The sequence below is a fragment of the Zea mays genome, chromosome 4, assembly GCF_902167145.1.
Source record: "Zea mays cultivar B73 chromosome 4, Zm-B73-REFERENCE-NAM-5.0, whole genome shotgun sequence".
NCBI classification, from domain to species: domain Eukaryota; kingdom Viridiplantae; phylum Streptophyta; class Magnoliopsida; order Poales; family Poaceae; genus Zea; species Zea mays.
In genome coordinates, this window is record NC_050099.1 from 200,701,759 (window position 1) to 200,772,920 (window position 71,162).

The window sequence follows — 71,162 nt, forward strand, 5'->3', positions numbered from 1 at the left end:
CTGCAGCGTGCCTGGCTTTCGGGCGCGAGTGGCTTCGGAGCCGCTCGCGGTGCCGGCATCCGCCACGGCAGCTTGAAGAGGTTCTGCTGCCGGCGAGATAGCCGGGGCCGGCCACGGACTGACCTCCAACTCTACAGCCTTCTGCCCGTCCTCGCCTCACGAGTTTTGTCGTGGGCGGGGGCCTCCTGGCAGCAGCATCCGCCCTAGGGTCAGTGCTGTCGCTGTTCGACCCCCCGGAGCAGAAGTCGTCGTCGCCGCTGCTGGAGCAGGTGACGGCGCGCCGTTCGCCGGCCTTCCGTTGCTCCGCAGGCCTTCCCCCTCGGAGTGGGGTTGTTCGTACCTGCGGAGGGGGAACCGGAGTTCCGTTTGTAATGGCACTTCGAATGCCAGTGTTTTTTGTTCATTGCGGCTGTCGGGGCCTGAACATGTATGTAATTTTGGCACGGAGCCGTGTTTTTTCCTCATTTTCGAGCGCTAAGTTTCGCCTGTTGATTATCTGAACCGCTTTACCAAGCATGAGTCGCCCCATGTCAAGGTGACGAGTGAGGTATCCGTATCCCGGAGGCGTAGGAATCCCTCAGCCCGATCGGCCTTGTTGTCTGGGGCTCCTCTAGCTTAGTTAAAGAGACCCCTCGGCCGCCCTTCGATGAGCCAAGGCCAGGGGTAGCGATATCAGTATGAACAGAGGCGGAGTTGGCTCGAGAATGGGAACCTGGTTGGCCGGAGCCTAGCCGTGTTGTCCGTCAGCGGAGCCGACGCCAAAGTCGATCAGCCGAGGCCTCGGGTCGGGCTGGCGCCCTTGGAAGCCGGTTGGCCGAGGCCCCAGGGGTAACCGGCCGAGCCGCCTGCTCGGGCCGGATTCCCGGAGAAGTCCTTGATCGCGTCGCCGTCTGAGGCTGGGTCAGACTTTGCTGAAGACGTCGTCGATGCCGAAGGTGCTACGGCTCCCTTCAGCATGAAGACCCGAGCCTGCAGGATCAGATCGTCTTGTAGCGTGTGCCTTCTGCGGCCGCCGAGGCCAGAAAACACACCCTCGCCGTGCTTGCGAAGCTGCGTCTTTTTTCCTCTTGTTTCGAGCATCTGGACTCTCTGTCGGTAACAGGGATGTTTGTGTGAGCGAGAGTTGCTTCTCGCGGAAGGGATGAGCGAGAGTTGCTTCAGGCGTGGGAGTCCCTCGGCTCGGTCGGCCTTGCCGCTTACGCGTACTTTCACCCGTCCATGAGGCCCTGTCCCCGACTTAGTCGAGAAAGCTTGAAGGACTGCTTCGGCAGGAGAGCTTCCGAACGTGAAGACTTGTTCGGTCCACGGAGTCGCTTTATCCGAACGCGAGTTACTTATCGCAGAAGGTGATGAGTGAGGTATCCGTATCCCGGAGGCGTAGGAGTCCCTCGGCTCGGTCAGCCTTGGCTGCTTACGTGTACTCCGTCGTTTCCAGGATCCGCTTTCCGAAGTAGTCAAGAAGCACGAAAGAAATCCTGCCAAAAAGAGATCCTTTTTCGAGGAAAAATTCGACGCAGAGGGGGTCTCCCCCCTTTTAGCCCCCGAGGGAGGGTCGGGCTTTGTCGAGGCTAGGCCGACCCTTCCTTGACGACTAAACTTTGCGTAGGTGCGAGGTCTATGAACAACTTGGAAACATCTTAAGGGTAGAAGCGACGTAGCTGTTTGATGTTCCAAGCGTTGCCGTAGATCTCGCCTTGATTGTTGGCCAGCTTGTATGTTCCGGGCTTCAGAACTTTGGCGATGACGAATGGCCCTTCCCAGGGGGGCGTGAGCTTGTGCCTCCCTCGGGCGTCTTGCCGCAGCCGAAGCACCAGATCGCCGACCTGGAGGTCTCGGGACCGGACCCCTCGGGCGTGGTAGCGTCGCAGGGACTGCTGGTACCGCGCCGAGTGTAGTAAGGCCCTGTCCCGAGCCTCCTCCAGCTGGTCCAGCGATTCCTCTCGGCTAGCTTGGTTGCTTTGATCGGTGTAGGCCCTCGTCCTCGGGGAGCCGTATTCCAGGTCAGTGGGCAAGATAGCTTCAGCCCCGTAGACCAGGAAAAACGGCGTGAAACCCGTGGCACGACTCGGCGTCGTCCTTAGGCTCCAGACCACCGAGGGGAGTTCCTTCATCCACCGCTTGCCGAACTTGTTGAGGTTGTTGTAGATCCGAGGCTTGAGCCCTTGTAGAATCATGTCGTTGGCACGCTCTACTTGCCCATTCGACATGGGATGAGCCACGGCGGCCCAGTCCACCCGGATATGGTGATCCTCGCAAAAATCCAAGAATTTTTTGCCGGTGAACTGGGTACCGTTGTCGGTGATGATGGAGTTTGGGACCCCGAAGCGATGGATGATGTTGGTGAAGAACGCCACCGCCTGCTCGGACCTGATGCTGTTCAGAGGTCGGACCTCGATCCACTTGGAGAATTTGTCGATGGCGACCAGCAGGTGCGTGTAGCCCCCGGGCGCCTTCTGCAAGGGACCGACGAGGTCCAGACCCCATACAGCGAAGGGCCAGGTGATGGGTATCGTCTGCAGAGCCTGAGCGGGCAGGTGGGTCTGCTTCGCATAGAATTGGCACCCTTCGCAGGTGCGGACAATTCTAGTGGCGTCAACCACCGCTGTTGGCCAGTAGAAGCCTTGCCGGAAAGCATTCCCGACAAGGGCTCGGGGCGCTGCGTGATGGCCGCAAGCCCCCGAGTGTATTTCTTGCAGCAGTTCCCGACCTTCGGCGATGGAGATGCATCGCTGAAGGATGCCTGAGGGGCTGCGATGGTAGAGCTCCTCTCCATCGCCCAGCAAGACGAATGACTTGGCGCGTCGCGCTACCCGCCGAGCCTCGACTTGGTCGAGGGGTAGCTCTCCTTTACGGAGATATTGCAGGTACGGGGCCTGCCAATCTCGATCAGGCGTGGCCCCGCTCTGCTCTTGCTCGACGTCCAGTGCCTCGCCCTCGGGGGCCGAGGGTACCTCGGGCTGTGCCGAGGGTGCCTCGGGCTGAGCCGAGGGTACCTCGGGCTCGGGAGCGTCGTCGATCTTGACAGAGGGTTGATGCAGATCCCGGGAGAAGACGTCCGGGGGGACCGTCGTTCGCCCCGAGGCTATTTTAGCCAGCTCGTCTGCGGTTTCGTTGTAGCGCCGAGCGATGTGGTTGAGCTCGAGCCCGGAGAACTTGTCTTCCAGGCGCCGAACCTCGTCGCAGTAGGCCTCCATCTTCGGGTCGCGGCAGTGGGAGTTCTTCATGACTTGGTCGATGACGAGCTGCGAATCACCGCGGGCGTCGAGGCGTCTCACCCCTAGCTCGATGGCGATCCGCAACCCGTTGACCAGAGCTTCGTACTCGGCCACATTGTTGGACGCCGGGAAATGGAGGCGCAGCACATATCGCAGGTGCTTTCCCAGGGGCGAGATGAAGAGCAGGCCCGCGCTGGCTCCTGTCTTCATCAGCGATCCGTCGAAAAACATGGTCCAGAGCTCCGGTTGGATCGGAGCCGTCGGCAACTGGGTGTCGACCCATTCGGCCACGAAGTCCGCCAACACCTGGGACTTGATGGCCTTCCGAGGGGCGAACGAGATCGTTTCGCCCATGATTTCCACCGCCCACTTTGCGATCCTGCCCGAGGCCTCTCGGCACTAGATGATCTCCCCCAGGGGGAAGGATGACACCACAGTTACCGGATGAGACTCGAAGTAGTGTCGTAACTTCCGCCTTGTCAGGATCACAGTATACAGCAGCTTTTGAACTTGTGGGTAGCGGATCTTGGTCTCGGACAGCACTTCGCTGACGAAGTAGACCGGCCTCTGAACGGGCAACGCATGCCTTTCCTCTTGCCTCTCGACCACAATCGCGGCGCTAACCACCTGAGTGGTCGCGGCGACGTAGACCAAGAGGGCTTCTCCATCCGCCGGGGGCACCAAGACAGGCGCCTTTGTAAGGAGCGTCTTCAGGTTCCCGAGGGCTTCATCGGCCTCAGGGGTCCAAGCGAAACACTCGGCCTTCCTTAAGAGGCGGTACAGAGGCAGACCTCTTTCGCCGAGGCGTGAGATGAAGCGGCTCAGGGCCGCGAGGCATCCCATGACCCTCTGTACACCTTTTAAGTCCTTGATGGGTCCCATGCTGGTGATGGCCGCGATCTTCTCCGGGTTGGCTTCAATGCCTCGCTCGGAGACGATGAACCCTAGGAGCATGCCTCGGGGCACCCCGAAGACACACTTCTCAGGATTGAGCTTGACTCCTTTCGCCTTGAGACATCGGAATGTCACTTCAAGGTCGGAGAGGAGGTCGGAAGCCTTCCTTGTCTTGACTACGATGTCATCGACGTAGGCCTCGACTGTGCGACCGATGTGTTCGCCGAACACATGGTTCATGCACCGCTGGTACGTCGCGCCCGCATTCCTCAAACCGAACGGCATGGTGACATAGCAGTACATGCCGAACGGCGTGATGAAAGAAGTCGCGAGCTGGTCGGACTCTTTCATCCGGATCTGGTGATACCCTGAGTAGGCATCGAGGAAGGACAGGGTTTCGCACCCAGCGGTGGAATCCACGATTTGATCGATGCGAGGCAGAGGGTAGGGAACCTTCGAACATGCTTTGTTGAGACCAGTGTAGTCTACACACATCCGCCATTTCCCCCCTTTCTTCCTCACAAGCACAGGGTTGGCAAGCCATTCGGGATGGAATACCTCTTTGATGAACCCTGCTGCCATTAGCTTGTGGATCTCTTCGCCAATCACTCTGCGCTTCTCCTCGTCGAATCGGCGCAGAGGCTGCCTGACGGGTCGGGCTCCGGCCCGAATATCCAGCGAGTGCTCGGCGACATCCCTCGGTATGCCGGGCATGTCCGAGGGACTCCACGCAAAGACGTCGGCGTTTGCGCGGAGAAAGTCGACGAGCACTGCTTCCTATTTGGGGTCGAGCCCGGAACCGATCCGGATCTGCTTGGTGGTGTCGCCACTGGGGTCAAGAGGGACGGCCTTAACCGTCTCCGCTGGCTCGAAGTTGCCGGCATGGCGCTTCACGTCTGGCACCTCCTTGGAGAGGTTCTCCAGGTCGGCGATGAGGGCCTCGGACTCGGCGAGGGTCTCGGCGTACTCCACGCACTCCACGTCGCATTCGAACGCGTGTTTGTGCGTGGGGCCGACGGTGATGACCCCGTTGGGGCCCGGCATCTTGAGCTTCAGGTAGGTGTAGTTTGGGACGGCCATGAACTTCGCGTAGCATGGCCTCCCTAGTACGGCGTGGTAGGTTCCTCGGAACCCGACCACCTCGAACGTCAGGGTCTCCCTTCGGAAGTTGGAGGGCGTCCCAAAGCAGACGGGGAGGTCGAGTCGCCCGAGGGGCTGGACGCGCTTCCCAGGGATGATCCCGTGGAAGGGCGCAGCGCCTGCTCGGACGGAGGACAGATCGACGCGCAGGAGCTTGAGGGTCTCGGCGTAGATGATGTTGAGGCAGCTGCCTCCATCCATCAGGACCTTGGTGAGCCTGACATTGCCGACAACGGGGTCGACGACGAGCGGGTATTTCCCCAGGCTCGGCACGTGGTCGGGGTGGTCGGCCTGGTCGAAGGTGATGGGCTTGTCGGACCAGTCTAGATAGACTGGCGCCGCCACCTTCACCGAGCAGACCTCCCGGCGCTCTTGCTTGCGATGCCGAGCCGCGGCATTCGCCGCATGCCCTCCATAGATCATGAAGCAGTCGCGGACCTCGGGGAACTCTCCTGCTTGGTGATCTTCGTTCTTGTCGTCGTCGCGGGCCCTGCCACCCTCGGCGGGTGGCCCGGCCCTGTGGAAGTGACGCCGAAGCATAACGCACTCCTCGAGGGTGTGCTTGACGGGCCCCTGATGGTAGGGGCACGGCTCCTTGAGCATCTTGTCGAAGAGGTTTGAACCTCCGGGGGGCTTCCGAGGGTTCTTGTACTCGGCGGCGGCGACAAGGTCCGCGTCAGCGGCGTCGCGTTTCGATTGCGACTTCTTCTTGCCTTTCTTCTTGGCGCCGCGCGGAGCAGACGCCTCGGGAGCCTCTTCCGATGGGCGGCCCTGGGGCTGCTTGTCCTTTCGGAAGATAGCCTCGACTGCCTCCTGGCCAGAGGCGAACTTGGTGGCGATGTCCATCAGCTCGCTCGCCCTGGTGGGGGTCTTGCGACCCAGCTTGCTCACCAGGTCGCGGCAAGTAGTGCCGGCGAGGAACGCGCCGATGACATCCGAGTCGGTGATGTTGGGCAGCTCGGTGCGCTGCTTCGAGAATCGCCGGATGTAGTCCCGGAGCGACTCCCCCGGCTGTTGCCGGCAGCTTCGAAGGTCCCAGGAATTCCCGGGGCGCACGTATGTGCCCTGGAAATTGCCAGCGAAGGCTTGGACCAAGTCGTCCCAGTTGGAGATCTGCCCCGGAGGCAGGTGCTCCAACCAGGCGCGAGCAGTGTCGGAGAGGAACAGGGGGAGGTTACGGATGATGAGGTTGTCGTCGTCCGTCCCACCCAGTTGACAAGCAAGGCGGTAGTCCGCGAGCCACAGTTCCGGTCTCGTTTCCCCCGAGTACTTCGTGATAGTAGTCGGGGGTCGGAACCGGGTCGGGAATGGCGCCCGTCGGATGGCCCGACTGAAGGCCTGCGGACCGGGTGGTTCGGGCGAGGGACTCCGATCCTCCCCGCTGTCGTAGCGCCCCCCACGCCTGGGGTGGTAGCCTCGGCGCACCCTTTCGTCGAGGTGGGCCCGACGGTCGCGTCGATGGTGCTCGTTGCCGAGGTGGCCCGGGGTCGCAGGCGCGGTGTTTCGCGTGCGCCCGGTGTAGACCGAGGCTTCCCGCATGAATCGGGAAGTCGCGGCATGAGGTTCTGAGGGGTATCCCTGCGTTCGGGAGGCAGTGCTCTCGGCCCGTCGGGCCGCAGCGCCTTCCAGGAGATTCTTGAGCTCTCCCTGGATTCGCCGACCCTCGGTGGTTCATGGCTCCGGCATCGCGCGGAGGAGCATCGCTGCGGCTGCCAGGTTCTGACCAACCCCGCTGGATGCGGGCGGCGGCCTGACCCTGACATCGTTGGCGACGCGGTGCTGGAGACCTTGGGGCAGGTGACGTATTTCTCCGGCCAGGGGTTGGCCCGCCCATACCTGCCCGACGTCCCGACGGATCGGCTCAAGCGCTCCTGTTCCCTCGTTGAGCCTGGCCTGCGCCTCGCGGACTTGCTCGAGTTGTGGGTCGTAACCCCCCGCCGGAGCGGGGACCACAGCTAGCTCCCGTGGGATGTCGGCGCGAGGCACCGGCCTAGGAGGATCACCGTCCTCCGGCATGCCGAGATGGTTGCCTTCGGAGGGATCCCCTAGCTCGATGTGGAAACATTCGCGGCTTGGGCCGCAGCTCTCGTCGCCAAGGCTGCGGCTTCCGTCGGAACAGTCGGAGAGGCAGTAGTCACATGCGGTCATGAAGTCCCGCATGGCACTGGGGTTGCCAAGTCCGGAGAAATCCCAACAGATGCTGGGATCGTCATCTTCCTCGGACCCAGAGGGCCCGTAGGTCGAGACGTCCGTCAGCCGGTCCCAAGGCGACCGCATACGCAACCCCAGTGGGGTTGCACTCGCCTCAATGAGAGCGCCCGCCAAAGCGAGGTCGTTTGGCGGGTTGAGGCCGAGTCGAAATGATGTGAGATGGGAGTTAGTTGGTACCTTTTGGTCGACGAGGAGCGGCGTAGTCACATCGGGGACTGGTTGCACCGTCATCTCAGGTACGAGGGCGACGTCCTGCAGGCTTTCCGCGAGCGCGCCGGCGTCGTCTTCTTGCTCGGGGTCAGCGCATCGCGGGGGCACGGCGCTTGCCTTCGTCTCGAACGCGAGGTCGACGTCCGGCGTGCCATCCGTCGGGGCGTCGGGGCGTCGATTCGCTCGTCGGCCAACGAAGCGCGGCCTCCCGCCTGGCCTTGATGGCCCCGCCTCCTCCTCCGCTGGCGGGGGAGAGAACGGAGCGAGCTCGAATGTTGTTCTTCCACCACGCGGGGAAGGTGTCGTCGATTCCGCCGCCGGCGGGCGGGTTGTCGGCCGCCATTGTCGTTGTCGCGCGGCGGTGGAAGAAGTATCATGTCGTAGCTGCCGTCGAAGGACATGAACTCAAGAGTCCTGAAACGAAGCACCGCCCCGGGCCGGAGAGGTTGCTGGAGACTGCCCATCTGGAGCTTGACGGGGAGCTGTTCGTCAGCACGCAGCAGGCCCCTACCTGGCGCGCCAACTGTCGGCGTTTCGAGACAGGGGGGTCCCTAAGCCGACGAGTGAGTGTGCTGCGTGCCCCAGCCCAGATGGGTCGAGCGCGTGGGCGAGCGCGAAGGGGGGAGAGGCGAGGTGGCCGGAGTCGAGCGTGAGAGAGGTGGAAGTCCCGCGGCCTTCGTGTTCGTCCCGCGCCCAGGTCGGGTGCGCTTGCAGTAGGGGGGTTACAAGCGTCCACGCGGGTGAGGGAAGCGAGCGGCCCCAAGAGAGCGCCTGTCCCGTCCTCGGTCCCGCGCGGCCAAACTTCTCTAAGAAGGCCCTGGTCCTCCCTTTTATAGTCATAAGGAGAGGATCCAGGTGTACAATGGGGGGTGTAGCAGAGTGCTACGTGTCTAGCGGAGGGAGAGCTAGCGCCCTAGGTACATGCCAATGTGGCAGCCGGATAGGTCTTGGCACCTTGCTGGCGTGATGTCGTGGCTGTCGGAGGTGCGACGGAGCCTGGCGGAGGGACAGCTGTTGGAGCGGTCGAGTCCTTGCTGACGTCGCCCTGCTTCCGTAAGAGAGCTGGGGGCCGCCGTCGTCACAGAGCTTGTGGAGCGCCATCATTGCCCATCCGGCGGAGCTGGCCGGATGGGACGCCGGTCTTGTTCTCCGTGACCCGAGTCGATTCGGGGTAGGACGATGATGGCGCTTCCTGTTGACGTGGCGGGCCTGTGCCCTAGGCAGGGTGACGTGGGGGCTCCTCCGAAGCTGAGGTTGAGTCTGTCTTCTGTTGCCGAGGCCGAGTCCGAGCCATTGGGTCGGGCGAGGCGGAGGTCGTTCGGCCGAGGCCAGGGCGGAGTCCGAGCCCTGGGGTCGGGCGAGGCGGAGTTTCGTCGTCTTCCGGGTCTTAGCCCGAGTCCGAGCCCTGGGGTCGGGCGGAGCGGAGTTCGCCGTCTTCCGGGTCTTAGCCCGAGTCCGAGCCCTGGGGTCGGGCGGAGCGGAGTTCGCCGTCTTCCGGGTCTTAGCCCGAGTCCGAGCCCTGGGGTCGGGCGGAGCGGAGTTCGCCGTCTTCCGGGTCTTAGCCCGAGTCCGAGCCCTGGGGTCGGGCGGAGCGGAGTTCGCCGTCTTCCGGGTCTTAGCCCGAGTCCGAGCCCTGGGGTCGGGCGGAACGGAGTTCGCCGTCTTTCGGGTCTTAGCCCGAGTCCGAGCCCTGGGGTCGGGCGGAGCGGAGTTCGCCGTCTTCCGGGTCTTAGCCCGAGTCCGAGCCCTGGGGTCGGGCGGAGCGAAGTTCGCTATGGCGCCTTTGGCAAGGCCTGACTGCCTGTCAGACTCACTCTGTCGAGTGGCACTGCAGTCGGAGTGGCGCAGGCGGCGCTGTCCTTCTGTCAGACTAGTTAGTGGAGCGGTGGAGTGACGGCGGTCACTTCGGCTCTGCTGGGGGGCGCGTGTCAGGATAAAGGTGTCAGGCCACCTTTGCGTTAAATGCCCCTGCAACTTGGTCAGTCGGTGTGGCGATTTAGTCAGGGTTGCTTCTGAGCGAAGCCAAGGCCTCGGGCGAGCCGGAGGTGTGTCCGCCGTAAAAAGGGGGGCCTCGGGCGAGACGGAAGTCTCTTGAGGTCGGCTGCCCTTGGCCGAGGCTAGGCTCGGGTGAAGCGTGATCGAGTCACTCGTGTGGACTGATCCCTGACTTAATCGTACCCATCAGGCCTTTGCAGCTTTATGCTGATGGGGGTTACCAGCTGAGAATTAGGCGTCTTGAGGGTACCCCTAATTATGGTCCCCGACAGATGGGTCGCCCGACCCATCACTCATGACGCCGCTCGTGGTTGTCATTTCCACGACGCTCTTGACACCTTGCTGCGTCGGGGCTTCGACCGACACACTTGGTCGATCGAGTACCGTTGTGTAGTCTACTAGCACAGTCGCGGGTTATACCCGGACCAATGGGAGGCTACCTGCTTGGTGCGTCATCCGGATGATGATCTCCGGGGTGTAGAGGCCTACTCAGAGCATTATTCTATCACTGAGCGGGACACTACTGAGCCAGCCATGCAGGATGTCGCACAACATGCACTTTCTTAGTACTGTTCGTTGTTCAGTGGTGTGGCTGACGGTATTGACCTGAAGTACTACCCCCGCCATTTGACCGGCAGTACCAGGAGTGTGATTGTCTCACCCATTGGTGAGGGCAATCCAAGGTTGAGCAGCATGGTCAATCTGGTCGTCGTGCTCAATAGCGAGCTGGACCACGCCCTTGACGAGTTGGGCAAGGTCTGTGCGGAGATCGCGGAACTGCGTGCGGAGCGCCGCCATCAGGAGGATGGTTCCCCCGCCCCTATTGGGACTCAGCACCCTTATCGCTTGCCACCCTGTGGTCATCATGCTTATGGTACCCCTGACTACATGACCAAGATAGACTTGGAGCCTTAGATTGCTAGTGTCGGAGTTTGTAATAAATGCTTAAGTTAAGTGTATTAGTCTTAGTCAGACATAGTTAGTCATGGTAGGTTGCTTATCATGTGTTTCTATGTTTGTCATGGTGAACTCATGTTGAATTTGGATCTTTGTAATGATTGTCACCAAAATGTGGGTGTCTCCTGCAATTTGGTTTAGTTATTAATGTTAATAAAGTTAGTCATTTAGTTGGTCAACCTTTTACTTCCACTTTCCTCTTTATCTGAGAAGTTGTGTTTGGCTGTGTTGAGATTTAGTGAAGATGCTAGTTTGCTCAGTATTATGAAGACCTCTATGTACCTTTTCTTATGTTGAAAGACTGCAAGATCAATTCTGATGTGTGAATGCCTTTCACAGATGTCTGACAACAGGCGCCGAGGAGGGAGGCGTGCCCAGTAAGAGCAGCAAGCCCCACAGGATGAGGCACCCCAGCCGTTGCCTCCACCACCACCCCCAATGTCAGTGGAGCAGATGTTCTTCATGCAGACCCAAGCAGTGCAAGCAATCGGGCAAACCCTGGCAGCCATGCGGCAAGCTCAACAGCAACCTCAGCCCCAACCACAAGTGCAGATGCCACAGATGCCGAGAGACAAGCGTGCAAAGTTCATGAGAGGTCATCCCCCTGTGTTTGCCCACTCTGCAGACCCCATGGACGCCGAAGACTAGCTGAGCACAGTGGAGCGAGAGATGCACACCGCCCAATGCAATGACAGAGAGAAGGTTATGTACGGTCCTCGTCTGCTAACGGGAGCAGCTCAGTCTTGGTGGGATTCATACCTCGCCAACCACGCCGACTCTGAAGCTATCACCTGGGAGGAGATCAAAGACAACTTATGCTGGTATCACGTTCCAGAAGGCTTGATGATAGTGAGGAATGAAGAATTTCTAGCACTGAAGCCAGGACCCATGTCTGTCAGCGAGTATAGGGCAAATTTTTGCAACTATCTCGCTATGCACCCGAGGATGTCAACATTGATGCAAAGAGGCAGTACAGGTTCTTGAGAGGTTTGGTTGACCCCCTGCACTACCAGTTGATGAACCATACCTTCTCTATCTTTCAACATCTTATTGGTAGAGCAATAATGACTGAGAGAAAGCGCCGGGAGATGGAAGACCGAAAGCGCAAGATTGATGGACCGCAGACTGGGAGCAGCAACCATCCCTGTTTCTCAGGCAATCCACCCCAGCAGTTCAAGAAGAGTCACCCTCAGGGATATTAGCACCAGAATCAGCGTCCGCATCAGCAGCAATTTCAAAGGAAGTTCCCTCAGCAGCAGTAGTACCGCCAGCACAACCAACTAGAAGGAAATCAGTATCAGAGACAAAGCAGATAGGCACCTCTCCTTCCTACCCTAGCAACCAATCAAAAAAGTCAGACAACCCTAGTGCAAGGAGGAAGCCGAGGATGCTTCCATTGTGGAGAGTAAGGTCACTGGGCGATGCAATGCCCAAAGAAAGTAGCTCAGCAGCAGTCAGTTTCCAACACCCCAACAAGACAAGGAGCACCACAGCAGACATCAGGAGGTCGTGGTCAGGCCTACAACTGTGGAAAGGTGAACCACTTGAAGGTCGAAGCGATTCAAGATGCACCAGATGTGGCAGTAGGTATGTTTACAGTCGAATCACATCCAGCAAAAGTACTATTTGATACTGGTGCCACGCATTCTTTTGTTACTACATCATGGATAGAAGCTCATAACATCCCCGTAGAACCAATGATTCCACCTCTAAGGGTTAATTCAGTTGGGGGAAAGTTCAGTCATATAAGATGTGCTCGAATCTAAGGATTGAAATAAGGGAGATAGATTTCACTGCTAACCTGGTAGTAATGGGTACTCAAGGGATAGATGTCATCCTAGAGATGAATTGGCTACACAAGAACTAAGCAACCGTCAGTTGTGACAAGAGGATAGTAAGGTTAGTGTCCCCATCTGGGGAAGAGATAGTAACTGAACTGACCATGACTGATCTAGAAGGAGCCTGTCACCATATGTATATAGATGGTAAAGAGGCCAACCTGCTTGAGGGCATCAGAATTGTGTCGGAGTTTCCCGACGTGTTTCCTGAGGAGTTACCAGGCATGCCACCCAAGCGTAAAGTCGAGTTTGCCATAGAGCTTGAACCTGGCACTTCCCCTATTTCTAAGAGAGCCTATAGACTGTCTGGACCAGAATTGGTGGAACTCAATAAGCAGATCAATGAGCTATTGGAGAAAGGCTACATCAAACCATGTACTTCGCCTTGGGCCGCTCTAGTTCAGTTCATGGAGAAGAAAGACGTGGCCAAGAGAATGTGCATAGACTACAGAGCTCTGAATGAAGTCACCATCAAGAACAAGTACCCTCCGCCAAGGATAGAAGACCTGTTTGATCAGCTGAGAGGAGCCGGAGTGTTCTCTAAGATAGATCTGAGGTCAGGTTATCATCAGCTCAGGATCCGACCTTCGGATATACCGAAAACGGCATCCATCACCAAGTATGGGCTATATGAGTATACAATCATGTCCTTTATATTGACGAATGTGCCAGCTTTCTTCATGTACTTGATGAACAGTGTGTTCATGGACTATCTAGACAAATTTATAGTGGTGTTCATCGATGATATTCTCGCCGGTCACGACCTCCCTCTTGGCATGATCTCTAGACATTACTTCAAGTTTGTTAGACTCTTAATGAAGCACTGGCTCTGATACCAATTGATAGTCGCCTAGAGGGGGATGAATAGGCGAAACCTGAAATTTATAAACTTAAAATTGCACTAAGGCTGGGGTTAGCGTTAGAATTAAATTGGAATGCGGAAGATAGTTCTCCTTGCCAAGAGTTGCTCAATCAATACGGATAACTTTGGGAGCCAACTCAAATCAATATGTGCAAAGGAACTTTTAGAGAGAGAGAGGAGAGGGGATAAACAAATCGAATGGATATCAACACAAATGAACACGATGATTTGTTTAACGAGGTTTGGTTCCAAAGAACCTAGTCCCCGTTGAGGAGGCCACAGAGGTCGGGTCTATTTCAACCCTTTCCCTCTCTCAATCGGTCACTTAGACCGGTTGAGTGCTTCTTCTTAATCTCACGGGTCACTAAGACCCCGCAAGGATCACCACACAATTAAGTGTCTCTTGCAAGCTCTACAAAACACTTAGAGAGTTTAGAGAGAGATGAAGAAAGCATGATTAAGAAAACCAAGCAACAAGAGCAACAAATGAAACACAAATCACTCTCTCAAGTCACTAATCACTAATGGTCACTTGTTTCAATTGTAGAACTTGTAGAGATTGGAAGCTTTGAATGTGTCTTGGAATGGATTGCTAGCTCTTGTATTGGGTATGAATGAATGGAGTGCTTGGATGAAGTGAATGGGTGGTTGGGGTTGTATTTATAGCTTCAACCACTTCCTAGCCGTTGCTCCAATTTTGCCGACCACGGACGGTCCGCGCTCCTGGTCCGGACGGTCCGCCCCTACACATCAATGGCTGAAATCGCATCGGTCAGCAGTAACGGCTATAGAGCATTTAATGCGTTGTCTGATGTCAGATAAAGCAGTCGCGGACCGTCCGGGGTGCAAAAATGAATTATATCGAACCCGTCACCTTCGGGTTTTCCTGGTTTTTTAACGATCGGACGGTCCACGCCTGAGGCCGGACGGTCCGCGCTTGGTCTTCGGACGGTGCTCGCTTCTCCATCGGACGGACCGTACTGTTAGCTTGTGTTTTCACAGTGTTTCTGTCCCAGGCTCACCTTGGTGTCGCGGACGGTCCGCGCATAGGTGTTTTTCCAAAATGTTTCTCCTGTCCAGAAAAATCTACGATATTCCGGACAGTCGACTTAGAATAGTTGTAGATGAATTTATCCACCTGACAAATAATCAACTAGTCAAACTAGTTAGTCCTTAAGGTTTGTGATGGTCGTCAAACACCAAAATTGATTATAGGAAATATTGAGACCATTTACCTTTCAACCCAGAAGACACGAACACTATGGACTACGACAATACATCGTGAGTCTGATCGCAATATCAGTTGGTGACATTGTCGACCATCCGAATCTATTGATATCGATAGCGTTGGGGCTGAATCAGTAGACAGGTGCGCTAGTGAACTTGCCAGTACCAACCGTCTACTGCCATATGTCGTCTCTTCATTGGTCCACATCATTTTGATGTCCAAAAAAATTAAAAAACTAAAGAATTCAAAAACAATCCAAAACAACTAAAAATATGTTCATAAATTATGTAAATTTTATTTATAGTTCATAAACTATGTAGTTTATGCTTGTTTTTATAAACTATATGGTTTTTGTTTGCTTAATTTTACTCCGATAAATTTTTATTTAGATAAAAACACCATATTTTATTTTAAGTAAGAGTATAAAGATGATGTGAAAGATGCTATAAGCTAACGATAAAGATTATACACTGAAATATTACGGTAGATAAAAGTTAATGATGATCGGTAAACTGATGTGACAACAGATATGACCTAGAAGGGCCAGGCGTATGTTCGACTGGACGATAGAGCCAGTTTTGGTTATTCTCAGCCATGTGTGAAAAACGCCAATGCTGATACCCAGCTTCGGATTGACCATGCCACAGCTCGCCAGCTCAAAATGTGACCACATTTCCCAGATTTGCTATAACATTCACATCATTCCAAGTGCACCACAATACAAGCACAGACGAGTTACATAGTCGCAAAATTTCAGCAGGCTTCGCCACAACAAGGCCCTCATACAGGCGCTGTGAATAGCAATGGTGCAACAAAAAAAATCTAGAATAACTTTAATCCAGGTCATCTTCAGCATCGGCCGTTTGGAGGCCAAAACAATGCCACTTGTATGGTTTCCAACAGCTTCACCACCCTCAAAACCAATTGCGTCTACAAGCAAAATAAATGAAGTAATTCAGCTTGATGCAGAGGTGAGTGGTAGTATGCATCTACAAGCAACAGTATCTCTGATGCAGATGCAAAAACAGTTGATATTGCAAAAGACAATATTGATCAGCTGCTCACTCCATTCCAAATTATAGTCATTTTGGCTTTTCTAGATACATAGTATTTATAATTTAGAATGGTGGGAGTATTACACACAAGGTTCATGACAAACATGAATAATTTGATTTGGCAAGGCAAGAGATTGTATAATATGATATAGCAAGGCAAGACGTTGGCGTATCAAAATTGCAAAAGGCTTCTAAGGGTTTGTTTGGTTGAGTTGTGGCTTTTGAAAAGCTAATGCGGATTATGGATGTGGGCTGTGAAAAAGCAATTGTGGGTTATGGATTGTACCAGAGATGAAAGCCATTTGGTTCAATAGTTGTTTTTTTTGGGGGGGGGGGGGGGGGGGGGGGAACCTATTGTCAACTTCTCTTAGTGACAAGTGGCCCCATCCGTCAGCCTCATTCTTCCTTCGGATGGATACCCAGCTGAGGTGGCGCTTCCCGTATGGCAGTCGAGATCATGCTCACCAACGGCAAAAGGCCCACGCTCGTCCACATGGCGACCAAGGACATGGTCAAGGGGATAGCCTCACACTGAGAAGGCTAGAGGAGTCGCCAGATCCAACCACGGGAGAGGAAGGAGCATCGCCCACCGAACAGAGGATGAGCTGTTTTCAGTCAAATGCAGGCCTTCACAAGAGGTAAAAGCAGAGGAAGTTGCTTTCAGCTCTTGTATTAGGCAAAAGCAGCTTTTGGTCCAATGCAATTGTGGCTTTTCAGCCCCCTTTGGCTGTCTTTTTGCTTTTGCAAAAGCAAAAACCATAGTCACAGAAACAGGGTCAATGCCGCATTCCATGACCCAAGGTCGGCATCCCAAATCGTGGGTCTAGGTCACCATAGGTAATCGTCCCAAACGCTAGGGAGTCATCGTACCAATACAGATGGGGACGACGACCAGTGCTCGTTCGTGATGGAGGATCATGCAGGTTGGGGCAGGGCAGCTCAGATTGGGGCAAGGCAGCGCAGATGACAGCAAAGCGATGTCGATGTGTAAGGAGACGAGGACGGAGATCCTCCTATGGCCAGCAAATGGTGACACTCTGGATTCTTGCATCAGTGCTCCTCCTGCAGGTTCCAGAGGTCCTGGGCTGGGCGGCGATGCTTCTGCTATATGAGCTCTATGGCTCCTATGTGAGTCTAGGGCAGAAGTACAGGGCTTCATTGCTATAATGGGTTGGTAATTGGGCTGGTGTTATGTTGTGTTAAGGTAGTACTAGGCTAGGCCAGTGAGGCATAGCACGTAGGGTCCTTGGAATTTTGGAACACGAACCTCGACCCATGGAGTCGACCTGGGATTATTGACCCATTAGAATTGGGTTCACGTACCAAACCCACGATTCACATACCATAGAGGTATAACACGCTCCTTCTACCATATTTTTTCAAGTGTCGACCCACGACTCTTACTCAACACAATCGACTCGGGAACATTGTGACTATGGCAAAAACTGGTTCAAAAGCCCAACTAAAGGGACCCTAAAAAGCGGTATAAAACCAAATACTCGGTCCAAAAAGATAAGGCGTGATTTGACTTTGGTGATCTTCAAGATCACACTTTGACCACTAACCTCTTATATTATGCAATTTATGTCAATAAGGGCCTGTTCTAGAAGTTTGTTTCTCAAAACCACAGTTTATAAATTATAATACCGTTTATAATACCACGGTTTAATGTATGCCATGACATAACTATTGTATATTTTATATCAGTCCAATCCAACACCTATTTGGAAACATAGTATTTTAGTTGTAGTGTAGGGGAAAAGAAGACTGTAGCTGCGTGCAAGCAAAAAAAAACTTTGGACTAGACCAAAGTTTTTTTGACCCCAAAAATACCATGGTATTGGCAAAACCATGGTTTAAAATACAGAGTTCTTGTATGTGCTCCCAAACGCTTTTTGGTCTAAAATACCATGGTATGCTCAAATACCACGGTATTATCTTGGAACTAAGAAAATACCGTGTTCCCAAATAAGCCCTAAGATTTTGATCCCTGTTTTCAAGTCGTCGACTAGTCGTCCAGGCGGTCTTCAGAGACCGACTTGGAGGTCCGACTCGACTTTTCTCGTAAGTCGCCCGACTTGCCGACGACTGAAAAAATAAGTGGGCTAAGAAGTCGGTCGACTTGTCCCTTTACGGCCCAACCAAAGGCCCATTAACAAATCTAAACCTACACATAAACCCTAACTTACCTGAAGCCGCCGGTCGCCCTCTGCAGCACATAGCCGCCGCCCCTCCTCTGCTACAGCAGTCGCCGCCCTTCCTCTGCGCGCCTCTCCTCTGCAACAGCCGCGCCCCTCTGCTGCAGAGCCGCCGCCCCTCCTCTGCGGTAGAGAGCCGCCGGTCTCCCCTGCTGCAGCAGCCTCCGGTCTCCCCCTGCTGCAGCAGCCACCGTTCTCCCCCTGCAGAGCCACCGCCCCTCCTCTGCAGCGCAAAGCTGCAGCACAGAGATGGAAGATACATTTGCAGATCAACCACAAGGGGAGCCAGGAAGCCAGCAGCCATATGATCCAGCTAAAGATCCTAAAAGAAAGGCAAAATCGAAGGATCCAGCATGGAACTATTGTTATTGGCCGGATTTGAACAAAAAAGATGTGAAGTGCATACTTTGTGGCAAAATCGTTCATGCAGGTGTTAGAAGGTTGAAGCAGCACCTTGTTGGTGGTCATGGTGATGTTGCTAAGTGCCCGAAAACAACATCGGCAATTAGCAAAGAGATGAGTGATTATTTGAAGAAGAATGCTAGACAGAAGCCTATTGACTTGGATGATGATAAAGATGATGAAGTTGAAGTACTTGGAGAAGGGGAAAGTAGAGCATCCCATTCAGTTGTTCACCCAGTTCCGGAACAGCCCAAAAGAGAAGGCTCTCAGCTGAAGCAAGCCAAAACAATCAACACGCGTCGAAGTCTTCTAAGTCAATTGCATCCATGTTTCGCAAAGCACCTGAAGATGTGGTTCACGAGAGGCATTGCAAGGGCAACACTCAACTACATTGCAGCGAAAGAGCGAGAAGGAAAGAACAGATATGTATGTTGCTGATTTTATTTATGATAGTGGCTTACCACTTAATGTCATCAACTCAAGGGCCTTTGAGATCATGCTTGAGGCGGTTGGGCAATATGGTCCTGGGTATGTGAAACCCTCCTATCATGATGTTAGGGTGCCATTGCTTGAGAAGGCAAAGAGTGTAGATGAGATAAAAACGACTCATGAGTTGGCTTGGACTGAATTTGGTTGCACACTTATGTCTGATGGTTGGACAGATAGGAGGGGTCGACACTTGATCAATTTCCTTGTCAATAGTCCAACTGGCACATTTTTCTTGGAGTCTGTCAATGCCTCAAGTGAGACAGCAGATGCTCAGATGTTAGCTGCACTACTGGAGAAAAGAATTGATGCCATTGGTAGAGACAAGGTAGTGCAGATTGATACAGATAATGGGGCTAACTTCAAGGCTGCTGGAAGACTTGTTTTGGACTCCATGTGCTGCTCACTGTTTGGACCTCATGCTTGAGGACATTGGGAAAATTGGAGAGTTCAAGAAATGCATTTCCCATGCTCGCCAAGTGACAACCTTCATATATAGGCATAGCAAGCTTCTTGATGCCACGAGGGAGAAGATAGGGGGTGATTTAGTGAGGCCTGCAGTTACAAGATTTGCTACATCTTTCCTTACTCTCCAGTCCATATATAAACATAAGCAAGCTTTGAGATGTCTCTTTGTTAGTGATGATTGGACTAGGTCCAAACTATCAAGCACAGAAGCAGGAAAGAAGGTCACAGAGATACTTCTTTCTACAAACTTTTGGAACTCAGTCCAAGATTGTATTCGTGCATCACAACCACTCCTCATTGTGTTGCGAATTGTTGATGGTGATGAAAAGCCAGCCATGCCAGAGGTTGCCGATGCCATGGATATGGCAAAAGCAAAGATCACTTCGGGTTTTGAAGGTAGAGAGACAATGAAGAGGAAGTTGCTTGCCATTATACAATAGAAAGATGGCAGCTAGGTTCCAAAGATTGCGTGAGGAGGGAAATATTGGTAACCCTTTAATTTTAGAGGATTTCCAATGGGACAATGAGTAGGTGGACAATCAAAATGAAACAGTTAGAGAAGGGGATGATCTTGCATGGGCTCATGTGGATGATGCAATCGGTGCTTCTAGTTCACTTCAAGGTCGCAACTTTCCAAGAAGAGCCCGATATGAGTCTGTTTATTCAAGGCGTTGTCAAGCTGCTGCTACACAGGAGGAGAGAGTTATGGAAGAGGAAGAGCAAAGCAACAAGGGCAATGAACAAGATGATGAAGAGTACATGCCTAATGATGATGAAGTGGATGACTTTGGTGAATCCCCACATGACAGTCCAACTCAAGCTGGTGCTGATTGTGAAGAAAATGCAATGGATGATCTTGATTTGGGAGATATTTAGGGTATCTAGGGGCTGTTTGGTTTGCTACCTAAGACGCCACAATGTGCCTAACTTTTCTGCCTAACCTTAGTTCTTCAATTCGAGCGACTAAGGTTAGGCAGATTGTGGCGTCTTAGCTAAGAAACCAAACAGGCCTCTAGTATCTATCTAGCTGCAGCATCTTAGCTATCTAATGGAGTTTATTTCCTTTCAAGTTTGAACTATATTTTCTTGCTATTTGTTTTCCAATTTGAACATATGGCTGTTATGACTTATGAGTTTATGATTTATCACTTATGTGGCTGATTTGGTTCAGTTTGAGGCTTCAAATGAGGCAAGACTTGCTATTTATTTCAGTTTCGTTCAATTTCATACTTCAAAAGAGGTAAAACATCCTCTTTCTTCATATATAATTGATATATTGTCTATATGAAGCCATTATATAGGCAAAACAGCCACTATATTGGCAAGTCGACGACTAGTCGACTGACTTATCGACTAGTCACCAAGTCGGTACCTTGTCGACTCGACTCGACTTACCGACTTGAAAACCTTGATTTTGATCAATAGAAAGTAATTCCAAAAACAAATCTATTGCAATCACTTTAGCATAAACTTCTCATATGATTAAACTAATTGTCAATCAAAGATAAAAAAATAATGAAATAGTGCATGTCATAAATTTCAGGACACGCCGACAGGAGTATTCCAAAACACCAACTACATCTCTATCTCTACTAATATAAAGTGAGAGTTTCTCCCTTCGTACGTCTGCTCCCCTCCATGCGCACAGAGAGTGTCACCAGAGTTTGACACGCTAAGCAAAATATCACGAAATATAAAAAAAAAGCGTGCCCACTAGGATTCAAACTGTGGTCTCTAGTGTTGAACAGTAAACCCTAACCCTAACAGGAGGTTGGGAGATGTATATATTCAGAGTTAGATGGGCTGAGCCCATTACAATAGGGGCAAAATAGTAAATACACATGGGGAGTACCGAAACCCTAATAGGTATCTAACATCTAGGAGCAAAGCACTCGTCTCTAACCACTACAGCTCATGTTGGTTTGTGTTATATAAAGAGGTCATATATGATATATATAAACCGTAGCGATGCACGAGCAAATAACTAGTTGTAGTTAAATTAATGGTTATATTGTAATGTGATACGTCTATAAACTAATTCAAAGCATTTGATAAGTTAAGGTCATCAAATCAGTCAAAAAAGGAAGCAGTCAAATTTGGAAACTCAAAGTGCAAACATCATGTAGGGTATAGAAGGCCATCAAATGTACCGAGTGAAAACTACTTCATCTTCTGGAAAGGTAAGCCATCCCAGTTGACCTAGAATGTAAAGATATTTTCACAAGGTCAGCATCCTAAAAACATGTGTCAGCTTTGACATCACATCAGGAACGGAAACGTACCTCCCTTGTTGCTTTCCACCATAACCCTGTATGACATTATTTGTACCTTTGTCATGTCTTGCTCCATTCGCAGCAGCTGTGAGCACAGATGGCTGCCCAGTTCGAACTTCACCTAAGAAGCCATTATCTAGGGTGTTTCTTACTTTGCCTGAAACAGGTACGTCACTAACCCCCTGAATGATGTTAAATTGATCTGTGAAGCCATTTCCAGAAAGAATTGCATTTGATGATCTGGAATCAACTGCAGGGCCCCTCTTTTGCCGAGTGCTTTGTGCCACAGGAGTAACAGCAACAGAAGGCAGTAAGGATGAGTAAGGGGCAGAAGATGCTGTAGCAGCAGCTATTTTTGCAGCAGCTGTAGTAGCAGAAATGATCTGCTGTGCTCCTTCACGAAGGTGAATGAAGTCTCCCTCAATCACAAACAGCTGCACAGCAATTAGCATGTCAAGTAACACAAAAGATCTAGTATCTACAGATTGACTAAATCACTAAGTTTAAGTAAACCTCTGGACGACTAGCCACAAAATCATCAAGCTTCCCATATTGCTTCTTATAATCATGCCAGTGAAGAGGAGCCAACATTTTCCCAAGCCTATTTGGCAGCTGAAAGAAAAATTGCACAAATCATAACTTAATTTTTTCTCCAATGCGCAGGAGAACTGCGCATCAAATCAGAACTTAATCTCTACCATAGCATCTTAATGTGGATGAGAACTGACTCACAGTTGAGCTAATCCTGATTCCACCCTCAGGTCCAGCAGGAACTGCACGTACAATACAAGCCAATAGAGATCTCTCATCTAGGAGAGCAGGTTCCTTAGGTACACGAGGTAACTGTGAACCAAAACCACCTGTAACTGATTTCATTGTATCAACCTGATTTACAACATTAGGATTCTCTGTTGCACTGTTTTTCAAGTTAAGCTGGGTAGTTGGAGGGAAGTTTGAAGGTTTATGCTGTCTAGATTGAGGTTCAGATTGCTTGTCAGATGCAGCTCTTTCAACCTGGTTTTGAAAAGAGCAAACGAAATGTGAGACACTCACGTAGAATGAAAAACTGTACAAAAAACACAGTACCGTAGAAACCTTGGATTCAGCATTTTGCTCTTGAGGCTCAACTCTTCCAACATGGCTTTTTATATTTGATAGTGAATCCTGTTCTTTTAAGGTTTTTTGTTGTTCATCATAAGGTACATGTTCAGCTATGTTTGTTTCAACAACCTGCGGTTTTTCCAAAACAAAAAAGTAACGGTGAATAACCATATGTTCATGAGTTGATTCCAAGTTACATAAAAACAAAAATAAAAAGGACTAACAGTAAGTTCATGAGTTGATTCAGTAGGTGCACTTGCAGGGCTCTGCTGTTGTTTCCCCTGGGCATTAAGATGGTCTGGATGGCCACCCTCACTTGCCTTGGGGGACAGCTCATCAGTATTAATAGTGTCTTGTTGCAATGCAGTCTGACCTGATTGGGATGTCTGATAGTTTGTTTCATCTTGTGGTTGTGAGACAATTTGTACTTCCTAAACAAGGACAGATTAATTCCAAACTTAGAATGGGCACTGCATGTTATAATGTGTGAAGTATTCAAGAAAGTAATTTACCTGCTGATTTGGCCAATGTGAGTTTGGTTGAATCATAGGCTGTGTCTGAAAACTGCCAAACTGAGGAATGCCAGAGTTGGGTGATGCTAAAGGTTGAGGAATGCCTTGAGGATGAATCATAAAAGAATGCATTGCAGCAATATGCGCAGCCGGACCACCTATTCCCAATAAAGATGGAACAGGTACAGCTGAGGCATTATTGCCCTGAAAAAAATAGTGACACGTATTGTAAGTGCATTCTAAAACAATGGTATGTTATCATCATAAAATGCACAAATTGATGCAATACTATTAATTGAAAACATGAAGGTTTAAAAAGCATGTAAAGCAAGAGTAAGGACAGAAGGTGCTGAAATAACCACGGAGGAACTGCAATAGCAAAAAAGAAAAATAAACAACATAATGATTGCGGTGAACAACAATTAAGTCACCCAAACAACAGTTACAATATTCAATTTTCATCCCCCATGGACATATATAAATTGCTTACTGAAATAATTTAATACCTTAAGAGAGACATCCACACTTCCATTGTTTTTCAACAGTTGCTGGCTCCCATCTGCAGTTGCACTACCATTTGAAGTCACGCTGTTCGCTATGCTTTGAACAAGTGATGATTCAGCTGATCCCTCCCTAGAAACATGTGGGCCATCCTTTTGTGCACCAGACCGTTCCCTTGCCTCAGCTAATTCTTGCTGGAGTTGTTGTATTGTATGGAGAAGGCTCCGCTGCATTTCAGCATACTGTGGAAAAAGAGGAAGTAAAATTCTAGTCTAACAGAAGAGGATATGACAAAAACTAGTGTAACAATAACAATGGAAACCAAAGTATACATGAATACAGGAAAGCTAAAACATACCTGTTGTTGAGAACTAATCCAATATTGATTAAATTGCTCCATGCGCTCACGTAACTCAACTTGTAGGGACTGAGACTGCAATGCATCCATTTCTCGAACTTGAGAAACCCAAGCATGGGCTTCCCTCAACTGCTCATCTTTGTAAAGAATGTTCTCTTGAGCAGCCCTATGCTGGAAACAAATGTGGCTATCCATAAGCAGCTGAATTTAGAATGCTAACAACACTTCAATCGGCTTTAGTTTAAGAAAGGAATCAACCAACAACAGAGTAATAAAAAAACTCTCCTATAGTCAAATGACCACGGTTTCAAAGACAACAAGGCAAGCTGGGTACACCTTATCTCCAAGACGACAAGGAGTAACTAGATCCCCAAGGCGAGCTGGATTTGTCCAGGCAATGCCTTTGAAACAGAGCAAATGGCATTCTCAATACTCAGGCATCACTCCAGAAAACTAAAACAAACAGTGCCATAGCCTAAGATCCTTTTTTTCAAATTCACAGCTTGAGTTTCACTCATGGCAAGAGAACAAATATAACAACTTAATTTAGAGATGTGCAATCAGAATGATCTTGGTAATGCTGAATATTTTGTAACTCGGTACATATTATCAGAATGTTACTGCACAGTGCATTCATTTCAGGCAGCTAGCATTGCCAGTGATTTCAAAATTAAAAGGTATACAAACTTTAGTCAGAGAGATCATGCAAACTAAGACAGTACACTTAACATAGAATGTTCAGCTTGAGAAAAAAATGCTAGTGACACAGTGACAGTATAAGCATAGAGACATGACATAGACTATATAAAAAAGTGGAACATAAATGACTAGCAAATAATACCTGTTCCTCTATTGCAATGAACTGGCTTTCTTTTTCTCGCAAAAGTTCCTGGAGATCGTGGATTTGTTTAAGATGTTGGGCTCTTTCAGCTTCAGAGTTGTCACGTTCCCTTCTATAAGAAATTAGAAATACTCAGCATGCATTTTAATTGCGATGACGTTATGTATGTTGATCTAGATGGTCCTAACCCAAGCAGCCCAACATCAGCCAGCTGATAGGCAGTATACACAAGAGCAGGGATAAGAGAAGTGGAATAGGAATATAGGATAATAGATCTTTCTTCTTGCTTTAGGTGGGTATATCTACACTCCTCTCCTCTCTCCTTATATATAGAGGTTTACTTGACACCTAAGCAAGAGACCTTTAGGTCTAATTAACCATGACACAAATTGGCCACACTGCCAAACCTGGCCAAATAGGCCTAGCCAACTACCGATGGCAATAAAACTGCTGATGAATAGTTATGAGTAACTAAAGCAACACTTTCTTCACCGTGCACAATTAAGTGAGCCTGTCAGAGCAACTTAACAAGACCACAGCACACATGGCCAGAAACTTGAATGTCAGAATTTTAAAGATGTCACTTCATGGAAAACTATTCCAAGTAGTGAAATCCGGTAGCATACCAATAAATTGGACAAGTTATGTATAGTACCTGACACTTGCCAGCTCTTTGGTCTGTTCTCTGAGAAGATCTTGATTTGCCCACACCTGACAGAAAGAGACAAAAAAAATATGTCGAGACATTTTTCATTTCTTCTTGCCGTGAAGATTGCAAAACGTAAAATGAAGAACACTAACCGTTTGATGATCAATCTTCAGAGCATTTAGTTCTCTATCCTTGTCATTGAGTTTCATTTCTAATTCAAGAATGTACTGCTCCCGCTCATGCAATTGCTCCTGTTCAATACAGGACATCAAAATTATTCTCAAATAAGGACCAGACAACCCCAGGGCAATCGGATGTAACTGAATTAAGCAATGTAAGCAACAAGAACATGAAATCAAAACAATAATAGTAGTGATGTTTTATAGAAGCTACTCAGTGTCTTATCGTTATACAGACAAAAAAGAACTGAGAACAATGCATCACATAAATGTGCTGAGCATTAACTGCTAATGAAATTTGTCCATCAGCAGATATGTTACAAAGCACAAGGATGCCAACAGAGACTCTCCACCAGCATGACATGAAATTGTTCAGCCATTTCAATGTCCACACTCAACACTACAATTCAACCAGTGAAAGGTGCTTGGCCGTCCAACCCCTTCAGAAAAATCAAAATCATGGAAAAACAAGCAGTGCTGCTAGCCAACCCATCTCCAACTGGTAAGTGAATCACACTCTTATTTGAGCTGGGTACTGGTAGAGAAACACTGAGCTCAGAGCAAAAGGAACAACCTTGATCTTTGCCACAGCTGCAGCATGCTCCTTGGCAGCAGCCTGGAAGCTTTGTTGCGCCTCGATGATCTGCGGGTGTGCAATGGCCTGCGCACGCAACTCGATCTCGACTTGCTGCAGCTCCTCCCGCTGCCGTGCGACACTTTGCAGGCGCTGCTGCAGGATGTCCTCGCTGAGCCCTCCGCTCCCATCAATAGTGATGGTACAGAAGTCGCCCAGTCCACCCGCCCCTTCCTGCAACCACAACACCCCAAAGCGGTCATCCCCAACGTGCCCACGGGCGGAAACCAAGCCGCAGCAAGAGATTCTGAAGAGAGAGAAAAGGTTGCATTTTGTGCGACGCGCGAGCAAGCAGGTAAAGATTGCGGGCACCTCGTAGATAGCTCGTTCCTCCGACTGCCCCAGCTTCCCATGCTCCGCGGCATCCTGAACACGAAACAACGACAGGGAGTGAGTTGGGAATTGGGATGGTGGTTGGAGTGAGGGTTTTGTGTTGTCGGGGGAGCGGCGACGCTGGCCTACCTCGGCGCCATTGGAGCGGAGCGAGGAGTCGGGGACGGCGCGCCACTCCTTGCGCGCCCCCGCGGGCTCCATCTGCGGCGGGGCGGCCCTCACCTCTCCGGCTTCCCTGCGGAATCGGGATCTGGAGGAGGCAGCTAGGGTTTGGCTCGCGGCGCCGCGGGGGCAGCCCGAGCACGACAGCGCACGGGCAACGACGGCGGGGGTAGAGGGCTGGGCTAGGGTTTACGGGCAGCGAGAAGGACGGCGATCGGGTAGACGGCTAGACGGGAATTTGGGTGGGGGGATTCGGGATTCCTACGGGAGTGGCGTGCGATCGAGGGAAGGAGGTGAGACTGGCCCGGGGTCCGGGGATAGTGGATGTGCGTGCGTGTGGGTCGTTATGTAGGAGGGGAGTTAATTGGCTTTGTAACATCGCAAGGCTTCGCCAGCTTAATACGCCGCATGCGAGCTTTATCACTTTGGTACAGTTAAACTCACGCCCACTTTAACCCTGTTGGCGCCACAGTAAGAGTGCATGGTTCTTTTTTGGGAAATTTGGATTCATACCATTAAAAGATCACCACTTTGGATCCATACCATTACTATCTCACTTACATGTGGGTCCACATGAGTCAATGACATGTGGGGTCCATGGTATATATCTAAAGTTTGGATCTTTTAATGGTATAGATCCAATTGTTCCTTCTTTTTTCTAACCAACTTTTTTAAGAATCTTACCGTTGAGAGAATCTCACTATTAGAGATGGCAATGGGTACCCGCTACCCGAAACCCGATGGGTTTTTGCTCTATTAGGGTTTGGGTCTATTTCTGTACACATGGGTTTGTTAACGGGTTCAATGGAAACCCAACGGGTACGTGGGCATGGGTTTGTTCTTCCACTACCCATACCCGCAAACCCATGGGTTTTTTAAAACCCGCCTTAAAATTATCATTCCTTATAAATATGTCTCATAATATTATTAATTGAATATGTTCTAATTGAAATAAACTTCATGTAACAAATTTTAAGCTAAAATTAGTTATTACATGTTCCTTTTATCCTAGCTTATTAATGTATTGATTGTTATTTACATGATGAATTATTTTTTATGTTGATGTTAGTGGGTATGGGAAACCCGTTGGGTACCCGAAACCCGCATGGGTATGGGTTTGGGCAAAATTTTATACCCGTCATGGGTATGGGTTTTTTAGCGGGCGTATTTTTTCTTCGCGGGTACGGGTTTGGGCAAGTAATACCCAGCGGGTTTTTACCTGTTGTCATCTCTACTCACTATGGTAAGAATCTAAATATCATGGGGATTATATGCGTAGAAAGATAAAGTTGTCTAAATGGTCCAGGATCTAAAAAGCGATGGATTTCTATTATCATAACGACTCGACCGATTATGTGTTAATGTTGATTTTGGACGGTTTTTACCAAAACGGTTCTTATAGAAACAGGCTGAAAAGCTGGAGCGTGGCAGTCTGAATCAGCTTTTGGTGGTCAAAAGCTGAAAAAAAACTCAAAGAAACAGGACGTAGGTGGTCAGCCAAATGCCAACCCTAACTCGCCTCATCGTATCCCCTCCCCATTTCCATTTACCACGGCGTTGTCAAGTTCCTTCTCTCTTCCTCCGATGGCTACTATGACGAGGTGGAATAAATGTCTGGTGGTAGACGTTAATGTCGAGGTAGACCCGTCGCACTTGGATCAGACCAACGTCGCCGACGATGCTCTACAGCGGGGACAAGGGCCGCGCGCAGGATACTTTGGTCGTCTTCGAACGCGCTCTGGTGCATAAGTGTAGCTTCGCATCAAGGGCCTTCCGCTACACCGACATCGAGAGGAGAAGCAACCGTCAACGTCGACCCGAGTGCACGTCGTCTTTGGAGGCTAACCATGGGGCCAGGTGGGCTCGCCTGCTTCCACTGATCGTGAACCTAGAGCAATTGGTGCTGGCGAGTCAACCTAGGCGAGAGGATTTCTCGTCATAGCTGCTGCGCCACCACGGAACCACAGAACGCGTGGGCAGAGCAATACAATGTCCTAAATTCAGGTAATACGGCCATATATGTATTCACTTTGACCTCCGCATTGTATAGCATCAATCGGTTTCATGTTTGGGGAAACAAGGCACCTGTATGGCTTCTCCGGCCATGGCATCCGCCGTGCGGGGCATGGTGCCGCCGTCTGCGCACGGGAGCGCCGCCGCTCTAGTGGTCGAAAGGGAGGAGAACATCGTGGTCCATTGGATCTGAATGGACGGTCTCTGATTTAATGATCACGTACCCCTTCGACCCATTAGATCGTAGATGTTGATCTGGAAGCCAACGGCTCAAGATTAGTTGAAGCGTGGAAGGATATGGGACGTGGATCTTAGATCCAAGTGCCCATATAGCATACCGAATCATTTATTGATACATCTAATATGCACCGCCGGATGGTGATCCTACGGCTCAGGATCATGCATACCACTTCGACCGTGTTTCTTTTGCTAAAGGACCCCTGCTGCTTTACTAAATCAACCCGCACTCCACAACAGTTCAAAAGTAATTATAGTTTAGTCCTTTTCTTTATGAGTTTGATCCTGTGAAGATTTGAATTAGGATCCGCAGTCCATTCCTAATAAGACGAAATAAATAAAAACCTAGGAAATTGATTTTTAGTATCAACATAAATCAAGAAGCTTAGAAAATTCATATTTTCTATTTTAACTATTATTTAACCTGTTCAAGTTGCATTATTTTCATATTAATATTTTCTATGCAGTAATAACATTATTTCGTCAGGCCATCCAATCTTTATAATGACACTTAATCTTTATAAACACATGTTAACCTATGATTAGTAGATACTCTTGTTGATCCAAGTTAATCTGCCTATAATTTATGTTGACTAAAATATGATTTCTAATCGAATAATAACTTAGGCTAAAAAGTTGAATTAACTATATTTTTCATACAACATAATCAACCATAGTTTTCATAGGTAATCCCATAAAACTTTGGAAACCTATAACTTCTTAACCATGACTCCGAATTTAGTGGTTCTCGAACCTACGATCTCGTAGCGATGCGTAGAATATTCTTACGCTATTTGTTCTCATGTTTTGGTGTAATGTTACCATACCCATTATTTGCTTGATTGTATGTATTGCTACGAGTAGAGGAGATGTCATGAGGAATCGTGAGCCCAACTTTTGGGTCAACATCTGGGCTACAAGGTTATCACAAGTCATAGGTAAGTTGTGTCCTTGATCACTCTTATTTGACTAATAATGTTCCTATTAATCATTGTGACATGTTCAAGTTAATTTGATGAGACCTAATAGGTTACCCTAGTTTTGTTCACCCCACACCTTGCAAACAGATGAACTATTGGGTAGTCTTGTTATAGCTCTACCTGGTCTTGGGATTAATATTATATCTCAATTATGATCATGTTCCATTATTATTTTGGTTTAATTATTATTCATAATAAGATTATTGTGTTAGTTGGAACATGGAGAACCACCTGGGAAAATAGTGCTACCACAAGGGTGGAATGGGACGCCTTTGGCCAAGTAATTAGGAAAGTTAGGAAGATATTACCTTACCCGAAAGGGGCAAGCGGGGAGCGCGTCGCTGTAGAGTATAGAGAGGTCATTGAGTCAAATTGTCTGTAAAGTTTTTCGAACGAGGGATTCCTATGCTTCCTTCTTCCTCACAAAGTAGCGGGTTTTCTCGAACTAGTGGAACTTTGTAAAGGCCTTGCAGTGGATCCCTAGCCATAAACCTTGGAAGTGTCTAAGGGTCTAGCTAACCCTGGCTTTACGGGAAATATGTCTTGTGGGTAAAGATATGCAACCTCTGCAGAGTGTAAAACTGGTATATCAGCTGTGTTCACGGTCATAAGCGGCTTGGACACTCACATGAGTAACTTATGGAATTAAACTTAATCTGTCATATGCATTGCATTGTGGGATTTAATATCAATTGTGATCAATTATCTAATTGGGTTGGTATCTACTTATACTTAGTAACTGCTAATAATTTTTTGACCAACTTATTAAAAGCAATGCTCAGTCTTATCCATTCTCTTTGGTAAGCCTTACATTTCAAATGATCCTCTACCGTGAGCTCATGCACATTATTCCCCACAACTTGTTGAGCGTTGAATGTATGTGAGCTCATCCTTGCTGTACTCACCCCTAGTTCACGGACAGGTACCGCCAAGATGAGGAGCATGAAGGATGTCGTGATGAGTCTGTGAGAGGTCTATGTCGTCGTCTACTAGTCAACTATGGTTGCGGAAGATCGTTGTCATTATATGATGAATTTATTTAGCTATTTTGTATAGAACCTCTACTATATAATAAAGATATGACATTGCTTTCTGTACCATGAGTCATCATATGTGTGAGACTTGATCCTAGCACACATTTTATTAACGCCCAGGTTTGCCCTTAAATTCGGGTGTGACAAAGACCATGTCACTTTAATGGTATTGTCCTGTTTTGGTGCTCTTCAGAAATCCTAACATGTGACCAACAATATATAACATATAAATGGACCTTAAATAAATTTGAGGGGCCCGTGCAGTCGCACAGCTGCCCTAGGTGGGATGGGCACATGAAGTTGAGCCCTTAGAAATGGAGTCCCTAACGACTAATGAGTAATGAGTATTTGGGTGCCTAACTGCCCACCTAAATCCAGCAGGTAGACTATCACATCCACTATCTCATCCCCTATTTCAAATCTCACTCTATAAACACTATAATCTATAGTGCAAATCCCCTATTTTACAGGATCTATTGTGGACAGCCTCAAGTAGGATTTTGCTGGAGCTGCGTTTTTACCTTTGTATCTATAGGGATGTTTGAGACTGTTCTAGGTTCTAGATCTAGCATGGAGATATAGTTTATAATATAAATTTAAGTAGTTTAAAAATATTTTAATCTAAATAATAAACAAAATGACTTATATAAATGTATTTTAAAGATTTACAACTCCAGCTCTATGATTTTTAGAGCACCTAATGACCTGCTTCACCAACCCCATCAAATATTCTGGAGCTGAAGTAGTCCCAAACATGACCATATTTAACTTTAAGAGATCAAACAGACTTCCAATCCAACTGAAGTTGCTCTTAATGCCCACTCATACCCTGGCTGGAAGGCCGTTGTGAGTACCTGGATCATCACTTCATTCGTGACTAGATAAAGTAATTTAAGATGGTAATACATATAGCTTGTGTTTGTTGAATAAATATGTTGTCGTGGATCACGAGATCCGCTCCCTTCCCTCGCATCAGCAGTAGAGGCGCGAGTCGTAGAATCACATTCCCTTCCCAGCAACCCACACATAGAGAGAGGAACACATGACATAGGATATAGGGTTGGGTCTATGGCCTCTCTCTCACCAAACCTTAGGGTTAGGTTTCTTAACACTCCCCCTTGGACGAATACCGCGACTAACAAATGCCTCATTAAAACTCCCAAAAACCCAGTGGGAAAATGTGGAGAAAGAGCGCATGGTGACACATATTGCATTTTCACTTTGTTGCCTCATTAAAAACCTCATGTGAGAAACTCCAGGAAAACTCACCAAGGGAAAAAAGAGTACTGTAGGAATCGGGTGACGCCTAAGAGGGGGGGTGAATTAGGACTTCTAAAACTTTCGCTAAACTAGGCCACAAATAAATCCCTAAAGCAAAACCTAAGCAATTAATCAAACTAGAATGTGCAAACTAGGTTTTGTCTAAGTGTTGCTATCTCTACCGCAAATGCTAAGTTTCAATCTACACTAAATAAGTATGAATACAAGATTGAAACTTAAATGCTTAAAGTAAATGCGGAAGGTAAAGAGCTAAGTAGAGAAGCAAACTCTCGTGGACGACGCCGGTATTTTTACCGAGGTATCCGGAACCGCGCAAGGTCCCGACTAATCCTCGTTGGTGCCCCTACGCAAAGGGAAGCCCACGCGAGGGCCAAGCACCTCGGTCGAGTAACTCCGTAGAGAGCCGCGGGCCTTCTCCACGCGCAAGTGGTGCTCCGCTTCCGGCTCCTCTCGGACGCTCCCCGCCGTCTCCACTATCGAGCTTCCGGCCGAAACGCCGCGGGCCTCGTTCCCTCCGGTACACGGTGGCGGCCGTGACACAAACGCGGTTGTCACGGTCTCGCAAGACTCTCGCCCCACTCGGTACAATTACAACGGCTCACGCAAGAGCCGAGGGGTTGTGAGGTTTGTCTAAACTCACTCAACAATCTAGGGTTCACCTAGAGCAAGCGCTAGAGCGGTCTAACTAGCCTAAGCACTTCGCAAAGCACCTATACTAATCACCGAGTGATTCTATTAAGCACTTGGGTGTTTGAGCTCTTGGAAATGTGCACTATCTGCCTTGATATGTTGCTTGGGCTCCCACACCACCAAATGGCCGGTTGGGTCAAGTATTTATAGGCCCCAACTCCAAACTAGCCGTTGGAGAAAAGCTGCAGCTCTCTGCGGCACACCGGACAGTCCGGTGTGCACCGGACAGTCCGGTGGTGCACCGGACAGCGCACTGTAGCATGTCCGGTGCGCCTAGCCGTTGCCCCGTCTGACTCCTGTCAGAGCAGGTGACCGTTGGCGCCGCAGGCTTTCCACACCGGACAGTCCGGTGTGCTTCTCTCCGGGTGCCACCTGGAACTAGCCGTTGGGCTGCAGTTCCTAAGTGCACCGGACAGTCCGGCGTGTGGGCACCGGACAGTCCGGTGTGCCACCGGACAGTCCGGTGCTCCACGCACAGACAGTCCGCAGGCAGCACACGCCTCCTTTCTTGGACTTTTCTTGATCTTCTTAATGTCTTCTTTTGAGGTGTTGCTTTCCTCAATTCCTTAGTCCAAGTACTTCTTGCATCCTGTGAACTACAATCATAAACACTAGAGAAACTTATTAGTTCACGGATTGTGTTGTTCATCAAACACCAAAACTCAATTAGCCAAATGGCCGGGGTCCATTTTCCTTACAATCTCCCCCTTTTTGGTGATTGATGACAACACAACCAAAGCAAGCAAATAATACAAGAATTTGAATGTAAATATGCACTCTACTTGCTATGATGCATAATTGTCCCCTCAATGTGATTTAATGAACTTAAGTCTCCCCCTAACTCCATAAATCACTTACTTCCTATTTTGGACCAAATAACCAAAACCACTTAGAAAACCATTTGTAGATACAAAATTTTAAGTTGGTGGTGTTTGGTGTTTGATATAATTTTCATTGCTTTGGTCCCTAAATTTCTCCCCCTTTGGCATCAACCACCGAAAAGGAAGACATTAGAAGCATGTAGGAAGTAAATAAGAGCTTGCCCTCAACAAGAATTGTATCAAAAGATATCACTAGAAGGATATTAAATCAAGCCATGAATGATACCAATTGTAAAAGGTCCTCAAAAGGTTATTTTCCCTAAATGAGTGTTCTCTTTTAGAAAGAGTTTTTCTCCCCCTTTAGAGATGAAGAAATACTCCCCCTGACAGAGATCCTCAACTTAGGAAGAAACATGTGAAAATTAGAGGTGCAAGACATGATTTGAAAAGACTAACTTCCCTTATGCATAGGTAACAGAATATGAGTTAACCACTTATGCATTTTTAGCAACAAGGAAGTATATGATATGAAATATAGTCTAATCAAATATTGGAGAAGACATGTAAATGATAGTGAATGTAGTCTCAAAAGATACCTATTGAAGATCAATGGCGAGCTTGAGAGACATGAGAGTTCTTGGAGATTTTGCAGTGGAAGATTGTTGTCTTTCTCCGGGGACCTTATTTTCCTTACAATGAGACTATCACATGAAATAGACTTGAAAAGATGTTAGTCTCAAAGTGTTAGATTATAGAGTAACCTCCCCCTAAAGGTGTGCATACAAGTTTTGAATACTTGTAGGAGACATGCACTTTGATTTGATATCAAGAGGGGCAAATTATCCATAATCCAAACTTTGGCACATATAAGTTAAATGATACAACTTGTAGTAATCAAAATTTTCAATTGATGCATCATTTACTATGGAGTGATATAGAAGCTATGTGCCGTGCTTAAACATTTTAAGCCATGTAGGTTTGCTTAAGTATATGAATTAAAAGCAAGCAATCCTACCATATGATTTACCTAGTATGCATGATTTTAAACAAAAGTACATAAATGTAATACTAGGCAAGAAAGGTAAACTAGATAAAAGATAAATAGATACGCATATCTAAAAACGAGAAATATAATAAAACTAGTTACCTTAGTCATGGGTGGGAAATTTGGGTCCAAAATTTTCACTAACCCACTTGGCAATAAACTTGATCCAATATGATGTATCCCATGATATACACCCCAATTTAGCCAAGTCTCCAAATTTCCCGATGACCTTCGGTCCACTCACTTCCCTTTCGGGATCCAAACCTTCTTGGTGCTTTTCATGGTTGAAATTATTTCCTTTGGCACCCAGATGCGTTTGGCCCCCTTTCTTTTGTTGGCTTGCTTGTTGGCCTTGATTGCTATCACCTTTCCATTCTTTTTCTTCTTGATCAAATATGGTGTAGCATCCTTTTTGTCCACCTTTTTGATGTAGGTGTTGGAGATTTTGCTTGATGGCTTTTGCTTGAGCTTTTGCCTTTGTTTATCCCCGGTCATCGCCTTGCATTGGAAAGACTTGTGGCCTTCCTTGTGGCATAGCCTACAAATCACAGTTTCTCCCTCCATAGGCTTGTTCACTCCCGCGGTGGTGTTATCCTGTGGAGGTTGGATTTGTTTGGCTTTGCCTTTCTTGTCATACAAAGCCTTGCTAAGGCGAGCCACTTCCTGCCTTAATTGCTCATTTTCCTTTGCAACCTTGTCCGAACATGTTTATACAACACTATTCTCAACAGGAACTTGGTTGCAGGGGTTAGAATCATCAATTAAATCAACGCAAGAAGTAGAAGCATCCTTTTTAACAATTTCAGGAATTTTAACTAAGGATGCTCCTGGGGTGCTACCAATGTTTTCTAGTTTAGTAGTTAGCTCATTATTGTGTATGCTAAGAATTTCCATTTTCTCTAGCAAATTTTCAATAGCTTCTTGGGAGCTAGCTAACTTAGCCTTAAGTTTTTCATTCTTTTTAATAAGGCTATCATCGGTAGCAGTGGATGGAGCACAAGATTCTAATAGCTCAATTTTAGTTGATAGCTCACTATTTAAGTTTGCAAAAGTTTCAAATTTTTCTAGCAAACCTTTGTAATCATTTTGAGAGCTAACCAACTTATTTTTCAAAGTTTTAAGTTGAGCTTTTTGCTTAGTGCAAACATCCTGGAAAAATTCTACGGCTTCCGCAAGTTCATCTAGAGAGGCCTTTCCCTCACCTTCATCATCACTACTACTTTCATCACTAGAGGATGGAATGCTTTTGTTACCTCTTGCCATAAGGCATTTGTGTGATGACCGTGACGAGCGTGATGAGGATCGGTGGCTGCGCGTTCTTGGAGGTTCATCTTCGCTTGAAGAGTCATCCCAAGTTCTAACACTTGTTAGCGCCTTGCCTTTGCTCCTCTCCTTTTTGGGTTCGGCCATAGTTGGACAGTTGTCCCTGAAGTGGCCCTTCTCCCCACATGCGAAGCATCCTCTCTTCCTTTGCTTTTTCCTGTCAATGTTAAAGAGAAGATCTTCGACCTGCAGGGGCACACCCATTAGATTAATCTTGCGAATCATCCTCATTACCTTTCCGACGCGTCGGATTGTTTGTTCGTCCTCGGAGGATGATGTGCATGGTTGATTATCTTCATCATCATCACTTTCTTCTTCTTCTTCCTCTTCTTCGCTTGAGGAACTTGGAGTGGGAGCCTTCTTTTTGCCCTTCCTTTCATCACATGCAAAAGCATATGGTCTTGAGGAAGTTGGCTCCTCTCCCCGACACATTTTTCGCGACATCTCAAAAGCCGCGATTTTCCCAATCACAATGGTCGGGGTCATGTTGCTCAAGTCCTCCATGTTGTGAAGGATGGTGATGATGCTCCCATATCTTTGTTGTGGTAGAAGGGAGATAATCTTCCTCACAATGTCCGCATCACCTAGCTTATTAATGCCAATAGAGTTGAGCTCATTGATGATTAGATTTAAACGAGAATACATGTCTCTAACAAGCTCATCATCTCTCATAGCAAAAGTATTATACTCATTTAAGACTAGGCAATGTTTTTGCTCACGGACATTGGATGTGCCGTCATGGAGCTCATGCAATTTTAGCCAAATCTCATTAGCAGTTTTCAATGTGAATACTTGATTAAAAATATCCATGCTAAGAGATTCATACAAGCAATTTTTGGCTCTAGCATTTAAATGAATTTCTTTTTCCTCACTCGTGGTGGGTTTCTCGGGATTCTTGGGGGGTTTCATCCCGTCACGAGTGACTCTCCAAACACCTAGATCAACGGCCTCTAGGTAACAAGCCATTCTAGCACTATAATAGGGAAAGTTAGTGCCGTCGAAGTGTGGTGGCCTATGGGTATCCATCCCTTCCTCTAAAAAGCGTCGGCTCTTTTAGCGGTGAAGCTAAAGCGTTTCAATTGAGCCAAACCAGCCTCTGATACCACTTGTAGGAATCGGGTGACGCCTAAGAGGGGGGGGGTGAATTAGGACTTCTAAAACTTTCGCTAAACTAGGCCACAAATAAATCCCTAAAGCAAAACCTAAGCAATTAATCAAACTAGAATGTGCAAACTAGGTTTTGTCTAAGTGTTGCTATCTCTACCGCAAATGCTAAGTTTCAATCTACACTAAATAAGTATGAATACAAGATTGAAACTTAAATGCTTAAAGTAAATGCGGAAGGTAAAGAGCTAAGTAGAGAAGCAAACTCTCGTGGACGACGCCGGTATTTTTACCGAGGTATCCGGAACCGCGCAAGGTCCCGACTAATCCTCGTTGGTGCCCCTACGCAAAGGGAAGCCCACGCGAGGGCCAAGCACCTCGGTCGAGTAACTCCGTAGAGAGCCGCGGGCCTTCTCCACGCGCAAGTGGTGCTCCGCTTCCGGCTCCTCTCGGACGCTCCCCGCCGTCTCCACTATCGAGCTTCCGGCCGAAACGCCGCGGGCCTCGTTCCCTCCGGTACACGGTGGCGGCCGTGACACAAACGCGGTTGTCACGGTCTCGCAAGACTCTCGCCCCACTCGGTACAATTACAACGGCTCACGCAAGAGCCGAGGGGTTGTGAGGTTTGTCTAAACTCACTCAACAATCTAGGGTTCACCTAGAGCAAGCGCTAGAGCGGTCTAACTAGCCTAAGCACTTCGCAAAGCACCTATACTAATCACCGAGTGATTCTATTAAGCACTTGGGTGTTTGAGCTCTTGGAAATGTGCACTATCTGCCTTGATATGTTGCTTGGGCTCCCACACCACCAAATGGCCGGTTGGGTCAAGTATTTATAGGCCCCAACTCCAAACTAGCCGTTGGAGAAAAGCTGCAGCTCTCTGCGGCACACCGGACAGTCCGGTGTGCACCGGACAGTCCGGTGGTGCACCGGACAGCGCACTGTAGCATGTCCGGTGCGCCTAGCCGTTGCCCCGTCTGACTCCTGTCAGAGCAGGTGACCGTTGGCGCCGCAGGCTTTCCACACCGGACAGTCCGGTGTGCTTCTCTCCGGGTGCCACCTGGAACTAGCCGTTGGGCTGCAGTTCCTAAGTGCACCGGACAGTCCGGCGTGTGGGCACCGGACAGTCCGGTGTGCCACCGGACAGTCCGGTGCTCCACGCACAGACAGTCCGCAGGCAGCACACGCCTCCTTTCTTGGACTTTTCTTGATCTTCTTAATGTCTTCTTTTGAGGTGTTGCTTTCCTCAATTCCTTAGTCCAAGTACTTCTTGCATCCTGTGAACTACAATCATAAACACTAGAGAAACTTATTAGTTCACGGATTGTGTTGTTCATCAAACACCAAAACTCAATTAGCCAAATGGCCGGGGTCCATTTTCCTTACAAGTACAACAATTGTCATCAAGAAATATTTCGATCTTCTGGATCTAGATTGCATTGAATCTTCACAAGGGCTAATTTTAGGAATGTGCTCCCCTGATCCTTGCAAAACTATCTCAATATGGCAAAACACCTTCCGCTAGAAGGATATGCACATAGAGATTCAGTAAACGAATTGCATATTGTTGCAAGGATTATTTTAGGAACTTCACCTCAACCTACTTCTAGGATACACGAGGTTAAGTGCAGGTATCAACATAAATAAGCCACTTAGATTAGTGGTGTTCGGTCGACTGGATCTATATATTTGATACGAACTTCCATAAGGGTTCATATATTGATCATCAAGCTAACGCCTTCAAGGCATACAATATGGCATTCAATATCTCACATTGTGAATTGTGATCAATATTAAGCATTCGCTCCCCTGATGATGACATCTGCCAAAGTCGTTATCCCTCGTGACTCAAACATATTATTCAAGATATATGTCTCAATGTTGATATGGAATAATGAGGTTGGGGTGCTATAATTTTCTATCTTACACCACAATGTATACATAGTTGTGCAAAACAAACAACTTATCCTTCCAGATGACTTAGTGGATAATATAGTTGCAATAGTACATATTTCAAATATGACTCATCACTTCAGACGTTCATTCGTTGCAACTTCTATGATGGTGTAACGGAAGTCCATCAAAGATCGTAATCCATCAGGGAATCTTCATCGATAAGATACATCATTACAATTTGTTATTCTGGCATAATGGGGATAATTTGCTAGTAACACCTAAACCATCTGGGTTTATTCCGTCAGGGCTTTAGAGGATACAATAATCCACATCTAGTGGAATATACCATGAGTAAAACTCATAGCATGCACATGTGCTTATTCGGTGAGCTTCAAGTTGTCACACCCGGTTTTGGAAGGTGAACCGAATGCGAACCATGTACGTGCCAGGATCAGAAATTCACGTACACAGTGATTACATAAATGACTCATCATAGCACAATGCTTCGAATAACCATAAAGAGTAAGTAATAATATTACAGACTAGAGACATTTACATAATATAAATAAAAGTACACGGAATAGAAACGTAGCCAACGTAAACAAACCCACCACAGGCAGTTGACTGGGGGAGGTCGCTAGCCTAATCCTCGAATTCGTCGAATTCTTGGGACTCCTGGAGATCCACATCAACACCTTCTTCTTCTTCTTTACCTGAGCATAGATTGCACCAAAGGCAACCTGGTGTTTTGTGAAAGCAAGGGTGAGTACACATCAACGTACTCAGCAAATGTCTCATTTGGCTGAGGTGGACTAGCTTTATGTGGGGTTAGGCTCAAAGCAGTTGCTTTTAGTTTGTATGGTCTTTATTGTGAGTAGAAGCCAAATTTTAGCAATAACCAACCCGTGAATCATTTCCTCATCGAGGAACATCATTATCATCATAGTAACCAAATCCACAAATAGAACCATAACATCTCGAACCATCTGTATCTCTAATCAAAGGAGCTCCCAAGACCGCTAATAACCATGAGCATGACTGATATATCAGTTTCATTCCTCTGTGGAGGTCGCACACTTTACCCACGAGCATTGATCCCTTTCTAGCCTGGTTTTGCAAGACCCGATCTTCACTACCGAGGTGAATGGCAAGGGATACACTATGTGGCCTTTACAAAGATTCCCCTGGTGTGTAGTCGTCCGTTAGGTTTTGCCAGTCGTACAAACACAGTACTCCTCCCTAAGCTGGGTGACTAACAAAACCAAATCAAAGGAACCTCGTCACCCACCCTTAACAGAGCAAGCACTATGCCCCGGCCCCCATTGACGGCCCTATGGTGAAGCCAACTACACTCCCAAGTTCCTCCAATTAATCAGCTAAGAGCGTCTCATACCACCCTCATGGTTGCACTGTTTTCTTAGGTGGTCATCCAGCGACCATGTCCTTACGGAGAGGTACTCGGGAAATAGCCCGAGTCCCCTAAAATAACACAAGCTCATCATCATAATCAAGATATCATCAGCGTATCATAAATATTCTCATCATGTTCATTGATTAAAGTAAAGCAATAGCATGAAGCTAACCATAATAACCCAAAAGGTAATCAATGGCAAGGTAAATAGAAGGCTAGTCAATCCTTAGGTTTTAATTATGTAGTGCGGGGAAATGAATTATCATGTGAATAGGACGTAAATAGGTCAGAGGACACTTGCCTTCACCAAACAGATACTCAGGGCCTTCAACCTTGTAGAACTCGAAGAGCCTGATCATTTGGTCGTCGAAGCTTGATCGTCGATTCACCGAAGCTCTGAAACGACGCTCTAATCGCAACACGAAGCAAAGACGGAGGTACAAACAAACAAATATATATATATATATATATATATATATATATATATATATATATATATATATATATATATATATATATATGTATAAGAACATTACACCATATCAAGGAAAACATAATAAAACGTGCAATACGAAATAGAGCTCGCTACTACGGTCACGTGAGGAAAGGAGACACGATAGTCGGAGCTACAGTCGAGAACTTATCATGTCTATGCTAAATAGGTATTGGTTAGAACATTTAATTGGGTATTATCAAATATAAATTATAACAACTATTTAGTTTCAACTAACATACTGTTTTAGTAGCGGACAATTAAACAAATCATTAGTCAACCGACATGAGTTTATGAGCGAACGGTTTAATATCACGCACGGACACTGTGCGATACGCGAAGACAGTGTGCGCGACATACACACGTGAATGACGCGAACAACACGACGTCACGTGTGAACAGCACGCACGACACGCAAGAACGCGCGCAACACACGTGAAACAACATGTGCGACACGCGCGAACGACGTGTGACAACGCGCGCGACAACACACGAGTAACGCACGAACCGGACACGCGAACAACACGGCAACGACGAGCGCCACACGTGCGAACAATGCGCGACCCACGCGAATGATGCGTGACGACACGCGACACTATGCGAAACAGCACGCGGACGCACGCGAAACAACGTGCACGACATCGCGCGACACGTGCGAATCAACGCGACGACGCGTGCGAACAGCTCGACAACGCGCAAACGATGCCGCACACGAACAACACAACAACGAGCACAACAAACAATTAATTAAATAAAAATATTTAAACTGGTATTAAACAAGTTAATTAACATTTATATTTATAAAAGCACGAGTTAAAACTATAGACTCGTTCTAATTAAATTGTTATTTTAAATAACCGACAACTAAACAAGAATTGACTAATTAGTGTGAGCGACCATAACGGAAATAATTAAATAATGCACGGACAGCGCGCGAGACACACGCGATCGACAAGAGACGACGCATGCTGCAACATGTTTATACCAACAAGCATTAATTCAAAAACATTAGAGCAGGCGTAATCATATTAACAGGTATATATAAAGTGAAATTAAAACTATAAATTAGTTCAATTAGATTGCTACTTTAAATAATCTATCAGATAAATGGATAATCAATTAACTAATATTGTAATGTACATTGTGATAAAGTAATGTTACTTAATACGTTGTTAATATGGATTTACGAAGCTGACGCAAATGAAACAAGTCAAAATGGACTTGCAACACAAAATATATTGGATATTTAATGGTTCGCGGAATTTAAACGATGCGATGCGATTTTATTGAAGAGGACGGACAGAAAATTGCGTGAACGACGACGCACGCGACAGCGAGGCGACGACGTCACACGTAGGGGTAGACAAGAGGAGAGAGAGGGGTAGACACGGACCTTGGGGCAAGCTCGAACGAAGGTGGCTTGGCGGGGCTCCGGCCGTGGGAGTTCGATAGACGAGGCGAGGGGCGCAGGTTGCGCGATGGCGGCGAGGCTGCTGCCGCGCACGCGGCTGGGCGGGCGAGACGGCTTCGGGTGCGACATTGAGGGTGGGAGTGCCGACGGCAAGGATCCAGCCACGGCGAGGGGTGGTCGCGGAGCAAGGGCAAAACGCCACGAACTGTTCCGATGGGGCGAGGCCGACGCGACGAATGACGACGTGCGTGGCGGGGGACTCCTCCGCACAGCGCAGAAGCGCACCTGCGCTGGGCGTGCGGGACAGGGCAGCTCTGAGCACTGGCTGCGCGGACGTCTCGGGTGACCAGGACCGGGTTGGCGGAGCTCGCAAGCACGTCGGTAGAGACAACCGCGAGGCGGCTCTACGGCCATCCAGAGTGGGCGTGGGCGGTTTTTTTGTGGGATGGGTGCGCACATCACAGAGAGTGCTTAAAGGAGATGAATGTAGCTTAGGCTGGCTAGTGAGCCTAGTGGCGCGAGGGCAGGCGCGGCTGATAGTCGCCTAGAGGGGGGGGGGGGTGAATAGGGCGAAACTGAAATTTACAAATATAAACACAACTACAAGCCGGGTTAGCGTTAGTAATAAAGAAACGAGTCCGTGAGAGAGGGCGCAAAACAAATCGCAAGCAAATAAAGAGTGAGACACGCGGATTTGATTTACCGAGGTTCGGTTCTCGCAAACCTACTCCCCGTTGAGGAGGCCACAAAGGCCGGGTCTCTTTCAACCCTTCCCTCTCTCAAACGGTCCCGAGGACCGAGTGAGCGTTCTCTTCTCAATCACTTGGAAAACAAAGTTCCCACAAGGACCACCACAAGTTTGGTGTCTCTTGCCTCAATTACAAGTGAGTTTGATCGCAATGAAAGAATCAAGAAGGAAGAAAGCAATCCAAGCGCAAGAGCTCGAAAGAACACAAGCAAATCACTCTCTCTAGTCACTATGTCGTTGTGTGGAATTTGGAGAGGATTTGATCTCTTTGGTGTGTCTAGAATTGAATGCTAGAGCTCTTGTAGTAGTTGGGAAGTGGAAAAACTTGGATTCTATGAATGGTGGGGTGGTTGGGGTATTTATAGCCTCAACCACCAAAAGTGGCCGTTGGGAGGCTGTCTGTTCGATGGTGCACCGGACAGTCCGGTGCACACCGGACATGTCCGGTGCCCCCTGCCACGTCATCACTGCCATTGGATTCTGACCGTTGGAGCTTCTGTCTTGTGGGCCCGCCTGGATGTCCGGTGCACACCGGACATGCACTGTGCCTTGTCCGGTGCGCCAGTATGGGCGCGCCTGCCTTCTGCGCGCGCAGAGCGCACATTAAATGCTCTGCAGGTAGCCGTTGGCGCGAAGTAGTCGTTGCTCCAGAGTTGCACCGGACAGTCCGGTGCACACCGGACATGTCCGGTGAATTATAGCGGACTAGCCGTTGGAGATTCCCGAAGCCGGCGAGTTCCTGAGGCCGCTCTTCCTTGGCGCACCGGACAGTCCGGTGAATTATAGCGGAGTCGCCTCTGGAATTTCCCGAAGGTGGCAAGTTGGAGTGGAGTCCTCTGGTGCACCGGACACTGTCCGGTGGCACACCGGACAGTCCGGTGCGCCAGACCAGAGGTGCCTTCGGTTGACCCTTTGCTCTTTTGTTGAATCCAACTCTTGGTCTTTTTATTGGCTGAGTGTGAACCTTTTACACCTGTATAATCTATACACTTGGGCAAACTAGTTAGTCCAATCATTTGTGTTGGGCAATTCAACCACCAAAATTAATTAGGGACTAGGTGTAAGCCTAATTCCCTTTCAATCTCCCCCTTTTTGGTGATTGATGCCAACACAAACCAAAGCAAATATAGAAGTGCATAATTGAACTAGTTTGCATAATGTAAGTGTAAAGGTTGCTTGGAATTTAGCCAATAAATACTTACAAGATATGCATGGATCATTTCTTTCTTATTTAACATATTGGACCACGCATGCACCACATGTTTTGTTTTTGCAAACTCTTTTGTAAATCCTTTTCAAAGTTCTTTTGCAAATAGTCAAAGGCAAATGAATAAGATTTTGAGAAGCATTTTCAAGATTTGAAATTTTCTCCCCCTGTTTCAAAAGCTTTTCCTTTGACTAAACAAAACTCCCCCTAAATGGGATCTTCCTCTTAGTGTTCAAGAGGGTTTTGATATATCATTTTTGAAATACTACTTTCTCCCCTTTTTGAACACAATAGGATACCAATTGAAAAATATTCAACACTTAGTGTTTTGAAATTGGTGGTGGTGCGGTCCTTTTGCTTTGGGCTCATACTTTCTCCCCCTTTGGCATGAATCACCAAAAACGGAATCATTAGAGCCCTTGAAGTGCTATCTTCCCCTTTGGTCATACATAAATGAGTTGAGATTATACCAAAGACGAAGTCCTTTTGCTTGGTGCTCATGTTTTCTCCCCTAAGAATGGAGAGTTGCTTGGAGTGACGGCGAAGGATGAGTTATGTAGTGGAAGCCTTTGTCTTCGCCGAAGACTCCAATTTCCTTTCAATACACCTATGACTTGGTTTGAAATAGACTTGAAAACACATTAGTCATAGCATATGAAGGAGACATGATCAAAGGTATATAAATGAGCTATGTGTGCAATCTAGCAAAAGAAATTGCGCGAATCAAGAATATTGAGCTCATGCCTAAGTTTGTTAAAAGATTGTTCATCAAGAGGCTTGGTAAAGATATCGGCTAATTGATCTTTAGTATTAATGTAAGAAATCTCGATATCTCCCTTTTGTTGGTGATCCCTAAGAAAATGATACCGAATGGCTATGTGTTTAGTGCGGCTATGTTCGACGGGATTATCCGCCATCTTGATTGCACTCTCATTATCACATAGCAAAGGGACTTTGGTTAATTTGTAACCGTAGTCCCGCAGGGTTTGCCTCATCCAAAGCAATTGCGCGCAACAATGGCCTGCGGCAATGTACTCGGCTTCGGCGGTGGAAAGAGCGACCGAATTTTGCTTCTTTGAAGCCCAAGACACCAAGGATCTTCCCAAGAACTGGCAAGTCCCCGATGTGCTCTTCCTATTGATTTTACACCCCGCCCAATCGGCATCCGAATAACCAATCAAATCAAATGTGGATCCCCTAGGATACCAAAGCCCAGACTTAGGAGTATAAGCCAAATATCTCAAGATTCGTTTTACGGCCGTAAGGTGAGCTTCCTTAGGGTCGGCTTGGAACCTTGCACACATGCATACGGAAAGCATAATATCCGGTCGAGATGCACATAAATAGAGTAAAGAACCTATCATCGACCGGTATACCTTTTGATCCACGGACTTACCTCCCGTGTCGAGGTCGAGATGCCCATTGGTTCCCATGGGTGTCTTGATGGGCTTGGCATCCTTCATCCCAAACTTGGTTAGAATGTCTTGAGTGTACTTTGTTTGACTAATGAAGGTGCCCTCTTGGAGTTGCTTTACTTGAAATCCTAAGAAATACTTCAACTCCCCCATCATAGACATCTCGAATTTCTGTGTCATAATCCTACTAAACTCTTCACATGTAGACTCGTTAGTAGACCCAAATATAATATCATCAACATAAATTTGGCATACAAACAAGTCATTTTCAAGAGTTTTAGTAAAGAGTGTAGGATCGGCTTTTCCGACTTTGAAGCTATTAGCAATAAGGAAATCTCTAAGGCATTCATACCATGCTCTTGGGGCTTGCTTGAGCCCATAAAGCGCCTTAGAGAGCCTATAGACATGATTAGGGTACTCACTGTCTTCAAAGCCGGGAGGTTGCTCAACATAGACCTCTTCCTTGATTGGTCCATTTAGGAAGGCACTTTTCACGTCCATTTGATAAAGCTTAAAGCCATGGTAAGTAGCATAGGCCAATAATATGCGAATTGATTCAAGCCTAGCTACGGGTGCATAGGTTTCACCGAAATCCAAACCTTCGACTTGGGAGTATCCCTTGGCCACAAGTCGAGCTTTGTTCCTTGTCACCACACCATGCTCATCTTGCTTGTTGCGGAAGACCCATTTGGTTCCTACAACATTTTGGTTAGGACGTGGAACTAAATGCCATGCCTCATTTCTAGTGAAGTTGTTGAGCTCCTCTTGCATCGCCACCACCCAATCCGAATCTAGGAGTGCCTCCTCTACCCTGTGTGGCTCAATAGAGGAAACAAAAGAGTAATGCTCACAAAAATGTGCAACCCGAGATCTAGTAGTTACCCCCTTATGAATGTCGCCGAGGATGGTGTCGACGGGGTGATCTCGTTGGATTGCTTGGTGGACTCTTGGGTGTGGCGGTCTTGGTTCTTGCTCTTCATCCTCCTTATCTTGATCATTTTCATCTCCCCCTTGATCTATGCCGTCATCTTGAGGTGGCTCATTTGATTGATCTCCTTCTTCATCAACTTGAGCCTCATCCTCATTTTGAGTTGGTGGAGATGCTTGCATGGAGGAGGATGGTTGATCTTGTGCATTTGGAGGCTCTTCGGATTCCTTAGGGCACACATCCCCAATGGACATGTTCCTTAGCGCGATGCACGGAGCCTCTTCATCACCTATCTCATCAAGATCAACTTGCTCTATTTGAGAGCCATTAGTCTCATCAAACACAACGTCACAAGAAACTTCAACTTGTCTAGAGGACTTGTTAAAGACTCTATATGCCCTTGTGTTTGAATCATATCCTAGTAAAAAGCCTTCTACAGTCTTAGGAGCAAATTTAGATTTTCTACCTCTTTTAACAAGAATAAAGCATTTGCTACCAAAGACTCTAAAATATGAAATGTTGGGCTTTTTACCGGTTAGGAGTTCATATGATGTCTTCTTGAGGATTCGGTGTAGATACAACCGGTTGATGGCGTAGCAAGCGGTGTTGACCGCCTCGGCCCAAAACCGATCCGAAGTCTTGTATTCATCAAGCATGGTTCTTGCCATGTCCAATAGAGTTCTATTCTTCCTCTCCACTACACCATTTTGTTGTGGCGTGTAGGGAGAAGAGAACTCATGCTTGATGCCCTCCTCCTCAAGGAAGCCTTCGATTTGTGAGTTCTTGAACTCTGTCCCGTTGTTGCTTCTTATTTTCTTGATCCTTAAGCCGAACTCATTTTGAGCCCGTCTCAAGAATCCCTTTAAGGTCTCTTGGGTTTGTGATTTTTCCTGCAAAAAGAACACCCAAGTGAAGCGAGAATAATCATCCACAATAACTAGACAGTACTTACTCCCGCCGATGCTTATGTAAGCGATCGGGCCGAATAAATCCATGTGGAGGAGCTCTAGTGGCCTGTCGGTCGTCATTATGTTCTTATGCGGATGATGGGCTCCAACTTGCTTTCCAGCCTGACATGCGCTACAAATCCTGTCTTTCTCAAAATGAACATTTGTTAATCCTAAAATGTGTTCTCCCTTTAGAAGCTTGTGAAGATTCTTCATCCCAACATGGGCTAATCGGCGGTGCCAGAGCCAACCCATGTTAGTCTTAGCAATTAAGCATGTGTCGAGTTCAGCTCTATCAAAATCTACTAAGTATAGCTGACCCTCTAACACACCCTTAAATGCTATTGAATCATCACTTCTTCTAAAGACAGTGACACCTATATCAGTGAATAGACAGTTGTAGCCCATTTTGCATAATTGAGATACATAAAGCAAATTGTAATCTAATGAATCTACAAGAAAAACATTGGAAATAGAATGGTCAGGCGATATAGCAATTTTACCCAATCCTTTGACCAAACCTTGGTTTCCATCCCCGAATGTGATTGCTCGTTGGGAATCATGGTTTTTCTCGTAGGAGGAGAACATCCTTTTCTCCCCTGTCATGTGGTTTGTGCACCCGCTGTCGAGTATCCAACTTGAGCCCCCGGATGCATAAACCTACAAAACAAGTTTAGTTCTTGACTTTAGGTACCCAAATGGTTTTGGGTCCTTTGGAATTAGACACAAGAACTTTGGGTACCCAAACACAAGTCTTTGACCCCTTGTGTTTGCCCCCAACATATTTGGCAACTACTTTGCCGGATTTGTTAGTCAGCACATAAGATGCATCAAAAGTTTTAAATGAAATGTCATGATCATTTGATGCATTAGGAGTTTTCTTCTTAGGCAACTTAGCACGGGTTGGTTGCCTAGAGCTAGATGTCTCACCCTTATACAAAAATGCATGATTAGGGCCAGAGTGAGACTTCCTAGAATGAGTTCTCCTAATTTTGCTCTCGGGATAACCGGCAGGGTACAAAATGTAACCCTCGTTATCCTGAGGCATGGGAGCCTTGCCCTTTACAAAATTAGACAATCTTTTAGGAGGGGCACTAAGTTTGACATTGTCTCCCCTTTGGAAGCCAATGCCATCCTTAATGCCCGGGCGTCTCCCATTATAGAGCATACTTCTAGCAAATTTAAATTTTTCATTTTCTAAGTTATGCTCGGCAATTTTAGCATCTAATATTGCTATATGATCATTTTGTTGTTTGATTAAAGCCATATGATCATGAATAGCATTGATATCAACATCTCTACATCTAGTACAAATAGTGATATGCTCAATGGTAGATGTAGTTGGTTTGCAAGAATTAAGTTCAACAATCTTAGCATGTAGAATATCATTTTTATCTCTAAGGTCGGAAATTGTGGCTTTGCAAACATCAAAATCTTTAGCCTTAGCAATCAAATTTTCATTTTCTAATCTAAGACTATCAAGAGAAATGTTCAATTCTTCAATCCTAGCAAGCAAATCATCATTATTATCTCTAGGGTTGGGAATTGAAACATTGCAAACATGAGTATCAACCTTAGCTAACAAATTAGCATTTTCATTTCTAAGGTTGTCGGCGTTTCGAGACAGGGGGGGTCCCTAAGCCGACGAGTGAGTGTGCTGCGTGCCCCAGCCCAGATGGGTCGAGCGCGTGGGCGAGCGCGAAGGGGGGAGAGGCGAGGTGGCCGGAGTCGAGTGTGAGAGAGGTGGAAGTCCCGCGGCCTTCGTGTTCGTCCCGCGCCCAGGTCAGGTGCGCTTGCAGTAGGGGGGTTACAAGCGTCCACGCGGGTGAGGGAAGCGAGCGGCCCCAAGAGAGCGTCTGTCCCGTCCTCGGTCCCGCGCGGCCAACCCCCTCTGAGAAGGCCCTGGTCCTCCCTTTTATAGTCGTAAGGAGAGGATCCAGGTGTACAATGGGGGGTGTAGCAGAGTGCTACGTGTCTAGCGGAGGGAGAGCTAGCGCCCTAGGTACATGCCAATGTGGCAGCCGGAGAGATCTGGGCACCCTGCTGGCGTGATGTCGTGGCTGTCGGAGGTGCGGCGGAGCCTGGCGGAGGGACAGCTGTTGGAGCGGTCGAGTCCCTGCTGACGTCGTCCTGCTTCCGTAAGAGAGCTGGGGGCCGCCGTCGTCATAGAGCTTGTGGAGCGCCATCATTGCCCCTCCGGCGGAGCTGGCCGGATGAGACGCCGGTCTTGTTCTCCGTGACCCGAGTCGATTCGGGGTAGGATGATGATGGCGCTTCCTGTTGACGTGGCGGTCTGTGCCCTAGGCAGGGCGACGTGGGGGTTCCTCCGAAGCCGAGGTTGAGTCTGCCTTCCGTTGCCGTGGCCGAGCCCGAGCCAAGGGGTCGGGCGAGGCGGAAGTCGTTCGGCCGAGGCCAGGGCGGAGTCCGAGCCCTGGGGTCGAGCGAAGTGGAGTTTCGTCGTCTTCCGGGTGATAGCCCGAGTCGGAGCCCTGGGGTCGGGCGGAGCGGAGTTCGCCGTCTTCCGGGTCTTAGCCCGAGTCCGAGCCCTGGGGTCGGGCGGAGCGGAGTTCGCCGTCTTCCGGGTCTTAGCCCGAGTCCGAGCCCTGGGGTCGGGCGGAGCGGAGTTCACCGTCTTCCGGGTCTTAGCCCGAGTCCGAGCCCTGGGGTCGGGCGGAGCGGAGTTCGCCGTCTTCCGGGTCTTAGCCCGAGTCCGAGCCCTGGGGTCGGGCGGAGCGGAGTTCGCCGTCTTCCGGGTCTTAGCCCGAGTCCGAGCCCTGGGGTCGGGCGGAGCGGAGTTCGCCGTCTTCCGGGTCTTAGCCCGAGTCCGAGCCCTGGGGTCGGGCGGGGCGGAGTTCGCCGTGGCGCCTTTGGCAAGGCCTGACTGCCTGTCAGACTCACTCTGTCGAGTGGCACTACAGTCGGAGTGGCGCAGGCGACGCTGTCCTTCTGTCAGACTGGCCAGTGGAGCGGTGGAGTGACGGCGGTCACTTCGGCTCTGCCGGGGGTGCGTGTCAGGATAGAGGTGTCAGGCCACCTTTGCGTTAAATGCCCCTGCAATTTGGTCAGTCGGTGTGGCGATTTAGTCAAGGTTGCTTCTGAGCGAAGCCAAGGCCTCGGGCGAGCCGGTGATGTGTCCGCCATAAAAAGGGGGCCTCGGGCGAGACGAAAGTCTCTCGAGGTCGGCTGCCCTTGGCCGAGGCTAGGCTCGGGTGAAGCGTGATCGAGTCACTCGTGTGGACTGATCCCTGACTTAATCGTACCCATCAGGCCTTTGCAGCTTTATGCTGATGGGGGTTACCAGCTGAGAATTAGGCGTCTTGAGGGTACCCCTAATTATGGTCCCCGACAGTAGCCCCCGAGCCTCGAAGGGAGTGTTAGCACTCGCTTGGAGGCTTTTGTCGCACTTTTTTGCAAGGGGACCAGCCTTTCTCGGTTGCATTTCGTTCCGGTGGGTGCGCGCGAGCGCACCCGCCGGGTGTAGCCCCCGAGGCCTCGGAGGAGTGGTTACACTCCTTCGAGGTCTTAGTACTTCGCTTAACGCTTCGGCTGGTCTGGTCGTTCCCTCATGCGAACTGGCCGTAGCCCGGGTGCACGGTCGGGGCCCAAGCTCTCGGGCTGGTATGTTGACGCTGTCAACGATTTGGCCGGAGCCGGTTTTTGCGAGAGCAGCCCCCGAGCCTCTGCATAGGGCGAGAGGACGATCAGGGACAGACTCGACTTTTTACATACGCCCCTACGTCGCCTTTCCGCAAGGAGGAGGGGGGAGTGCGCCATGTTACCCTCGATGGGCACCGAACATGGTGTCTCCGGTGAGCTGCAAGCGGGTAATCCGAGTGGACGTCCGTGCCCCGTTCGTTGGGGGTCGGCTAGGGGCCCAAAGGCACGCCCAAAAGTACCTGCGGGTGATTTGCCGGACCCGGTCCCCTGGCGACGGGGTCCGAGGGCTCGATGCCTCCCTCCGATGGGATTCCGTTACAAGATCGTTCCCGCTGGTCTCGGAAATGTCCTAGGGTACCTCGGGAGCGCAGCCCGAGCCTTGGTTATGTATCGAACGTACCCCTGGTCATCCCTCGCTCGGTGTCTGAGGCGACTGTGAACCCTTCGGGGGCCAGCCTTCGAACCCCTGATCAGTAATGGGCGCGGAGCCCGAGTAGCCTGAGGCGGCCATGGAACCCTTCGGGGGGCTGGCCTTCGAACCCCTGACCAGTAGTGGGTGTCGGGCCCACGCGATCTGAGGCGACTGTTGAACCCTTCGGAGGGCCAGCCTTCGAACCCCTGATCAGTAATGGGGGGCTCGGAGCCCGGTTCCTTCGCGGAGAAGGATCCCTTTCGGGGTATCCCCCTTTCCCGGTCCCTGTTGCAAGAGATAGAGAAAGAGGAAAACGGAAAAGGATACGAAATCGGACGACGTGGCGTACCTTTTCTGACGCGGTTATTACGGCGAAGGTGAAGCGTCGCGCGCTCCTCCTGCCAGAGGCGCCGCGTGTCCCGCCGCGGAGTTGATGCGACGGGGCGAGTGGTTGGCGGGGCGGCCGTTGCGCGCGTGCGATCCGTTCGAGGAACGGGTCACGGGTGCACCGTCTCCACGCCTTGAGAGGAGGCTCTCTTGCTGTCCCAGGATGGGACGTGAGCCTGGCTGACGACGTGACCGCTGCGCCCGCCCGCCTGCCACCGCCATCACTGCCGGCCCACTTTCGGTCGCTTTGACCGACGCGCCAGTCTGGCGCTGTTGGGTCGCCTCGAGTCGTGGCATAGGCTTCACAACCGAAGAGGCGCGATGGTGGCACAAGTGGCGGTGCGGTTGCTTGCATGCAGCAACTGGCGCGCCGGTTGCTCGACGCGTGGGCCTGGGTTCCCAAGCTGGCGTGTCAGAAGTCGGAGAAGCGCGTCCATCTGGCGCGGTTGCATGCCGCCTGCATGGCTGCCCGCCCCTTCTGCCCGTTGGTCTGGGCGAAAATGGGGGGGTCGCTTGTAACCGCTGGACGGTCGTGCGCACCACGCGCGGCGGTTTGGCTTCTTCTGCCCTGAGCCGGCTTGCATGACATGCGGGACCCAGCCCCCGAGTCGCAGGGGAGGGCCTTGGAGCGTGTTGGAGAAGACTCAGCCCGCGGCGCCTGGGGGCGCACGTAGGGAGAGTTGCCTTTAAAAGGAGGGAGACTCCTTTCGGAAGGCAACCATGTCTTCTTCTTCCCTTAAGCGTCGTGTCTTCCCATCTTCCAAGCCCCCGGATGGGGGGTATCCGCCGCCTTTCCGCCTCCTCGTTGGAGGAACGCAACTCCATGGGAGTTGGTACCTCTCAGCCATCGTTCGGCTTCAAGGATTTTCATCACGCAGCCCGGTCGCACCCCTTCACCAGCGGTCACCCGAGATGGCGACCTCTAGCTTGATGGTGGGGGAAAGCGAGCCGGGCTGCGGCCTCTGCCCCTTCCTCAGCCTCAAGGATTTTCATCACCAAGGCTGGGGAGGGGAGAGTGCCGAGTTGGGGTCGGCCCCTGCGTGGGCGGTGGCCCGCTCCTTCACTCAGTGATGGGGGGAGAAGCGGGCATTGCCCGTGGCGTCCGGCAGCTGCAGCGTGCCCGGTCTTCAGCCGCGAGTGGCTTCGGGGCCGCTCGCGGCGCCGACGTCCGCCACGGCAGCTGGAAGAGGTTCTTCCGCCGTCGCGGCGGCTGGGACCGGCCACGGGCTGACCTCCAACTTCTCGGCCTTCTGTCCGTCCTTGCCTCACAAGTTTTGGCATGGGCGGGGGCCCCCTGGCAGCGGCATCGACCCTGAGGTCAGTGCTGCCGCTGCTCGGCCCCCCGGAGCAGAAGTCGTCGTTGTCGCCGCTGCCGGAGCAGGTGACGGCGCGCCGTTCGTCGGCCCTCCGTTGCTCCGCAGACCTTCCCCCTCGGAGTGGGGTCGTTCGTGCCTGCGGAGGGGGAACCGGAGTTCCGTTCGTAGTGGCATCTCGAATGCCAGTGTTTTTTGTTCATTGCGGCTGTCGGGGCCTGAACATGTATGTAATTTCGGCACGGAGCCGTGTTTTTTCCTCATTTTCGAGCATTAAGTCTCGCCTGTTGATTATCTGAACCGCTTTACCAAGCATGAGTTGCCCCGTGTCAAGGTGATGGGTGAGGTATCCGTATCCCGGAGGCGTAGGAATCCCTCGGCCCGTTCGGCCTTGTTGTCTGGGGCTCCTCTAGCTTAGTTAAAGAGACCCCTCGGCCGCCCTTCGGTGGACCGAGGCCAGGGGTTGCGATATCAGTATGAACAGAGGCGGAGTTGGCTCGAGAATGGGAACCTGGTTGGCCGGAGCCTAGCCGTGTTGTCCGTCAGCGGAGCCGACGCCAAAGTCGATCAGTCGAGGCCTCGGGTCGGGCTGGCGCCCTTGGAAGCCGGTTGACCGAGGCCCCAGGGGTAACCGGTTGAGCCGCCTGCTCGGGCCGGATTCCCGGAGGAGTCCCTGGACCGCGGCGCCGCCCGAGGCTGGGTCGGGCTTTGCTGAAGACGTCGTCGATGCCGAGGGTGCTACGGCTCCCTTCAGCGTGAAGACCCGAGCCTGCAGGATCAGATCCTCTTGTAGCGTGTGCTTTCTGCGGCCGTCGAGGCCAGAAAAACACACCCTCGCCGCGCTTGCAAAGCTGCGTCTTTTTTCCTCTTGTTTCGAGCATCTGGACTCTGTCGGTAACAGGGATGTTTGTGTGAGCGAGAGTTGCTTTTCGCGGAAGGGACGAGTGAGGTATCCGTATCCTAGAGGCGTGGGAATCCCTCGGCTCGGTCGGCCTTGCCGCTTACGCGTACTTTCACCCGTCCATGAGGCCCTGTCCCCGACTTAGTCGAGAAAGCTTGAAGGACTGCTTCGGCAGGAGAGCTTCCGAACGTGATGACTTGTTCGGTCCACGGAGTCGCTTTATCCGAGCGCAAGTTACTTATCGCAGAAGGTGATGAGTGAGGTATCCGTATCCCGGAGGCGTAGGAGTCCCTCGGCTCGGTCAGCCTTGGCTGCTTACGTGTACCTCGTCGTTTCCAGGATCCGCTTTCCGAAGTAGTCAAGAAGCACGAAAGAAATCCTGCTAAAAAGAGATCCTTTTTCGAGGAAAAATTCGACGCAGAGGGGGTCTCCCCCCTTTTAGCCCCCGAGGGAGGGTCGGGCTTTGCCGAGGCTAGGCCGACCCTTCCTTGACGACTAAACTTTGCGTAGGTGCGAGGTATATGAACAACTTGAAAACATCTTAAGGGTAGAAGCGACGTAGCTGTTTGATGTTCCAAGCGTTGCCGTAGATCTCGCCTTGATTGTTGGCCAGCTTGTATGTTCCGGGCTTCAGAACTTTGGCGATGACGAATGGCCCTTCCCAGGGGGGCGTGAGCTTGTGCCTCCCTCGGGCGTCTTGCCGCAGCCGAAGCACCAGGTCGCCCACCTGGAGTTCTCGGGACCGGACCCCTCGGGCGTGGTAGCGTCGCAGGGACTGTTGGTACCGCGCCGAGTGTAGTAAGGCCCTGTCCCGAGCTTCCTCCAGCTGGTCCAGCGATTCCTCTCGGCTAGCTTGGTTGCTTTGTTCGGTGTAGGCCCTCGCCCTCGGGGAGCCGTATTCCAGGTCAGTGGGCAATATAGCTTCAGCCCCGTAGACCAGGAAAAACGGCGTGAAGCCCGTGGCACGACTCGGCGTCGTCCTTAGGCTCCAGACCATCGAGGGGAGTTCCTTCATCCATCGCTTGCCGAACTTGCTGAGGTCGTTGTAGATCCGAGGCTTGAGCCCTTGCAGAATCATGCCGTTGGCATGCTCTACTTGCCCATTCGACATGGGATGAGCCACGGCGGCCCAGTCCACCCGGATATGGTGATCCTCGCAAAAATCCAAGAATTTTTTGCCGGTGAACTGGGTGCCGTTGTCGGTGATGATGGAGTTCGGGACCCCGAAGCGATGGATGATGTTGGTGAAGAATGCCACCGCCTGCTCGGACCTGATGCTGTTCAGAGGTCGGACCTCGATCCACTTGGAGAATTTGTCGATGGCGACCAGCAGGTGCGTGTAGCCCCCGGGCGCCTTCTGCAAGGGACCGACGAGGTCCAGACCCCATACAGCGAAGGGCCAGGTGATGGGTATTGTCTGCAGAGCCTGAGCGGGCAGGTGCGTCCGCTTCGCATAGAATTGGCACCCTTCGCAGGTGCGGACAATTCTAGTGGCGTCAGCCACCGCCGTTGGCCAGTAGAAGCCTTGCCGGAAAGCATTTCCGACAAGGGCTCGGGGCGCTGCGTGGTGGCCGCAAGCCCCCGAGTGTACTTCTTGCAGCAGTTCCCGACCTTCGGCGATGGAGATGCATCGCTGGAGGATGCCCGAGGGGCTGCGATGGTAGAGCTCCTCTTCGTCGCCCAGCAAGACGAATGACTTGGCGCGTCGCGCCACCCGCCGAGCCTCGACCTGGTCGAGGGGTAGCTCTCCTCGACGGAGATATTGCAGGTACGGGGCCTGCCAATCTTGATCTGGCGTGGCCCCGCTCTGCCCTTCCTCGACGTTCAGTGCCTCGCCCTCGGGGGCCGAGGGTACCTCGGGCTGGGCCGAGGGTGCCTCGGGCTGAGCCGAGGGCACCTCGGGCTGAGCCGAGGGTGCCTCGGGCTCGGGCGCGTCGTCGAGCTTGACGGAGGGTTGATGCAGATCCCGGGAGAAGACGTCCGGGGGGACTGTCGTTCGCCCCGAGGCTATCTTAGCCAGCTCGTCTGCGGTTTCGTTGTAGCGCCGAGCGATGTGGTTGAGCTCGAGCCCGAAGAACTTGTCTTCTAGGCACCGAACCTCGTCGCAGTAGGCCTCCATCTTCGGGTCGCGGCAGTGGGAGTTCTTCATGACTTGGTCGATGACGAGCTGCGAATCACCGCGGGCGTCGAGGCGTCTGACCCCTAGCTCGATGGCGATCCACAATCCGTTGACCAGAGCTTCGTACTCGGCCACATTGTTGGACGCCGGGAAATGGAGGCGCAGCACGTAGCGCAAGTGCTTTCCGAGGGGCGAGATGAAGAGCAGGCCCGCGCCGGCCCCCGTCTTCATCAGCGACCCGTCGAAAAACATGGTCCAGAGCTCCGGTTGGATCGGAGTCGTTGGCAGCTGGGTGTCGACCCATTCGGCCACGAAATCCGCCAAAACCTGGGACTTGATGGCCTTCCGAGGGGCGAACGAGATCGCTTCGCCCATGATTTCCACCGCCCACTTTGCGATCCTGCCCGAGGCCTCTCGGCACTGGATGATCTCCCCCAGGGGGAAGGATGACACCACAGTTACCGGATGAGACTCGAAGTAGTGTCGCAGCTTCCGCCTTGTCAGGATCACAGCATACAGCAGCTTTTGAACTTGTGGGTAGCGGATCTTAGTCTCGGACAGCACTTCGCTGATGAAGTAGACCGGCCTCTGAACGGGCAATGTATGCCCTTCCTCTTGCCTTTCGACCACAATCGCGGCGCTAACCACCTGAGTGGTCGCGGCGACGTAGACCAAGAGGGCTTCTCCGTCCGCCGGGGGCACCAAGACAGGCGCCTTTGTAAGGAGCGCCTTCAGGTTGCCGAGGGCTTCCTCGGCCTCAGGGGTCCAAGCGAAACACTCGGCCTTCCTTAAGAGGCGGTACAGAGGCAGACCTCTTTCGCCGAGGCGTGAGATGAAGCGGCTCAGGGCCGCGAGGCATCCCATGACCCTCTGTACCCCCTTTAAGTCCTTGATGGGTCCCATGCTGGTGATGGCCGCAATCTTCTCCGGGTTGGCTTCGATGCCTCGCTCGGAGACGATGAACCCTAGGAGCATGCCTCGGGGCACCCCGAAGACACACTTCTCAGGATTAAGCTTGACTCCTTTCGCCTTGAGACACCGGAATGTCACTTCAAGGTCGGAGAGGAGGTCGGAAGCCTTCCGTGTCTTGACTACGATGTCATCGACGTAGGCCTCGACTGTGCGACCGATGTGTTCGTCGAACACATGGTTCATGCACCGCTGGTACGTCGCGCCCGCATTCCTCAAACCGAACGGCATGGTGACATAGCAGTACATGCCGAACGGCGTGATGAAAGAAGTCGCGAGCTGGTCGGACTCTTTCATCCGGATCTGGTGATACCCTGAGTAGGCATCGAGGAAGGACAGGGTTTCGCACCCAGCGGTGGAATCCACGATTTGGTCGATGCGAGGCAGAGGGTAGGGAACCTTCGGACATGCTTTGTTGAGACCAGTGTAGTCTACACACATCCGCCATTTCCCCCCTTTCTTCCTCACAAGCACAGGGTTGGCAAGCCATTCGGGATGGAATACCTCTTTGATGAACCCCGCTGCCATTAGCTTGTGGATCTCTGAGAGCACCTAGAGGGGGGGGTGAATAGGTGATCCTGTAAAAACTTAAACTTATAGCCACAAAACTTTGATTAAGCGTTAGCACAGTAATTGCCAAGTGGCTAGAGGGAAGTCAAAACACGATAACCACAAGAAAGCAATCACAGAGTTGACACGGTAGTTATCCCGTGGTTCGGCCAAGTACAAAACTTGCCTACTCCACGTTGTGGCGTCCCAACGGACGAGAGTTGCACTCAACTCCTCTCAAGTGATCCAATGATCAACTTGAATACCACGGTGTTTTTCTTTCCTTTGATCTTTTCTCGTTTGCGAGGAATCTCCACAACTTGGAGTCTCTCGCCCTTACAATTGAGTTCACAAAGAATCACGGAGTAAGGTGGGAATGAGCAACGTACACAAGACTCGAAAATCAGAGCAACAACACGCACACAAGTCGCAACAAGAGCTCGCAATGCAACACAAAGAGTTCACAACTCCACAAGAGCTCTATATGCTATCACAATGAAACGAATGCGTAAGATTGATGTCTTGGTGCTTAGAAGAGTTGTAGGAATGCTTGGTGTACTCCTCCATGCGCCTAGGGGTCCCTTTTATAGCCCCAAGGCAGCTAGGAGCCGTTGAAAATAAATCTGGAAGGCCATCCTTGCCTTCTGTCGTCGGGTGCACCGGACAGTCCGGTGCACACCGGACACTGTCCGGTGCCCGATTTGTTTCCAAAACAGCGCAGCCGACCGTTGCTGCCTGCAGCAGATCTGGGAGCCATTGGCGCACCGGACAGTCCGGTGCACACCGGACAGTCCGGTGCCCCCCTTCCGACCGTTGGCTTGGCCACGTGTCCTGCGCAGATCGTGCGGCCGACCGTTGGCCCAGCCGACCGTTGGCTCACCGGACAGTCCGGTGCACACCGGACAGTCCGGTGAATTATAGCCGAAGTCGCCGGAGAAAAACCCGAGAGCGGCTGGTTTGCTCCGCGCTGGACTGGCGCACCGGACACTGTCCGGTGCACACCGGACAGTCCGGTGCCCCAGCCCGAAGCAGCCTTTGGCTGTACACAGCCACTCTCCACTTCTTTTCTTTTCTTCTTTCTCCTGTTTCTAACACTTAGACAACATGTTAGTACACAAAACCAATGTACTAAGACTTAGAAACATACCTTTACTTGTGATTTGCACTTTGTTCATCCATGGGCATAGATTCACATTTAAGCACTTTGTGTTGTCACTCAATCACCAAAATACTTAGAAATGGCCCAAGGGCACATTTCCCTTTCAATCTCCCCCTTTTTGGTGATTTATGCCAACACAACATAAAGCAACTAGAACAAGTTCAAAATCACTTCAAATAAAACAAATTTGAGTTTTATTCAATTTTGGCATATATGGATCATCCTTTGCCACCACTTGGTTTGTTTTTGCAAATCAAACTCAAATCTCTATCTCTAAGTCAAACACACAAGTTGAAGCATAAAGAGAGTCATTCCAAAAGAGTTTGATCAAAGATTTCAAAAACTCCCCCGTTTTCCCATAGTCACATTTTTCCCACAAGAAACCAACTTTTGACAAAAGAGTCAATGTAAGAGTTTTGACAAAACAAAAAGCTCTATTCTACAATTTTTCAAAATTTCTCAAGTGGTAGCTGATCCATTTATTGCTCTGGCCTTTATTTTCTCCCCCTTTGGCATCAAGCACCAAAACGGGATCAATCTTGGCCCTTCAACCCCATTGCCTCACCAAAATCTTCAATTAAGAGCAAATGGCAATAGAGTTCATGAGATGAACTTGGAATAAGTTACCCTCTCATCGGAGTGCAGTGGAAGTCTTTCATGGTCCAAGTCCACCTTTTCCCTTTCAATTCTCCTTCGAGACTAAATCAAGCAAACTCAAGCATATGGTTAGTCTCAAAGGGTCAAGTTGTAACACATCTCCCCCTAAACATGTGCATCACTTTGCAACGGACTTGTGAGGTCCAGGGAGTGTTTGTACAACTTGAGCACCACAATAAGCAACAACATGCAGAATGAACATGATCAAAGGCATAAACACATGTATGCTACAATTCAATCCAAGTTCCGCGAATCTAAGACATTTAGCTCACTACGCAACCTGCAGAAGGTCTTCTCATCTAGAGGCTTGGTAAAGATATCGGCTAGCTGGTTCTCGGTGCTAACATGAAACACCTCGATATCCCCCTTTTGCTGGTGGTCTCTCAAAAAGTGATGCCGGATGTCTATGTGTTTTGTGCGGCTGTGTTCAACAGGATTTTCCGCCATGCGGATAGCACTCTCATTATCACATAGGAGTGGGACTTTGCTCAGATTGTAGCCAAAGTCCCTGAGGGTTTGCCTCATCCAAAGTAGTTGCGCGCAACACTGTCCTGCGGCAACATACTCGGCCTCAGCGGTGGATAGGGCAACGGAGGTTTGTTTCTTAGATTTCCACGACACCAGGGACCTTCCTAAGAATTGGCACGTCCCCGATGTACTCTTCCTATCGACCTTACATCCAGCATAATCAGAGTCTGAATATCCAATTAAGTCAAAGGTAGACCCCTTTGGATACCAGAGCCCGAAACAAGGCGTAGCAACTAAATATCTAAGGATTCGCTTCACTGCCACTAAGTGACATTCCTTAGGATCGGATTGAAATCTAGCACACATGCATACGCTAAGCATAATATCCGGTCTACTAGCACATAAGTAAAGTAATGACCCTATCATTGACCGGTATGCTTTTTGATCAACGGACTTACCTCCTTTGTTGAGGTCGGTGTGTCCGTCGGTCCCCATCGGAGTCTTTGCGGGCTTGGCGTCCTTCATCCCAAACCGCTTTAGCAGGTCCTGCGTGTACTTCGTTTGGGAGATGAAGGTGCCGTCCTTGAGTTGCTTCACTTGGAACCCAAGGAAGTAGTTCAACTCGCCCATCATCGACATCTCGAATTTCTGCGTCATCACCCTGCTAAACTCTTCACAAGACTTTTTATTAGTAGAACCAAATATTATGTCATCGACATAAATTTGGCACACAAATAAATCACCATCACAAGTCTTTGTAAAAAGAGTTGGATCGGCTTTCCCAACCTTGAAAGCATTAGCAATTAAGAAATCTCTAAGGCATTCATACCATGCTCTTGGGGCTTGCTTAAGTCCATAGAGCGCCTTAGAGAGCCTACACACGTGGTCGGGGTATCGTTCGTCCTCGAAGCCAGGGGGTTGCTCCACGTACACCTCCTCCTTTATTGGCCCGTTGAGGAACGCGCTCTTCACATCCATTTGGAACAACCTGAAAGAATGGTGAGCGGCATATGCTAGCAAGATACGAATTGACTCTAGCCTAGCCACAGGAGCAAAAGTCTCCTCAAAGTCCAAACCTGCGACTTGGGCATAACCTTTTGCCACAAGTCGAGCCTTGTTTCTCGTCACCACCCCGTGCTCGTCCTGTTTGTTGCGGAACACCCACTTGGTTCCCACAACATTTTGCTTTGGACGAGGCACCAGTGTCCAAACTTCATTGCGCTTGAAGTTGTTGAGCTCCTCCTGCATGGCCAACACCCAGTCCGGATCTAGCAAGGCCTCCTCTACCCTGAAAGGCTCAATAGAAGAGACAAAGGAGTAATGCTCACAAAAATTAACTAATCTAGATCGAGTAGTTACTCCCTTGCTAATGTCACCCAGAATTTGGTCGACGGGATGATCCCTTTGAATCATCGCTCGAACTTGGGTTGGAGGTGCCGGTTGCACTTCTTCCTCCATCACATGATCATCTTGTGCTCCCCCTTGATCACACGCCTCTTGTTGATGAACCTGTTCATCGTCTTGAGTTGGGGGATGCACCATTGTTGAGGAAGAAGGTTGATCTCGCTCCAAGTGTTCCTGTGGTCGCACATCACCAATCGCCATGGTGCGAATAGCGGCTGTTGGAACATCTTCTTCATCTATATCATCAAGATCAACAACTTGCTCTCTTGGAGAGCCATTAGTCTCATCAAATACAACGTCGCTAGAGACTTCAACCAAACCCGATGATTTGTTGAAGACTCTATACGCCTTTGTATTTGAGTCATAACCTAATAAAAACCCTTCTACTGCTTTGGGAGCAAACTTAGAATTTCTACCTTTCTTCACTAGAATGTAGCACTTGCTCCCAAATACACGAAAGTAAGATACATTGGGTTTGTTACTAGTTAGTAGCTCATATGACGTCTTCTTTAGGAGGCGATGAAGGTAGACCCTGTTGATGGCGTGGCAAGCCGTGTTCACGGCTTTCGTCCAAAAACACTCGGGGGTCTTGAACTCTCCTAGCATCGTCCTCGCCATGTCGATGAGCGTCCTGTTCTTCCTTTCTACCACACCATTTTGCTGTGGTGTGTAGGGAGCGGAGAACTCGTGCTTGATCCCTTCCTCTTCAAGGAACTCCTCCACTTGAAGGTTCTTGAATTCGGACCCGTTGTCGCTCCTTATCTTCTTCACCTTGAGCTCAAACTCATTTTGAGCTCTCCTGAGGAAGCGCTTGAGGGTCCCTTGGGTTTCAGACTTATCCTGCAAAAAGAACACCCAAGTGAAGCGGGAAAAGTCATCAACAATAACTAGACCATACTTACTTCCTCCTATACTCAAATAGGCGACGGGTCCGAAGAGGTCCATATGCAGCAGCTCCAGGGATCTTGAAGTGGTCATCACATTCTTGCTGTGATGCGCTCCTCCCACTTGTTTACCTGCTTGACAAGCTGCACAAGGTCTATCTTTTTCGAATTGTACGTTAGTCAATCCTATCACGTGTTCTCCCTTTAGAAGCTTGTGAAGGTTCTTCATCCCCACATGTGCCAAGCGGCGATGCCACAGCCAGCCCATGCAAGTCTTAGCTATTAAGCATGCATCTAGACCGGCCTCTTCTTTTGCAAAATCAACTAAGTAAAGTTTGCCGTCTAATACACCCTTAAAAGCTAGTGAACCATCACTTCTTCTAAAGACAGACACATCTATGTTTGTGAATAAACAGTTATACCCCATATTGCATAATTGACTAACGGATAGTAAATTATAATCAAGAGACTCTACTAAAAACACATTAGAGATAGAGTGCTCATTAGAAATTGCAATTTTACCTAACCCTTTTACCTTGCCTTGATTCCCATCACCGAATATAATTGAATCTTGGGAATCCTTACTCTTGACGTAGGAGGTGAACATCTTCTTCTCCCCCGTCATATGGTTTGTGCATCCGCTGTCTATAATCCAGCTTGAACCCCCGGATGCATAAACCTGCAAGGCAAATTTAGGCTTGGGTCTTAGGTACCCAACTCATGTTGGGTCCTACAAGGTTAGCACAAATCTTCTTAGGGACCCAAATGCAAGTTTTATCACCCTTGCATTTAGCCCCTAACTTCCTAGCAATTACTTTTCTATTCTTTCTACAAATTGCAAAGGAAGCATTCAAAGCATGATATATTGTAGAAAATTCATTTACTACTTTCCTAGGAGCATGACTAACATTCTTTCTAGGCACATGATGAATAGCATTTCTCCTAGACATATTTCTACCATGCATATAAGAAGAGCTAGAAGCAATCATGTGATGAGAATCAAAATCATCATAAGCATTATAACCCCTATAAGCACTTCTAGGTTGTCTTCTATCATGATATAAAAAGGCATGGTTCTTTTTAGTGCTACCAGCCATAGGAGCCTTCCCTTTCTCCTTGGCGGAGATGGGAGCCTTATGGCTTGTTAAGTTCTTGACTTCCCTCTTGAAGCCAAGCCCATCCTTAATTGAGGGGTGTCTACCAACCGTGTAGGCATCCCTAGCAAATTTTAGTTTATCAAAATCGCTTTTGCTAGTCTTAAGTTGGGCATTAAGACTAGCTACCTCTTCATTTAATTTTGAAATGTAATCTAGGTATTCACTATAAACATCAATGTTAATATCTTTACACCTGGTGCATGCTACAACATTTTCTACACAAGAGGTGGATTTACTAGCAATCTCTAACTTAGCATTCAAATCATCATTAATGCTCTTTAATTTGGAAATCATATCATGGCAAGAAGATAATTCACAAGAAAGCAATTCATTTCTTTTAACTTCTAGAGCATGAGATCTTTGAGCTTCTACAAATTTATCATGTTCTTCATACAATAAATCCTCTTGCTTTTCTAAAAGTATGTTCTTCTCATTTAGAGCATCAATCAACTCATTAATTTTATCTACTTTAGTTCTATCCAATCCCTTGAACAAACTAGAGTAATCTATTTCATCATCACTAGACTCACTATCACTGGAAGAATCATAAGTGACATTGTCTTGATTACATACCCTCTTTTCCCTTGCCATAAGGCATGTATGACGCTCGTTGGGGAAGAGGGTTGATTTGCTGAAGGCGGTGGCGGCGAGTCCTTCATTGTCGGAGTCAGAAGAGGAGCAATCCGAGTCCCACTCCTTGCCTAGATGCGCCTCGCCCTTTGCCTTCTTATAATGCTTCTTCTTCTCCCTCTTGTTCCCTTGGTCCTGATCACTATCATTGTCGGGACAGTTAGCAATAAAATGACCAAGCTTACCGCATTTGAAGCATGAGCGCTTCCCCTTTGTCTTGGTCTTGCTTGGCTGCCCCTTGTGACCCTTTAGTACCGTCTTGAAGCATTTAATGATGAGAGCCATCTCTTCATCATTCAGTCCGGCCGCCTCAATTTGTGCCACCTTGCTAGGTAGCGCCTCCTTGCTTCTTGTTGCTTTGAGAGCAAAAGGTTGCGGCTCGTTGATTGGACCGTTTAGAGCGTCGTCGACGTATCTCGCCTCCTTGATCATCATCCGTCCGCTTACGAATTTTCCGAGTACCTCCTCGGGCGTCATCTTCGTGTACCTGGGATTCTCACGAATATTGTTTACGAGATGAGGATCAAGAACGGTAAAGGACCTTAGCATTAGGCGGACGACGTCGTGGTCCGTCCATCGCGTGCTTCCATAGCTCCTTATCTTGTTGACAAGGGTCTTGAGCCGGTTGTATGTCTGGGTTGGCTCCTCCCCCCTTATCATAGCGAATCTCCCAAGTTCGCCTTCCACCAATTCCATTTTGGTGAGCATGGTGACGTCGTTGCCCTCGTGAGAGATCTTGAGGGTGTCCCATATCTGCTTGGCATTGTCCAAGCCGCTCACCTTATTGTACTCTTCCCTGCACAAAGATGCTAAGAGAACAGTAGTAGCTTGTGCATTTTTATGAATTTGTTCATTAATAAACATAGGGCTATCCGAGCTATCAAATTGCATTCCACTCTCTACAATCTCCCATATGCTAGGATGGAGAGAGAACAAGTGAGTACGCATTTTGTGGCTCCAAAATCCGTAGTCCTCTCCATCAAAGTGAGGGGGCTTGCCAAGTGGAATGGGGAGCAAATGCGAATTTGAACTTTGCGGAATACGAGAGTAGTCAAAAGAAAAGTTCGAATTAACCGGTTTCCTTTTCTCGTAGTCGTTGTGGTCGTCGTCCTTTTGGGAAGAAGAGGATTCGTCGCTGTCGTAGTAGACGATCTCCTTGATGCGCCTTGTCTTCTTCTTCTTCCCATCTTTTCGCTTGTGGCTTGAACCCAAGTCGGTAGACTTGTCATTCTTCGGTTCGTTGAAGATGGACTCCTTCTCGTTGTTGTCGACCACCATCCCCTTTCCCTTAGGATCCATCTCTTCGGGCGATTAGTCCCTTTCTTGAAGAGAACGGCTCTGATACCAATTGAGAGCACCTAGAGGAGGGGGTGAATAGGTGATCCTGTAAAAACTTAAACTTATAGCCACAAAACTTTGATTAAGCGTTAGCACAGTAATTGCCAAGTGGCTAGAGGGAAGTCAAAACACGATAACCACAAGAAAGCAATCACAGAGTTGACACGGTAGTTATCCCGTGGTTCGGCCAAGTACAAAACTTGCCTACTCCACGTTGTGGCGTCCCAACGGACGAGAGTTGCACTCAACTCCTCTCAAGTGATCCAATGATCAACTTGAATACCACGGTGTTTTTCTTTCCTTTGATCTTTTCTCGTTTGCGAGGAATCTCCACAACTTGGAGTCTCTCGCCCTTACAATTGAGTTCACAAAGAATCACGGAGTAAGGTGGGAATGAGCAACGTACACAAGACTCGAAAATCAGAGCAACAACACGCACACAAGTCGCAACAAGAGCTCGCAATGCAACACAAAGAGTTCACAACTCCACAAGAGCTCTATATGCTATCACAATGAAACGAATGCGTAAGATTGATGTCTTGGTGCTTAGAAGAGTTGTAGGAATGCTTGGTGTACTCCTCCATGCGCCTAGGGGTCCCTTTTATAGCCCCAAGGCAGCTAGGAGCCGTTGAAAATAAATCTGGAAGGCCATCCTTGCCTTCTGTCGTCGGGTGCACCGGACAGTCCGGTGCACACCGGACACTGTCCGGTGCCCGATTTGTTTCCAAAACAGCGCAGCCGACCGTTGCTGCCTGCAGCAGATCTGGGAGCCATTGGCGCACCGGACAGTCCGGTGCACACCGGACAGTCCGGTGCCCCCCTTCCGACCGTTGGCTTGGCCACGTGTCCTGCGCAGATCGTGCGGCCGACCGTTGGCCCAGCCGACCGTTGGCTCACCGGACAGTCCGGTGCACACCGGACAGTCCGGTGAATTATAGCCGAAGTCGCCGGAGAAAAACCCGAGAGCGGCTGGTTTGCTCCGCGCTGGACTGGCGCACCGGACACTGTCCGGTGCACACCGGACAGTCCGGTGCCCCAGCCCGAAGCAGCCTTTGGCTGTACACAGCCACTCTCCACTTCTTTTCTTTTCTTCTTTCTCCTGTTTCTAACACTTAGACAACATGTTAGTACACAAAACCAATGTACTAAGACTTAGAAACATACCTTTACTTGTGATTTGCACTTTGTTCATCCATGGGCATAGATTCACATTTAAGCACTTTGTGTTGTCACTCAATCACCAAAATACTTAGAAATGGCCCAAGGGCACATTTCCCTTTCAATCTCTTCGCCAATCACTCTGCGCTTCTCCTCGTCGAATCGGCGCAGAGGCTGCCTGACGGGTCGGGCTCCGGCCCGAATATCCAGCGAGTGCTCGGCGACATCCCTCGGTATGCCGGGCATGTCCGAGGGACTCCACGCAAAGACGTCGGCGTTTGCGCGGAGAAAGTCGACGAGCACTGCTTCCTATTTGGGGTCGAGCCCGGAACCGATCCGGACCTGCTTGGTGGTGTCGCCACTGGGGTCGAGGGGGACGGCCTTGACCGTCTCCGCTGGCTCGAAGTTGTCGGCATGGTGCTTCACGTCTGGCACCTCCTTGGAGAGGTTCTCCAGGTCGGCGATGAGGGCCTCGGACTCGGCGAGGGCCTCGGCGTACTCCACGCACTCCACGTCGCATTCGAACGCGTGTTTGTACGTGGGGCCGACGGTGATGACCCCGTTGGGGCCCGGCATCTTGAGCTTCAGGTAGGTGTAGTTGGGGACGGCCATGAACTTCGCGTAGCATGGCCTCCCTAGCACGGCGTGGTAGGTTCCTCGGAACCCGACCACTTCGAACGTCAGGGTCTCCCTTCGGAAGTTGGAGGGTGTCCCGAAGCAGACGGGGAGGTCGAGTCGCCCGAGGGGCTGGACGCGCTTCCCAGGGATGATCCCGTGGAAGGGCGCAGCGCCTGCTCGGACGGAGGACAGATCGACGCGCAGGAGCTTGAGGGTCTTCGGCGTAAATGATGTTGAGGCAGCTGCCCCCATTCATCAGGACCTTGGTGAGCCTGACATCGCCGACAACGGGGTCGACGACGAGCGGGTATTTCCCCGGGCTCGGCACATGGTCGGGGTGGTCGGCCTGGTCGAAAGTGATGGGCTTGTCGGACCAGTCTAGGTAGACTGGCGCCGCCACCTTCACCGAGCAGACCTCCCGGCGCTCTTGCTTGCGGTGCCGAGCCGAGGTATTCGCCGCATGCCCTCCATAGATCATGAAGCAGTCGCGGACCTCGGGGAACTCTCCTGCTGGGTGATCTTCGTTCTTGTCGTCGTCGCGGGCCCTACCACCCTCGGCGGGTGGCCCGGCCCTGTGGAAGTGACGCCGAAGCATAACGCACTCCTCGAGGGTGTGCTTGACGGGCCCCTGATGGTAGGGGCACGGCTCCTTGAGCATCTTGTCGAAGAGATTTGCACCTCCGGGGGGCTTCCGAGGGTTCTTATACTCGGCGGCGGCGACAAGTTCCGCGTCAGCGGCGTCGCGTTTCGATTGCGACTTCTTCTTGGCGCCGCGCGGAGCAGACGCCTCGGGAGCTTCTTCCGATGGGCGGCCCTGGGGCTGCTTGTCCTTTCGGAAGATAGCCTCGACCGCCTCCTGGCCAGAGGCGAACTTGGTGGCGATGTCCATCAGCTCGCTCGCCCTGGTGGGGGTTTTGCGACCCAGCTTGCTCACCAGGTCGCGGCAAGTGGTGCCGGCGAGGAACGCGCCGATGACATCCGAGTCGGTGATGTTGGGCAGCTCGGTGCGCTGCTTCGAGAATCGCCGGATGTAGTCCCGGAGCGACTCCCCCGGCTGTTGCCGGCAGCTTCGAAGGTCCCAGGAATTCCCGGGGCGCACGTATGTGCCCTGGAAATTGCCAGCGAAGGCTTGGACCAAGTCGTCCCAATTGGAGATCTGCCCCGGAGGCAGGTGCTCCAACCAGGCGCGAGCAGTGTCGGAGAGGAACAGGGGGAGGTTACGGATGATGAGGTTGTCGTCGTCCGTTCCACCCAGTTGGCAGGCAAGGCGGTAGTCCGCGAGCCACAGTTCCGGTCTCGTTTCCCCCGAGTACTTCGTGATAGTAGTCGGGGGTCGGAACCGGGTTGGGAATGGCACCCGTCGGATGGCCCGACTGAAGGCCTGCGGACCGGGTGGTTCGGGCGAGGGACTCCGATCCTCCCCGCTGTCGTAGCGCCCCCCACGCCTGGGGTGGTAGCCTCGGCGCACCCTTTCGTCGAGGTGAGCCCGACGGTCACGTCGACGGTGCTCGTTGCCGAGGTGGCCCGGGGCCGCAGGCGCGGTGTTGCGCGTGCGCCCGGTGTAGACCGAGGCTTCCCGCATGAATCGGGAAGTCGCGGCATGAGGTTCCGAGGGATATCCTTGCCTTCGGGATGCAGTGCTCTCGGCCCGCCGGGCCGCAGCGCCTTCCAGGAGATTCTTGAGTTCTCCCTGGATTCGCCGACCCTCGGTGGTTGACGGCTCCGGCATCGCGCGGATGAGCATTGCTGCGGTTGCCAGGTTCTGACCAACCCCGCTGGATGCGGGCGGCGGCCTGATCCTGACATCGTTGGCGACGCGGTGCTGGAGACCTTGGGGCAGATGACGTATTTCTCCGGCCAGGGGTTGGCCCACCCATGCATGTCCGACGTCCCGACGGATCGGCTCAAGCGCTCCTGTTCCTGATCGGCTCAAGCGCTCCTGTTCCTGATCGGCTCAAGCGCTCCTGTTCCCTCAGAACAGTCGGATAGGCAGTAGTCACATGCGGTCATGAAGTCCCGCACGGCACTGGGGTTGCCAAGTCCGGAGAAATCCCAACCGATGCTGGGATCGTCATCTTCCTCGGACCCAGAGGGCCCGTAGGTCGAGACGTCCGTCAGTCGGTCCCAAGGCGACCGCATACGGAACCTCAGTGGGGTTGCACTCGCCTCAATGAGAGCGCCCGCCAAAACGAGGTCGTTTGGCGGGTTGAGGCCGAGTCGAAATGACGCAAGATGGGAGTTAGTCGGTACCTTTTGGTCGACGAGGAGCGACGTAGTCACATCGGGGACTGGCTGCACCGTCATCTCTGGTTCGAGGGCGACGTCCTGCAGGCTTTCCGCGAGCGCGCCGGCGTCGTCTTCTTGCTCGGGGTCAGCGTGCCGCGGGGGGACGGCGCTTGCCTCCGTCTTGAACGCGAGGTCGACGTCCGGCGTGCCTTCCGTCGGGGCGTCGGGGGCGTCGATTCGCTCGACGGCCGACGAAGCGCGGCCTCCCGCCTGGCCTTGACGGCCCCGCCTCCTCCTCCGTTGGCGGGGGAGAGAACGGAGCGAGCCCGAATGTTGCTCTTCCACCACGCGGGAAAGACGTCGTCGGTTCCGCCGCCGGCGGGCGGGTTGTCGGCCGCCATTGTCGTAGTCGCGCGGCGGTGGAAGAAGTATCATGTCGTAGCTGCCGTCGAAGGACATGAACTCAAGAGTCCCGAAACGAAGCACCGTCCCGGGCCGGAGAGGTTGCTGGAGACTGCCCATCTGGAGCTTGACGGGGAGCTGTTCGTCAGCACGCAGCAGGCCCCTACCTGGCGCGCCAACTGTCGACGTTTCGATACAGGGGGGTCCCTAAGCCGACGAGTGAGTGTGCTGCGTGCCCCAGCCCAGATGGGTCGAGCGCGTGGGCGAGCGCGAAGGGGGGAGAGGCGAGGTGGCCGGAGTCGAGTGTGAGAGAGGTGGAAGTCCCGCGGCCTTCGTGTTCGTCCCGCGCCCAGGTCAGGTGCGCTTGCAGTAGGGGGGTTACAAGCGTCCACGCGGGTGAGGGAAGCGAGCGGCCCCAAGAGAGCGCCTGTCCCGTCCTCGGTCCCGCGCGGCCAACCCCCTCTGAGAAGGCCCTGGTCCTCCCTTTTATAGTCGTAAGGAGAGGATCCAGGTGTACAATGGGGGGTGTAGCAGAGTGCTACGTGTCTAGCGGAGGGAGAGCTAGCGCCCTAGGTACATGCCAATGTGGCAGCCGGAGAGATCTGGGCACCCTGCTGGCGTGATGTCGTGGCTGTCGGAGGTGCGGCGGAGCCTGGCGGAGGGACAGCTGTTGGAGCGGTCGAGTCCCTGCTGACGTCGTCCTGCTTCCGTAAGAGAGCTGGGGGCCGCCGTCGTCATAGAGCTTGTGGAGCGCCATCATTGCCCCTCCGGCGGAGCTGGCCGGATGAGACGCCGGTCTTGTTCTCCGTGACCCGAGTCGATTCGGGGTAGGATGATGATGGCGCTTCCTGTTGACGTGGCGGTCTGTGCCCTAGGCAGAGCGACGTGGGGGTTCCTCCGAAGCCGAGGTTGAGTCTGCCTTCCGTTGCCGTGGCCGAGCCCGAGCCAAGGGGTCGGGCGAGGCGGAAGTCGTTCGGCCGAGGCCAGGGCGGAGTCCGAGCCCTGGGGTCGGGCGAAGTGGAGTTTCGTCGTCTTCCGGGTGATAGCCCGAGTCCGAGCCCTGGGGT

General features: G+C 50.3%; 1 protein-coding gene across 6 annotated transcripts; it reads right to left on the reverse strand.

The window, feature by feature from the left end:
- Positions 1 to 15,153: 15,153 nt before the first annotated feature.
- Positions 15,154 to 27,092, reverse strand: LOC100383560 (uncharacterized). 6 transcript variants are annotated; one of them, XR_004857606.1, is made up of 17 exons: positions 26,670 to 27,092; positions 26,520 to 26,573; positions 26,148 to 26,381; positions 25,547 to 25,645; positions 25,401 to 25,456; positions 24,746 to 24,857; positions 23,905 to 24,075; positions 23,552 to 23,788; positions 23,046 to 23,249; positions 22,758 to 22,964; positions 22,528 to 22,662; positions 22,165 to 22,446; positions 21,946 to 22,044; positions 21,442 to 21,866; positions 21,310 to 21,358; positions 17,795 to 18,039; positions 15,154 to 15,480 (listed from the first exon to the last, which is right to left on the reverse strand). XR_004857606.1 is itself a non-coding variant. In XM_035967050.1 (16 exons), the coding sequence occupies exons 1-15, from the start codon at positions 26,739 to 26,741 to the stop codon at positions 21,325 to 21,327; spliced, it is 2,418 nt and encodes an 805-aa protein (XP_035822943.1). In that variant the 5' UTR covers positions 26,742 to 27,092; the 3' UTR covers positions 15,163 to 15,480; positions 21,310 to 21,324. The 6 variants fall into 6 exon arrangements, 4 of the variants coding, with proteins under 4 accessions (XP_035822943.1, XP_020407274.1, XP_020407273.1 ...); XR_002268638.3 differs by having other exon boundaries at positions 22,519 to 22,662; XM_035967050.1 differs by lacking the exon at positions 17,795 to 18,039 and having other exon boundaries at positions 15,163 to 15,480; positions 24,746 to 24,854.
- Between the last annotated feature and the right edge of the window lie 44,070 nt (positions 27,093 to 71,162).

Bases quoted from the DNA above. Each gene is read 5' to 3' on its own strand.
- LOC100383560 (XM_020551684.3), bottom strand. From the start codon at position 26,741: ATGGAGCCCGCGGGGGCGCGCAAGGAGTGGCGCGCCGTCCCCGACTCC. The intron at 22,663-22,757 runs GTTAGTCCTTTT...GAAAAACCGCAG, and splicing joins AATCAACTCATGAACTTACT to GTTGTTGAAACAAACATAGC. The intron at 22,045-22,164 runs GTGAGTCAGTTC...TTTTTCTTTCAG, and splicing joins GAATCAGGATTAGCTCAACT to CTGCCAAATAGGCTTGGGAA.